Raw genomic sequence first — 72,089 nt, 5'->3', positions numbered from 1 at the left:
TTCAGACAGAGAAAAGCAAAGGCCCTGAGGAGAGTAAGGGTTGCCTAGCTGTTTGAGGGAGGAGAGGGCTCATGATGTGCTTGGAGAGGTCAAAGCAGTAGCAAGAAGAGTCAGAGAATTCCAGGGCAGGGTGAGGAGATTCTAAGGTGATGGGGAGCAGAGAAGGATATCAAGCAAGAGGGCATCAAAAACTCTGTTTAGCTCACATGATAAATTCAACAAAGATTTTTCTTTAAAAACTCAAATTTAAAAGTTCCCTGTGGGTTGCAGTGGAGAATGGACAGCTTTAGTTCTCACACCATTTCTGAAAGAACAACTAACTCTTATGGGGAACAGCTGCAGTTCTTAGCGTGACAGCTAACTGCCAACCAAACTCCCTTGCTTCATCCAGAGTTTCTTCATGGCATTTTTCATCTCTGCGTTCCTCAGTGTGTAGATCAAGGGATTCAGCATGGGGGTGATGATGGAATCAGACACAGCCATCGCCTTGTCTATGGGGTAAACAGCCACAGGCCTCACATATAAGAAAATACACGGCACAAAGAACAGCACAACCACTGCCAGGTGGGAGCCACAGGTGGAGAGGGCTTTGTGTCTCCCTTGGGAGCTGTAGGACTTTAGAGAACATAGCATGGCTATGTATGAGACAATTAGGATGAGGAAGATGGCCATGCACATCACCCCACTGTTGAGGATGACTAAGAGACCCAGAGTGTGGGTGTCCATACAGGCAATTGTCAGTAACTGAAACAAATCACATATAAAGTGATCGATGACATTGGGGCCACAGAAGGGTATTTGATACATGAAGAAAAGCTGTATGGTTGCATGCATGGACCCGCCCAGCCAGGCCCCTCCCACCAGCAGGCAGCACACTCGAGGACTCATGATGCTGGTGTAGTGCAGGGGCTTACAGATGGCCACGTAGCGGTCACAGGCCATCACGGTGAGCAGGATGATTCCCACACCACCAAAGAAATGCTCTGCAAAGAGCTGGGTCATGCATCCTTCAAGGGAGATGGTGGTGCTCTCAGAGAGGGAGTCCACAATTAACTTGGGGGCAATAACGGAAGAGTAGGTGACATCCAGAAGGGAGAGGAAGGTGAGAAAAAAGTACATAGGTGATCTCAGACTCTGACTTGTAATCATGGTCACCACAATGCATAGATTTCCCAGCACAATGATCACATACATGATTAGGAATACAGCAGAGAATATTTTCCTCAGCTCCGGGTTCTCTGTAAGACCCAAAAGGATGAACTCTGTCACATTGTTCTGATTTCCCATCTATCTGGTGTGTGCGTGAGCTTCTGTTGAAAGTTGGGACACCTACAAAAAAGCAACATATGATTTGTAGTTCATGATTTGTTGACTTCCTGTATTTCTAGGAACGTAGGAACCTGTTGTCTTTCTTAAAAAATTCATTTATTCACCAACCAAGCATTTGACTTTTAGGAAAATGTGCTAAATATAAAATTTATAAATGCATACTTTATTAGTGAAAGTTTCCCTCATGTCTTTTCTGTTTTCAAATTGTCCTTCTGTGTTTAATTGGTTTCTCTTCCTCCTTCTTCTAACTTAAGGATTTTTATTATTATTAGCCAACAGTTTTGGACACCTACCTCATTCCAAGCACTATAGTTATGCTATGATTATCTTTATCTTTCAAATAAAGACAATGACTTTAATTATTATTCCTATGCTCTTTTTCAAAAACATATTGTCATGGTTCAGATATGAGGTGTACCCCCAAAGGTGAAGTGATTGGGTTATGAGAGTTCTGACCTAATGGATGAATTAATCCCCTGATAGGGATTAACTGAGTTGTAACTAGGCAAGTCTAGTGTGGCTGGAGGAGGTGGGTTTCTGGGGTCATGCCTTTGTGGTTTTATTTTGGTTTTGGTCTGCATTGACCCACCCCTATTTCTCTCTCTCTGCTTCCTGGTGGTCATGTCCTGATCCACTTTCTTTAACCATATTTTTCTGCCATGATGTTCTACCTCATTTTGGGCCCCTAAAAAATGAAGTCAACCATCTATGAACTGAGATTACTGAAATTATTAGACTCCAAATAAACTTTTACTCCTCTAATTGTTCTTATCTGGTCTTTTCGTCATAGCTACTAAAAATCAGACTAAAACAAATATGGTAATGCTTTTTTAATTTTGTGTTTTAATTCTAAAATTTAAGTGATCATATATGCTTAAAACTGGTGATTATATAATCTCCAATTAATATGTTGTTCAATGATGAAAATTTAGCCCAACAGTTTCTCTGTCCTTTAAATGCAGCAAAAGATTTTTGAGCATAATAATGAGAACTAGAAACATTAGTTTTCAGGTTGATTATCTTGTTGGGCACTGTTCCATGTATGACCTCATGTAAACCAGATGATGCCACATGAGGTAGGAACCCTTACTCTTCCCATGGGAATGAGACACTGAAACCTTGGAAAGCTATGTTATAATTTTATGATTAGAATTTTGTGGAGGCAGTGTTTGTATCACACAGATCAAATTTTTACCTATTATATTCAACGATCAGAGAAGAGAAAAATACATAGTGTGGTACTTAAGAAAGATTGCTACTACAACCAAGAGGAAAAGCTACAGTGGAAACATGGCTTGCCTTGCCAGGTATTTTGGAGGAGACACTGGCTGACCCATTGAAGGGATTTTACAAATATTGTAGCTTTAAAAAAATTAGATTATATCATTTCATGAATGAGGCCACTGTTGGTATGCTATAATCTGCCTCTTCTCCAACCATTGCACAAAGCACAGAGCATTCACAGGGGACTGGAAGTGTCCTGCTTTACAAAATCCTCTCCCTCCTTGCTAAGGCCTTTATTGCAAAAACCTTTGTAAATTTAAAGATCATTGGTTCAGAATTCAGAAATGAAAAGTGGATTATATTGAAAGATACCTTCTTAGTATAGTCTGTCCCATGGTCATCCTGCTGGCATCTCTGAGCCTTGGTTGCCTCATCTGCAGTGTAAGGATATCCCACAGGAGAAGCAGCAGCAGAAGTGACTGTTCTCTTCAAACATAAACACTCAGTTCTTTTTTCACAGTGATTGCTTAGGCCTCTAGTTTAAATTTCCTTAGGGGGTGGTTCATTCATGTTTATAACTTTTCGAAGGTCAAGGCTCTAGGTAATATCCACACATTGTTTCCATAAGGCTTGGTGCTTAGAGCAACTCACTCTAGACACACAACAATATTCAACTTTCCACCTGACATGAGACTTCTGCTGTCTGTCCTGGTCTTCCTTATCTACTGGACTTACTGTGCTCTCTGCTTTACCCCAATGCCAGTCCCACATGTTTCTGCCAGACCCATATCCTGTTTCTTTCCACCCATGGCTTCCTTTTCTCAGGGAATGTTACTGGATCCAGACACAGCAAACCAGCTCTGTGTTCCAGCCAGGTTATGAACCAGCTTTGTCATGGCCACCTGTCTGTGTCTCAGTGTCTGCAGCAGTGTGAGTAATACACCATAGCTACAATGCTTATATTGATAACTAATTATGGGCACTATGCAAAGAGATGTTTCTTAATTATCACAAACAGCCTTATGAAGTACATATTTTTATTGTATGGATTTCTAAAGCAGCAACTGGAGAGAGACTGACTTTCTCACACTTATCAGAGTTTAGTTGCTATTTCTTTTTCAAGCAGGTCCAGTGATTCCTTTAACTTGCTGTTGTCTTTTAACATTTATATTTCTAGACATACCTGAGCCCAAGCCAAAGTAATAAACAGTACCTGGGTCTTTCTGTTCAGTGCTGAGACCATCAGCTGACTCTGTGATCTTTTCCTGCATAGTGCATCAGTAAGGAGCTATTCTGTAAAATGTTGTTCTGGTGAGTACGGGGAAGACTGTAACTAATTTCCTTTTTGCCAGTTGTCTTCCCTCACTTTGCCTAGGCATTAACATCGTCAGGTAGCATAGTAAAAAACTTGTTGGATGTGGCTCATTTCTTTTGTTAAGAGGATGAATTAGTAAATTCAAATCAATGCCACTGTCATAATATCTGTCACCTCCTTGGCACCAACACCACCATTGTCACCATTCCTGCAGCCATTCTTATTGGTAGAGACATGACTAAATGTGGAAGCTATGTTTTGACACATAGGGAAATATTAAAAAATGATTACTAAATTGAAACCATCAATCTAACTTAGTACTTAATATATAATTAAGTTTTAAGAAAAATAATGCATTTTATTTTCTTGGTCAGCAATTAGAGGCAACTGGTATGGAAGAGGGAGAGAAATCACTCTGTGGGCCTGTATAAAGGAAAGAGAAAGATGGGGGAAAATGGAAAGAGAACAGGAGAAACAAATATGTAGGGAAAGGGAGAAAAAAGAAGGGATGTGTGAAGGGAGGGAGAAATAAAAAAGGAAAAATTAAAGTAAAATAGAAAAAAATGCATAAAAGAATCTCTTAGTAAACATTTTCAGGTAAGTATTCTTTTCTTGCTGCCTGTGAGCCATTTTTTTGAAATCCTACATTTTATTTACCTATTTTAATTTTATTTTTTTCTCTTAGAGGCATGTGCATTCAACAAATAGTTAAAGAAAATGTGGTGTAGATACATAATGGAGTCTTAGCCATGAAGAAGAATGAAATGCCGTCTTTTGCTGGTAAATGGATGGAACTGGAGAATATCATGCCAAGTGAAATAAGCCAGACTCAGGAAGTCAAGAGATGAATAGTTTCTCTCATGCATGGAAGATACAGAGAAATAAGAAAATTAAAAGAAAGAGGAGCTTTTGAAAGTAGAAAGGAGAACAGTGCAGTAGAAAAAGAGGGATCAAGAGGTAGGGAGGAGGGTGAGAAAGGACAGGAACTGCAGAATGAAATTAATCAAACTGCTACATCATGTAGGAACATGTCATAATTCCACTTACAAGCACAACTATAATGCATCAATTAAAATATATATATTAACAGAAGAAAAAATTAGTAAATTAGTGGAAGGAGGTTGGGGAAGAAGGAGAGAAAGGAGAAGAAAGAACTTGGTATTTAAATGGACAAATCATGTTATATGCATTTATAAACATGTCAAAAAACTCCACAATCATATATAATTGTAATATACTAATAACCCAATCTAACACAACATTAAACAAAAATATAAACTGAAGTTCTTCAAGTTCCTTATTCAGAGAATAAATAACATTCACAGATGAAACAAACAAGTATTGAGTTTGAACAACTGAAATACTTTTAAAGTAATAGATATATTTTTACCAAAATAAAGTTAATATAAAATCAATTCAATTAATCATACCTTGCAAGTGATTTTTATGCTATAATTCTATACAAATGGCTAAATCTAAATATTAAATATTTAACCAAATAAGATTGGTGTTAGCACAAAGTTTTACCAGATGTTCAGAAGTGGAGACTGAAATTCTGTGATATCACTTTGAAGTTTCATTCACATGAAGTAAACATCTTCAAAGAATCCAAGAAACAGGTGAAATTTTTCAGTTTGATTCTTGTAACTGTGGAGGAAAGATACTTGGGGAGTAGGGGAAAAATCATCTCCCTATTCAATCTTGGTCAAATTCATAAAACTAGGATTTTTACTGCTTTCCAAGAAAGGTTTAAAGCAAAGGTTTAACACAGAAGTTTTACAATTCTCTGAGCCTAATAAGGAAATAACCTTTTTGGTCACCAAGGGATTTACCTCTCTCCAATTAAGAACAATTGTTAAGGTGTTAGCCAAGTATAGCCTTCAATAATTCATTTTATCTTTCTTTCAAATTCCAGTTGACCATTTTTAGATGAAAGCAGAATGTCTTGGTCCATCTTTCTTAAGAGGTACATCAGAGTATGTGCTCTGTTCTGGATGCCAGACCTGGGCTATAAGAGCATGGCCATTGAGGAGCTGTGACACTGCATCCACTTGAGACTTGTTCTACCTGATGAAGGTACAGATCTCTAAGTCAAGCATTCTCACCTACATGGATTTCTAACAGGGTATTCTCCTGGGCTGGAGTATCCCTGAGGCAAAATCAACAGGCCTCTCCACAGGCAGAAAATGAATGCCCAGTATTAACCATGTCATTATTGGCTCCTTCACTGTGATCTGAACCTCAATTACATGATGGCCACAATCTTAAAGTACTAGAATATATGAATGGGAAGGGACCTGAATCGAATATCATGTCTATACTCCATTTTGCACTCAGGAGGCATAGGTGAGTCCCAAAAGTTGTCATTGTGCTCAGAACATTTTTGTCCGTGCACAGAAATGATTTAAATCATTTCCAGTAATTTAGGAATGGCATTTTAAAATAATATTTTGCCATTTTCAGATATGTTTTATAGTGTTTATTCCTTCCTTTCCTAAGTTTGACTAATGAAGTTATGGACTTGACATTCACTTTTAGCTCTGATATAAATTGAAATCCAATCATGTGCTATCACCAGTGCCTGGTGGTGATGTATCCTTCTTGCTCCTCATCTTCCTGCCCCAAGCCACCCCAAAGCTGCTGACTATGATAAAACCAGTAACTATTCCATTCTCATCTCAGTTTTTTCTCACCCACTGCCTGAAAACCTAAGGAAAAAAGCCCATTGACTTTAACAAAAGCATAGTCCTACATGTCCTCTCTTTATTGCTCCACAGTCCAGTGGTTGGGATTTGTGCTTCCCCTAGACTTGCTTTTCACCTCCTATAGATGCTGCTAACCTCTGTGGGACTTGTGAATAATAATTTTCTCCTGTTTCATTAATTTTGTCATCAATTTCCCACTGTTTCTCCCCTGACACACACATGACCACCTTAACCTGACTTCTTCTTGCTCCTTCTTCCTGTTTCTCTTAAACAGTGGCTACTATGGAATTAAAATATCGGACATAAGCAGGACAAGAGCCTGAAGGACATCTGACAGTATGAAATTCTCTGTGAGGGACACTAGCACTTGGATTAGCAGCTTCCCACAGAGAAATTCCCAAGAGAGTTGTTGACTCTGTCTTTGGGCAATTCAAAGCAATGATCCATTCACTGCTCCCAACAATTATCAATTGGATCTATTATCCAAAATATAAATAGGATAATGGAGGAAGATGTTTCAGTATGAACAAAATCACCACTTTGATTTTTCCCTTTGGCAAGAGAAACTGAGGGTGGGGAACCTGCAAAGCCATTGGTCAACTAAGAGTTAAATAGGAAGAAAATCATTCAGAAATGATAAGATAGCACCAAAGATGACTTTTACACCATGGCCTTGGGTCATCCCTGAATTTCATTATTTCAGAACCATATAAAGGATCAGTATAGCATTGTGGTAAGAAGACAGGCACTGTCTTAAAGATAGAGTAATCAATTAATCTCATACAAACTGATTTTCTTCACATGTAAAATTAGATCAAAAACTACCTCATAATGCTGTTCCAAAACTTTAGAGTCAAAAGCTTTCAATTGATGGAACAGGAGAAAACACTTGCAAACCATTGAACTGGTAAGGAGTTAATACCAAATATGAAAGGAATGCCTACAACCTAAGACCAAATAAATAAGTACCAAGGAAACAGCAATTTTTAAAAATCCATGTGACTTGATTAAAAAGTTTGCAAAGAAATTGAATAGACATTACTCTAAAGAAGACATAGATAACCATGCTCAAATATAACTACTCATCAGGGAAATGCCAATAAAATCAACGAGTTCCTAATTCATACACATTAAAATGACTATTATCTGGGCTGGGTTTGTGGCTCAGAGGTAGAGCTCTTGCTTAGCCCATGTGAGGCCCTGAGTTTAATTCTCAACACTGCATATAAATAGATAAAATAGAGGTCTGTCAACAACTAAAGCAATATTTTTAAAAAGAAAATAATTTAAAAAACACAATTGGCTAAAGTATTTAAAAAATGAATATTATCCATAGAAAGAAGAAGAAAAATATAAACATGAAGAAGACAGAAAACAATAAAAAGGAAAGAAGGAGGGGGAAAAAGAAATAAAGAAAGGAAAGGAAAGAAATGTGTTGAACCCTTCTGAATTGTTTTTGGGAATGTAAATTGGAACAGTCATTATAGAAAAAAAAATGAAGTTTCCTCAAAAAAAAAGTAATAATTTAATTCCAGTCCTGTACTTCTCAGTATTTATGTACAATACTGAAATAAGCTTCATTGAGCCTTATTCATAATAACCAAGAACTTCAAAGGACCTGAATGCCCATCATTGGGTGAATGGATAAGAAGAATATGGTATGGATACATATAGTGTAATTTTGTTCTACCAGAAAAAGGACATCCTGTCATGTTACAAAACTGAATTAGTTATAAAAGCACAAATACTGCACAATCTCACTTACATGAATTGTCTAAAGTAGCAAAACTCATTGAGGCAGAAAGTAGCATGGGGATTGCCAGGCGTTAGGAAAAGAGAGAACTGGGAAATGCTATTCAAAAGATAAAATTTCAGTTTTTCAATATTAAAATATTCAAAAAATATGTTGTATGTGATTATGTTTATAGTTATCAGCAATGTACTCTTCAATAAAATTTTGTTACAAGTATGGTTCTCAAGTTATGGTTTGCATATTAATTGTTCCCCAAAGATTCATGTATTGAAGGCTTTTCCCCAAATACAGTAATTTTCAGAAATAGAGGTTTGGGAAAGTGATTGTTTCATAAGGGCTCTGACCTCATCTGGACGTTAACATATTGAGGGAGTCACCATGAATGGCATTATTGGAAAGTGGTGGAATCTGTAGGGGATGTGCCACAAGTGAAGGAAGTAGGTCACTGTGCTGTGCCCTAGCAAGGCATGTCTTATACCTGACCCCACCCACTGTCTTTGTTTCCCAGCTGCCACAGGTGAACGGCTTTCCTCCATCCACAGGCCATGAACATTACCCATTGGAAGACAGAAAGAGAGGGAGTGCAAAGGTTTGTAAAATACCTTCCAAAGGGTCTAGGTCATGGGAGTATTCAATGAAATTTTGTTCATCCCCTCCTTTAAACGTCAACATGATATATCAGCTATCTTTCTTCTTTCTTTCTTTCTTTCTTTCTTTCTTTCTTTCTTTCTGCTGAGGACTGAACCCAGGGCCTTGTGCATGAGAGGTAAACACTCTATCAACTGAGCTATTTCCCTAGCCCAGGATACCACATTTATTAATGGAAGATGCAGGTTTATCCTGTGTTATCCACAACAGAGCCATGTGCTTTTTAATATGCATTGTTTATTTTCTCCATCTTGAATGATTTCTTTGTAAAGTACCAAAAGTTAAGGATGGCCCTTGGATCCGTGAGCAGTTATGTATTATAGGCAAAAAGCAAGAGTTGATTTCTTAAGTAAATTTACAAACTAGAAGCCCTCTATACTGAGATTGGCAAAATGACTTCATGACCTCCTACTCTCCTATCATTTCCATATTTGCTCTTGCCATTTGTGTGTGTGTGTGTCTGTGTGTATCAATTGTAATTGTTTTAACACCATCCTCATTGAGTTCTTGGCATTTCAGTCAGACCTAAATTCATTATTATTATATTTTTTAAATTTACTTCTGCTCCTGGATTGAATAAAACTTTTCCAAATTTTCTCTAAAGTTGACACTTGCTCTTATTTGCAACCCAAAATATCAAGCCTTACAAGACACACAGAATGATAAAGGATTTTTTATTCCATTCATTTTTATTATAATTAAATAATGATAATAAAAATGTATAAATAAAGTATTTATTATAAATATATAATTATTATTTATATATTTATATTAATTAACATTATATTTATTAGTGTTAATTAATTAACATTATTAATATTTATACTAATTAATTTATTTTAATAGATAAATAATAATGTATATATTTATTATGAAAAATATGCTGTTTTGAAATATGTGTATACTGTGAATTGACTGGATTGAGTTAATTAATCGGTGTATGTGTTACCTTACATTTATATTTCTGTTGATTCCAATTTTTAGCAATATTTGCATTTTTAATAGTTCAATTATTTCTTATAATATTCTAATTATAATAATTATAAGATACACAATTTCTATAAATAATTCTAATTACTCAAAAACTAATCAGTACAGCTGTCTTTAGGTCTGCAGTCACCCAGCAGTGGAAATGTCATTAGTGGATTTTCATTTAAAGGAGGTTGAGAGACACACAGAGCTTTGGGAAAAATAAGTATTTTGAGAATTTAGCAAAAATTGTCATGTTCAGGGAATCTTTTCATGTTCATCTCTCAAGAAATGATTTTTAAATTTTCATGAAGGGCCATTATTGTTAGAAGATACAGGTGTTGAGTGCTGTGACAACTACTTTGTCAGGATTTTCCAACAAGTTGATCAAGTTATTCTTTCATTGTAGTTTTTTTTTTTTCTTTCATTGTAGTTTGATGAGCCAAACTTAGGGAGATTTACACACCAAAAAAAGTTGGGTATCAATATGCAGAATATTGGAGTTTGAAGATAGGAATTGGAATGCTTCATCTGCTTCTTACTAGCTGTAGAAACTTGGACATGAGCAACACAGTTTAGAGGAAGCAGGATTCTGTGATAATCAGAGGGGACAGTGTGGATATAATGGGTAATGTATTGGGTTCATGGGTAATGTGCATTTTAGAAATTCTTGCAGAGAACACCTGCAATTGTAGCAGCTTGAAGGCTGAAGCAGGAGGATTGCAAGTTCAAAGCCAGCCTCAGCAACTTAGCCAGATCCTGTCACAAAATAAAAATAAATAATAAAAAGAGTTGGGGATGTGGCTTAGTAGTTAAATATTTTTGAGGTCAATCCCTTGTATCAAAAACAAACAAACAAAAATCTGTTCCCATTGGTTCATAGTATCTCTGTGATTTAGAAAGTGAAGTCATCATTAGAGCCAGAGGGGAAAGGTAGGTGCTATTGGAGTGTAAAAGGTAGAACCAATGATGTGAATTAGTCCTTTTGGACTGTGAACTGACAGAATAATCATGTTCTAGCAGCCTTAAGAACTCCCAGGATAGATCTTTCCATCTTCTAAGGTCTTCATTAATTTCTTTCTTCATTGTTCTGTAGTTTTTGTTGTAGAGGTCTTTCACCTCACTTGTTAAGATGATTCCCGAGTATTTTATTTTTGAGGCTATTGTAAATGGGGTAGTTTTCCTTGTTTCCTTCTCAGAGGACTTGTCACTGACATACAGAAATGCCTTTGATTTATGAGTATTGGTTTTATACCCTGTTACTTTGCTGAATTCATTTACTAGTTCTAGAAGTTTCCTGTTGGAATTTTTTGGGTGTTCTAGTTACAGAATCATATCATTAACAAATACTGTTAATTTGAGTTTTCTTATAGGTATTCATTTAATTTCTTTTGTCTGTCTAATTACTCTGGTCAGTGTTTCACTATATTAAATTGCTTTTTTTTGAAAAAAATTAATTCTGCCTATCCAAGAATAAAGTAGATCTGTCTAGTTCCAGATTTTAGAGGGAATGCTTTTCAGTTTTTCTCCATTTTTAGAGTGATGTTGGTCTGGAGCTTAGCATAGATAGCTTTTATGATGTTGAGGTATGTTCCTGTTATCCCTAGTTTTATGGTGTTTTTGAACATCAAGTGGTGCTGTATTTTGTCAAATTCTTTTTCTTCATCTATTGAGATGATCATATGGTTCTTATCTTTAAGTCTATTGATGTGACGAATTACATTTATTGATTTCTGAAGGTTGGACCAACTGTGCATCCCTGGGATGAATCCCACTGATTGGGGTGCATGATTTTTTGATATGTTTTTGTATTCAGTTTGCCAGAATTTTATTGAGAATTTTTGCATCTATGTTCATTGGAGATATTGGTCTGATTTTTTCTTTCTTTGATGTGACTTTGCCAGGTTTTGGAATCAGTGTGATACTGGACTGATATAATGAGTTTGGAAGTGCTCCCTCTTTCTCTATTTCACAAAATAATTTAAAGAGTACTGGTAGTAATTCTTCTTTAAAGGTCTTGTAGAACTCAGCAGTGTATCTGTCAGGTCCCAGGCTTTTCTTGGTAGGTAGGCTTCTGATGGCATGTTCTAGTTCATTGCTTGAAATTGATCCGTTTAACTTGTTTATATCATCCTGATTCAATTTGGGAAAATCATATGACTCTAGAAATTTGTCCATGCTTTGGATATTTTCTATTTTATTGGAGTACAAGTTTTCAAAATAATTTCTAATTATCTTCTGTATTACTGTAGATATTTCCTTTCTCATCACTTCTGTTAATAATTTGAGTTTTCTCTCTCCTTCTCTTCATTAGCATGGCTAAGGGTTTGTCAATTTCATTCATTTTTTTCAAAGAACCAACTTTTTGTTTTGTCCATTTTTTAATTGCTTCTTTTGTTTCAATTTCATTGATTTCAGCTCTGATTTGAATTATTTCCTGTCTTCTACTGCTTTGGGTGTTGATTTTTTCTTCTTTTTCTGGGCTTTGAGATGTAACGTTAGGTTGTTTATTTGTTGAATTTTTCTTCTTTTTTTTTTAAAGAGAGATAGAGAAGAGAGAGAAAGAAAGAGAATGTTTTAATATCCATTTTTCAGTTTTTGGTGGACACAGCATCTTTATTTTATTTTATGTGGTGCTGAGGATCTAACCCAGCACCCCGCACATGCCAGGCAAGTGCGTTACCGCTTGAGCCACACACATCTCCAGCCCGAATTTTTCTTCTTTTTAGAAATGAACTCCATGCAATGAACCTTACTCTTAGGACTGCCTTCATAGTGTCCCAGAGATTTTGATATGTTGTATCAGTTCTAGCAGTGTTCTCATTCACCTCTAAGAATTTTTTAATCTCCTCCTTGATGTCTTTTGCAACCCATTGTTCATTCAGTAGCATATTATTTATTCTCCAGGTGTTGGAGTAGCTTCTATATTTTATTTTATCATTAATTTCTACTTTCATTTTATTATGATCTGATACAGAGTTGTATCTCTATTTTTAAATATTTGTTCTAAGAGTTGCTTTGTGGCATATTATATGAACTGTTTTAGAGAAATATCCATGTGCTGCTGAAACGAAAGTATATCTGCTTGTTTTTCTATATTTGTCAGTTAAGTCTGAGTTATTGATTCTATTATTGAGCATTTATAATATCATTTTCTTAATTTATTTTTACATAAACATGATAAATTTCTACTTTAAAAAATTATTGGTAACTTTCTTAAAAACAAATTTCCATTTTCCCTTCAGGTTAAGTCTATTTATTTTTGTCTAAAAGGTTTGAACAGTTTTGGGCTTCAGATAAAAGTAAATGGTCTATTTTGCACCTTTTCCAAACATCTTAAATCTGGAAGCAACCAAGTAACACAGTAGCTGCTGCTGCCCTGGGAACAGTATCATTTGCACCTGATTTTATCCTATATATTTGTTTCTCAATTTTCCTATAATCAACAAAATTGTAAATGTGATTCAAATCTGTTCTCACAGAAGAGATTTCTAGAGTCACTTTTCTCACAAGGTTTCATTTTCACCAAAAACCCACTACAATTCCAGGCTCCCTGGCTGGCTGGCCCATAAACATCTGTAACTTCTGCTTACTCCAGGATTATTTTTTTTTTCCAGGGAGGGCTACAGAGGATTGAATTTAGGGGCACTCGACCTCATCCCCAGTCCTATTTCGTATTTTATTTAGACATAGGGTCTCACTGAGTTGCTTAGTGCCTTGCTCTTGCTGAGGCTGGTTTTGAACTCACAATCCTCCTGCCTCAGTCTCCTGAGCCATTGAGATAAGAGTTATATGCCACTGTGCCCAGTCAGGATGCTTTTTAATTTCAGAGGACAGACAGTTATCTAAGCCACTACAGATCTGTGAAAGCAAAATTATATAGTATGAAGATTTACTGACTTTTTTACCCTTAAGATAAGGACAGTTTTGAAAAATTGATGCTAATGCTCATAGTATGTGAGGTTTTAAAAATGATGAATACCCCATGATCTCACTTTTATATAAATTCAAAAAAGGTGGAACTCATAGAAGCAGAATGAGGTGTGGCTTCCAGAGTCTAACAGGAATGGAGGTGGACTGGAAAGCCAGAGATACTAGACAAAAGATACAAAGTTTCAGTTCTACAGCAGGAACACATTTTGGTGATCAATTGCATAGTATGGTGATCTTAGCTAATAATATGTTTCAAAATGATAAAAGTTAATTTTAAATGATTTCATAGGGCAGAAATTACATGGTAAGGTAGGTTAATTGTGGGATTTGATCATAACAAATATATGCATGCATGGAAACCCCACATTGTACCCCATAAATATCTACAATTTGTGTTTCACAATTGAAAATAAAATAAAAACTTAAAACTATAATAAGTCCCACTTTTTAACCCTGGTTTGAGACTGTATTAAAGGAGGGTATTTTACCTAGTTTTGTGTATCCAGTCGATATTTAACTTTGGATATTTAGCTGGGCATTGTGGGGCACACCTATAAGCCCAACTACCTGGGAGGCTGAGGAAGAAGGGTAGTAAGTCAGAGGTCAGTCTGGCATCTCAGTGAGATCTTGTTCCAATATAAAAAATAAAAAGAAGTGCTGAGGATGTAACTCAGTGTTAAAGAACCTCTGGGTTTAATCCCCAGTACTGCAATTAATTAATTAAAATTTTGTATTTAATATTTGGTATATCATTGAAAGAATATTTAGATGGAAATTCTATTTTGTGATGACCTTTTTATATTTTTAAGGCAAAGTGAGAGAATCAATGTTGGCTTCTGCTAACAGAAGTCCTAGTTTATGTATTCTTACAATCATTTACTTATCATGTCTTTCATTCCTTTTATCAGATCCAGACTTCCATTTGGAATTATTTCCTTCTGATTAGAGGACTCTTTTAGCATTTCTTGTAGCACAGTCTAGTGCTGGTGTGTACTTTGACTTTATATGTCAGAAAGTCTGTATCTCACTGGTGTCTTTGAAGGATATATCTGTTGGGTCCTGCAGAGATGCTTGTCCTCTCTCTTCTGGTTTACACTGTTTCTTGAGAGAAGTTCCTGCACTTCTTACCTTTGTGCCTCTGTACATGAGGTGTCCATCCTCTTTGCCTGCTTTGACATTTTTCTTCTTATCATTACTTTACAATTCATTATGACATGTCTTTTAGTGTATTTCTCCTCCTCGTTTTTGTGCTTGGGGCTTGTTGGATTCTTGAATCTGTCGGGTTTATTTTCATCAAATTTGGGAAAAGACCATTATTTCTTCATTCTTTTTTTCCTTTCTCCATGCTACTTTTTGAGGATTTTGATGAGAGCACTCATATTAGATTGTTTGATGTTTTCTCACAACCCACTGAAGTTCTGTTCATTTTTCAGTTGATTTTTTTCCCATTTTCTTAAAAATTTTACATGGTTTTTATTACTGTATCTTAAATTTCATTGATTTTTTTTTTTTTTTTTTTTTTTTTGCTCCAGTGGCCAATCTTCTGTGCCAAGTTTATGATCATCTGCCGTCAAGGTGGTTTTGTTGTTGTTTTGGTTTGGTTTGGTTTGGTATGTTTTACTTCTATAATTTTACCTCAGAACTCCTTCTATTTTTTATATCTTTGCATATTATGCTGAGTTTATTTTTTTTATTTTCTTGAACAAAACTGTTTTAACGCATTCATTTTTAATTCTACCATCACTGCCATTCTTGTACTTACTTGAATTTATTGACTTTTCTCCTGATTACAGATTATGTATTTCTACTTCTTTGCATACTTGGAAAAAAAACTGTTTGGATTGTAGACATTATGATTTTAACATTGGTCACTTTATAATTTGGATCCCTGTAAATATTCTACAGGTTTATTAAATGAGACTATAGGAGTGTTTAGTTTATGTCAAGTTTTCCCTTACGGCTGAGACCAGACATCTCTGAATACTCTATTTTGTACACTGTGAATTATGAGATTAACCATTCTGGTAAATGGAAAGTGCAAGTTAATCTGGGTCCTGTGTGAATTCCAGGATTTGTTCCATTATTTTTTTCTAATCTTGCCTGATCTAAAGAGACCAAATCCTAATAGTCTTAAGTTTCCATCAATTAAACCAAATATTAAAGAATTTCATACAATCATTAGCAATATACTTTTAAATAAACTGGAAGTAAATACTCATATTGAAAAATAAATATTCAAAACATGGGCAGACAACTTTAGATAAAAAATGGGGGAAAAATCTGAGCTGTGAACATATATCACAAAGCTATAATAATTATAAAAATATGGTATTAACAATAGAACATATATCTCAGTGAAAATGAATACAAACCCTTGAAATAGACCATAATAGTTAGTAGATTTTTAGAAATCATTGGAAAAATATTGTATTTTATTGAATATATCAAAACAAATGAAAAAATAATTTTGAATGTTATCCTTACCAAAATTAATGGTAAAGGTATGAGATTATGAATATGTCAAACACTGTATGTTTTTATTGAAACATCTTGCTATATCCCATAAATATGAATGATTATGAATCATTAGAAAACCTAAAAGGTGTAGAGTGCAGTGGCACATACCTATAACTTCAGTTACCTGGGATGCAAAGACAAGAGGTTCACAAGCCCAAGGCCAGCTTGAACAACTTAGAAAGACCATATCTCAAAATTAAAAGGGTTGGGGAGAGGGGGTGCTGGGGATATAGCTCAGTGATGAGTGCTTGCCTTGCATGCACGAGACACTGGGTTCGAATCTCCAACACCAAGAGAAAAAAATTAATTCCATACTAAATGAATAAATAGCGAAAATTCTAACATATATACAAAATGATATTTTATAACAGATAAAACTAGTCATTAAATTTATTACACCCTAAGATATTTAATTCATTGTAGTCAGGGTTTCTTTAAGAAAAAAAGCAGTTTTTGGAAAATTTTCCCATTAGATAATGTTTTATTCAGCTTTTTCATTTCTGGGACAAAAATACCTAAAAAAAAGAAAACTGAGAGGAGGAAAATTTTATTTGGCTCATGGTTTAAGAGATCTCAGTCCATGGATGATTCACTCCATAGCTCTGGGCCTGGCATAGGGCAGACCATCACAGTGGAAGAGCATGACAACGGAAAGGGGTCAGGATATGCAATAAGGAAGCAGAGAGAGCTCCACTCATCAGGGACAAAAATATAAACCCAAAGGCACATCCCCAGTGGCCTATCTCCTCCTGCCACACCCTGCCTTCAGTTACCACTCAGTAATCAATATCAGTGGATTAATCCACTGATAAGCTTACAACTCACACAATCTTCCTTTCACTGTGAATATTCTTCCATTTTACCGCTCATGAGCTTCTGGTGGAAACACACTATCTAAACCATAATGTTCTATCTTTGGTCCCCCAGAAGCTTATGCCATCTCAAAGTGAAAAGGGTATTCAGTCTATTTTCACAAGTCCTTGTAGTCTTAACAGTTCCAGCATTACACAAAAGTCAAGTCCAAACTCTCCTGAGATCTAAGGTAAACATTTAAATGATTTTCCCTGTAAAAATCAAAAGCAAGTTTCATATATCCAAGATATCAAGGGACAGAGTAAACATTTCCATTCTGAAGGGAGAAAAAAAGGCACAGAAAGTAAGGATACGGCCAAATCAAAGCTGAAATCCAGCTGGGCAAACAAGTCCTGGAGCTCCATATCCAGCACATGGCATTGTAATGTTCTCTCCAAAGGGCTTTTGTAGCTCTACGCATGTGGCCTTGCTGCTTGTATCCTACATGGCTTCTCTCTTCACTTGTTTTTGCTTGATTCCTGCAGCTTTTCCTAGCAGATGTTTTAAGGTACTGGCATTTTTAATATCAGGGGTCTCCACTGTGGCTTAGGCTTTCTTCTCACATCTTTTTATGCATCACTCTCAGGTGGTTCCCAGAGGGACTCTGACCTTGTTACTTTGCCTGGCCTAACAGGGCTTCCTTTGAAATCTTGATGGAAACCTCCATAATTTCCTTACTCTAGTATTCTGCCACCCTGCAGAACCAGCATCACATGGTTGATGCCAAGATCTTATACCATCTTAAGCACTCCTGTGCAAGCCAAGTATCCTGATAGTTTTTTTTTTTTCAAAGGAACTTATCACTTTTGCATTCTTGAGTCTGAGATTGGTGTGGTCTTGCCAATTCCTAAGACATTCAAGTTATCATCCCCTATTGTTCTTGGATAACATACTTATCTCTTTTAGTGAATGTAATCCCTTTATCAACCACACCTTCCTTAGTCCCAGTTTTATTCAGACTCTTCTCGCTGACTGCAAGATTTCCAAATCTCTCTGTTCTGCCTTCTGTTCCTGATCATCACAGTAAACTTGGCTAAAAGCCACCAACAATACCCATGACACTACATGAATGCTATGCTATCTAGAAATTTCTTCCACCAGATCAGTCCCTCACCTTTAAATTCAGACTCACAGAAAGTCTCAGGACATGGACAAAATGTAGACAATTCCTTTGCCACATTGTAACACAAATGGTCTCTACTCCAGTTTCCAGTAGAGTTCTTCTTGTCCTTTAAAATCTCATGAGTTCAATCTTTATTGTTCACATTCCCATGGGCATTTTGGTCTTTTGAGCTCCTAACAGAATTACACATTAACCTCTTCTTACAGCATTCTGAAACTTTTCCAGCTTGCATCTCTAAACTTTTCAAAATTTCTTCTACCACAAACCAGCTCCAAATATTCGAAAAACATGGTCAGGTTAGTCACTACAATCATCCCACTTCTCAGTACTGATCTCTGTTTTAGCCAGGTTTTTTTGTTCCTGTGACAAAAAGAACTGACAAGAACACTGTAGTGGAAGAAAATATCATTTGGGGTTCATGGTTTCAGAGATCTCAGTCCATAGAAGGCCAACTGCATAGTTCTGGGCCTCAGAATAACTGTTCTAAACATGTCAATCAGAATCAGAGAGAGTTCCACTCAGCAGGGACAAAATATAAACCTGAAAGTGGCCAGCCTCACTCTACCTGCTTCCAGTTATCACTTAATCCATACCAGTGAATTAATCTGATGATTATGTTACAATGCTCACAACCTAATAATTTCAATCAGAACATTTTTGCATTGTCTTTCACATGAACTTTTAAGGGATACATCATCTAAACCATAAAAAATACTGATTAGTTAAAAATCAGAATATTCACTCTGCCATCTCAAATTATCATAAAGAAAAATATTAAAAAAATTCACAACAGAATGCATGATAAATTCTACTTTATATAAATAATTCAGACATAAATAATAAAAAAATGAGAATGATACAATTGGAAAATTAAATAAGCTAAGATCATTGATTAGACTTAAGTCCAGATAGCCAAAACTGCCACTTTGATAGGTGCAGTAGAAGCAAAAGTTACAAAGTATATAATGAATGGCATTCACCTCTATACAAAGAACCCATAGGTCCTGAGTTTAAATTACATAAATTACTGAGGTTATAGTTTGCCAATGCTTATATCAAAACAACCAAAACCCAACTCATAACAAATGATGCCAAATCCAACCAAAGTTCATTCTGAGAACAATTTTATTATGGGTTCTTGTAACCTAATTAGGGAACCTCTGATCCCATGTTCCCAGAGGCCTGGGACCTGGACCATCTGCCTTAGAGCGCTGATTCCAGGTACCACAGTAAGGGGTTAACTTGACCATATCCACTGATCTTACAGTGAGCTTCCCGTGCACTATGCAGCATTGTTTAGTGTATGCAGCAAGAATAGAAATCCAGACAATCATTAGTTTTTGACAGTAGTTGGAAATCCTAAGTCAATAACTGATAGAGCATGCTGTGCTGGAAATTAATCCAGAGATAATATTCTATAATTATTTATGGACACTAAAACTAGTACTTAGAGCATTTTCTGTCCCTATGAATAAAATACTTCCTTTTCTTTTTTTTTCCCAAATATTTCATTTTAAGTTGATCTAGTATACTGTTTCCATATTTTTCTTAATCATCTTACTGTTTCTTGCTCTATCCTGGAAATATATTCTCAACATCTCAGTGGAAAAATTTACCTAGATCCTTTATCAATGGTCACCATTTTCTACAAATGTCCAAATAAAATAAAAACTAAAAGTATTATTAAAATATAAGTTTTATATACTTTAATAGATCATGTGAATGTGTAAATTAGAAATATTACAGAACTATGCCATCACAAGCAGTTAATTTTATTAATTATTTTGGGGCAAAAGGAAAAAGTAGGATTCCATTTTTTTAGCAATAAGGTATGAGATTTAAAAAAAATAAAATAAAAGGTAATTATGCAGTTTCATTTTGCTTTGTGAGCCTAAACATACTTATTCCTCACTAATTAAGTAGTCAGATCTATATTTAATTTTAGAAAAGAAGTTAGTATTATAACTATCGGTACTATAAGAATGTCCATCTCTTTAATATTTGATATTCAATGTAAAACTAAAGTGGAAAAAAAAAGAAACAAATAAGGAAATAGTATATTAAAGTTACGTCTGAAATGTTCAGCAATATGTAAGAGTGAGTGATCATGTATTGATGATGAATCTTATTGTTATGACTAATTTATAACAGCATAACCATACAGATTTGACATGACCAGAACCTATGCAGTCATAGACTCAAGGGAAGGGATATCAGAAATGACACTATTGTGGGCATTTTGTTTGTTTCTGTTTTTCAAAGTGTGAAGTTGAAATGAATAAATGATTGTGGCTGAATGTCAAGTCCAAAGCAAAATTCAGCACAGTCTTATTTAAAAGATAGTATTTATAAGACATTCAAATTTGAGAAAAAGGGATCTACACCATACAAAGGCACTGCTGGGTGCTATATATGTGAACAGTGGTAATTCCCAGGGACAAATGCGTCTTGAGAGAGGATAGAGCTATGCTTGGGCTCTGAATGAGAAGAATAGGATAAGGGTTACATCAGCAAAATGTGCTTGCTGAGGGAGAGAATTGGCAGGAACTTATGGATATGTAGGAAGAAAAAGAGGTCCTAGCAACATTTGTTGACTGGGAAGGACACTGGAGGAAGAAACCATGTAAATTTGCTGATGTAATGACTTCAGAGGATCTTCTACTACGGTGAGGGAATTGGGGCCAGTTAGTAAGAGCCATTTTCAGTAGCTCAGTAGTAGCATTCAGCTTCAAAGCTTCTTGCCAAGAAATCATTGGCAGCTGGAATTTATCACTGGGGAATTTATAAACAACAGTGCCTGTTAGTGTGGAAATGGTTTGGCAGCAAACTTTCTGAATAATTAAAACATTGCATCAGCCTGGGAGACCAAGAATCCATGTTGGAAGAAGCTATTGACCTGAGCTTGCCATATTCCTTGGGGAATGCTCTTTTACCTTCCTCACTTCACAAGCCAGAGCAGGGGCTAGTGATCTGTTACTAAGTAGGAGTCATCCAAAGAATATATCATTATCATTGCTATAGCTCAGGATTCCCAAAAATGACACCCTAAAGAAACACTTGGCATGTAAAACTGTTATCAAACTTATAATAAATCACAGTGGGCTTTTAAATATAGAATGAAAGTTTTGAAGCAGATTCATTGCACTGGCTACCAATCCCGGGGTGGGGGTACCTACTAAATGGTGGGTAGCAAGTATCATCACTATGCCAACCACTGGGAACAGGAGTCCAAATGCATCAGTCTACTGTTCCTCTGACTTCAATTTTTACAAATTACCTGGGTCTGGTAAGACAGAATACCCACGAAAGAAGTTAACTAAAGAGACCTTGCTAATCCCAGATGCCAGCAAGGGGCAGTAAAATCCCAGGATTTAAAAAAAACAAAAACAAAAACAAAAACCTGAGGTCATCTAGATATGAGTCCTCAGCTCAAGTTATATTTCAACACATTCCAGTTATTCTGAGAACTGCAAGCAAAAAGTGTGTGTTGGAGAGTGGGGGATGCTGGGTTGTCCAAGGCCACCCCAGAGATGATCCTGTAAATGCAAATATTTTTTATTAGCAGTTATATTTAGCTCTTCACTTTCAAGAATTTCTTAGGATACAGTAATTGCCAACAGAGTTTGCCATTACATGCTCTTGGGTTCATTTAGGACTCAGGGTTTGGGAAGTTCATTTATTTATTGAGCTGAGAAAAGATGATACATCTCATTATTATTTTAAAAACAGAAGATCTTATTTTATTTTCATAGGTTTTGAGTCCACGCTTTATTTTAAAATAAAAGGAACTATAAGTTTTCATAAAATAATCTGAATTTCTTTATTATTATGCTTCTCCTAAATTCTATAAGTCATCTATAATGTAGTTATGGAAGGATAAATGGAAATTTTTTATAAATATATTTCTAATTAATACATGCATATCCTATCTAAATTTCTTGATAACATGTTTTAACAATATTTAATAAAGAAAATATTTCCTTTTTCAGGATATCAGTTAATTTTAGTGTTCAAGACAATTTATTTTAAATAAAGATATAATAAAGTGACTAAAAATTGACATTTTGAAATTGACATTGAAAAATATTAGCTCAGGTTATTTTATGAATGACACATTTTTCTATTTCCTAATTTAAAACAATGACAAGAAATAATAGAACATTTTCCTATATAACTGTACTTTTGTATCACAGAAGTTAAATCAGTTCACAAATATTATAGCTCTTTCCTTTTTTGTCGCATAAGCTAGATTATATTTCCTGGATTCATGGTGGCTATACATTATAACATTTACAAGATCAAATATTCAAGTAATCTGCAAATATTCAAGTAATGGCACTTCCACAACCTATATTCTAAGTCATCCACAATATACTGTTCATTGGAATAACATGTTCATTGATAGAATAAGAAATACACACATTTTAAAATAATAATATAATTCAACATAAAATAGCAATTAGAGCAGTGACATTGAATAAACAACTATATTCAAAAACCAATAAGAACTTCAGTATGTTGTTTTTTAATAAAAATAGAATTACTAAAAGTCTGTTTATACTATGGTGTTATTTAAAATTCAAAAGCAAGTAAAATCTTAAAATATACACATATGGCAAATACATTTTATTTTTAAGCATCAAGATAATTAGTTGAATGGAAAGATAAGTCTCACTGACAGCCATGGATACCAGAAACATTTAAAAAATCATGATATTAATCACTTTTAAGATGAGATGTGGACAGAAGAAGGAAAATATAAAGATGGATGTAAATATTGTTAATATTTTAGTTGGTATGGATAGGTTAAATTTTTATTTCATTTTAATAAATTTATAAAGCAAAAGATAAATGCAAATTTTTAAAAAAAAATGATCAAATACTTTGGTAATAGATAAATTCTACTATTGAGATTGTATTAGTGGAGCTAGTTTCTTCTGTTCTATTTCCAAGTTGACTTTCTTCTTTCTTGACTCCCCACTTGTAGTAAGATTGACAGAAGTTCTGTCCCTGAACTCTCAGAAATTCTATTCGAAAAAATGTATGGTATTTTCAGTTATATGAAGACACAGAGACAAGACACAGAGGCGGGAAAGATGGTGAATGGCAAAGTGGCCAACCAGCCAACTTTATTTATATCAATATGTTACTTTAGGTCTTTGGCATTGTTATTACATATTGTTCATTGTCTTACTAGGCAGGTTTCAGACTTAGCAACATTATGCAGCTTATTCCTCAGTTACATACTAAATTGCAATGTGCAAAATTAGGAGCTTTATGTAGCTCTCAAGAAAGTCCATTGTATAAAGTAACTATTATGTGGGCAGGATTAGGCTCAGAGAAACATTGTGGTTGTCTAACAAGGGAGTTCCTTTCTTCCCAGGAGCTGTGTGCCTGAGATCAAGATTGAGGCTGATAAGACTTTAGTGACATTGCCACAGCAGCTAGATATGGCACATGTATTAGTTATCTTCCTAGTTCCTAGGAGAGACTGAAGGACATCCTAAGGGTGGGAAACAGACTGCCAGTTTGCTTGCCAGAGGAACCCTTCCCTGTATATTTCCATGGTCAGAATCCCTACACTTTCAGTGATTTGAAGAAAAAAAAATTACTTTGCATTTGTTTGCCAACAGATACATGACCCAATCATTAAATCTAAGGAACACGTTTTCTGATCAAACAGGCAATTTCCATATTTTTACATTTGGAAAATTACCATGCCCAAATCTTATATATCAAAACATGGAAGAGCTGTGGTTACTTGAAGGAAAATCAGGATTCAGTTAGTCAAAGATGACAATCAGACTCATGTCAGATATAATCAGAGCTTAAGATAGTTTTCACAAACTCTATTTTGCTCTATGACACAGACACATCCATAGAAATGTTTAAATATTGGGCATCAAAGGTCAAATGTCCACCAAAGGTTGAATGCCTCCTTTATTGATACTGGTTTCCACATTATATCAGGAAAAGAATTGCACCCTGTTCTGGGTACATCCTGATCTGTTCAATGTTCCATTTGATATTTCCTAAGGGCTATTGATTGTGTTAAACCACAGATGGAAAGGAAGTTTGAAAAAGTATTTGATGTATCCCAACACCTGATCTGGCCTATGTCTGTTGTACTTCTAAATAAGTGGTCTAGAGTAAAATCTTCTACTTATTTCAAGTAGAATCACATAGTTAATTTATCTGAAAAAAAAGTAATTATAAAATATTACTCAAAGTCTCTTCCAATTTATTTATTTTATTTGTTCATTCACTTAACAACTAACTGCATACCATGTATTTATAAGCATGTCTGTTCACACACACACACACACACACACACACACACACACACTTTATTTTCAGTGTTGGTAATAGAATGCAGGGCCTCACACATGCCAGGAAAGTATTCTACCTCTGAGTTACACTCTAGCCCTATTTTGTGTTATATTTAACCATGGTAGATATAGTGAAAAACAAAAATCACTAGCCCTAACCTCAATAAGTGTATAGAGTATATAGAACTTTCTAAGATTCTAAGAAAAAAAATAGAAGTTATTTGCTCATTTCTAGTCTTTATGCAAAAAGTATTTGCTAGTCATTGATCATATCTGTCAACATTTGTGTGTGACTGAGCTTTAGATACCTAGGCTTATAAGTATAGGGGAAAAGGAAGTACTGGGGATGTAAATGGAGCAAATTGCATTCTAAAAAGTGAATTGACATGATTTTTTTTAAATAAAAAAAGCTAAAACCAAAACAACAACAAAAAAAAAAAGAAAGAAAAGATAAACAAAACTTTACAAGGGCACTACAGAGCTAGTGTAGTTTGTTTCAGAACACAGGGAAAGGGAACTTAGGGCAGTCATTTGTTAGTGACCAAATATCTCTGTAGCAATGGCACTCTTCTATATTTTTTCTGTGCTCTTCACTCTCTCCATCACCCATTTATACTTTTCTTCTTTTTCCCTGTGCCTCCCAGATGCCTGAGGAAGCTGACACCTTCTCATCCTTGTTTCCACCTGGTTGCTGTGTATGAGGAGGGTTGGCTTGATATTCTTATAGGCTAAATAGAAAAAAAGTTAAATCTATTACCTTTGGGATATTTCTGATTAGCAGAGAAAGAGAATCTTTAGAGAATAGTGCTAAGGTGATGATAGCTTTCAACCTTAAGTGTTAAAATATTCCCATGAGAGGTCGGAGAGAACATTTCTTTCATAATCCTTGGGAAAAGCCACTATTGAAAAGGGATGAACAGATAAGGCAAATGCAGAATGCCTTAACAGGTAAGGGAGAGATTATTTCTATATTTGTTAGCTTACAGATGAATCATTGCAGATTAATGCAATGTATTTTAATAGATTTCTTGTGCACTGGCCACTCTCATATCCTCTGTGAATGGAAAGGATAATAAATAACACAATGTTTTAAAGGTTTATTGTTGTTACAGAAAATAAATGGAGTGAAATATAATATTTGGAATAAAGCAAACTTTTGAACTCAACAAATACTTTGTGAGCCCAGGTATGTGAAAAGCTGTCCTTGTTATATGGGAAGAGAAGGAGAGTTTCCGTCTTTACAGTTTGTACCCCTTCTTGAGATGCAGAGTTTGGAAAAGTTACAACACTTTTCACAGAAGTTGAATGGAAAGATAAGTCTCACCGACAGCCATGGATACCAGAAACATAGATTGTGTCTAATTGAAAATAGAGAAAAGGCTAGTAGAGAATAATGACCTTGTCAAAACTTCTAGAGAATGCCAACTTTTATATCTCCAAGTGACATATGTGAGTAGAGTAATACATTTTACAGCATAGAATTACTAATTTTACTTGTTTCTAAAATGATATAAAATGTAACTTGCTATTAATATACACCTGATATTTAGTTTAAGAAGCTGAATAATTATTTCTCAAATAAAATTTAGATCAAACATGAAAATGAGGAGGCTAAAAACTTCATTATGACATTATATAATGAAGATGAAATATAACATGGGTGGGGTGCTACTGAAATTATTTTGGATATAAATATCACCTTTTACTAAATATCTGTTCATTTCCAATCTTCTCTTTCACTATCTGTCCATTTGTGTCTTTAGTGTTCCACAATGTTCCTTCTTTCTGTCAAGGAAGAATAACAATTAAATATTAATTTCAGGACAGTTGGGGAAACAGGATATAGAAATCATAAGCAGTAATTATGGACTCCATGACAACGTTTTGGTTTTTAGACCAGGCTATTTACCAGGGTATCTCTGGTGGACAGCAGGAATCATAAGGCTCAGTGAGAAGCACAAAGAGGGTCCATTATATCACATTTCTCGCTTTTCAGGGTAAAGGAATTGGGACTGCCAGTTAATGTTCCCAGGATAAGGTAAATTCCACAAAGAAACAAAGTGAGAGGGATTCCTCCAAAGACAGAAGTCTAGTGTAATTGACTTGAGAATGGGTTACTCCTTTAAGAGAGCCTCCTTACAGAAAGCACTGTTTCTTACTGATGGTTTTGTAAGGCAACCTAAGAGCATTGCAGGACCCACCTGTCACTCTATCCCACCCTCATCTAGTCTCCACATTGTCTTGGTTGCTTTTCTTTCAGCTCTTCTCCATTGCCTACAACACCAACAAGTTGTGATTTTACTATTGCTTTGACCAGTGTAGCCATCCTAATTTGCCTCATCTTATTTGAAATGTTGAGGTCCATGTGGTAATTATCAGAAGATGTGCTACACAATACTAGACTCTCTTGCCTTTAGACATTGTAACCTATATTTATATTCCATTCATTTGGGAATCTGATGAAAGGTGTTAGCACTCCTCTGGAAAAAAGACACACACACACACACACACACAAAACAAACGAACAAAAACACACACACGTCATACACATAGAAATGCACAAAACCGTGAATTATCAGCTGGAGTGTAAAAAAATGTAAAGATTATTTTTCTGTACCTTAAAGGCCAAGGATTCTTTTTTTTCCCCAAGAAATGCTTAAGGGGACCATTTCCATGGGGGCAGACTTTCAGTGTCTTTTATGTAGCATGGTGGGAATGCTGATCACACATAATTTATTTCAGAACATGGAGCTGATTCCCCAACTTATATAAAATCAATCTGACTATAAGTAAATAACAGAAAGATCAGTAAGAGTAGAGAAGGGAAGAGGGGGTGGGAGGAAGAGGGGAGGGATGTATTAGAACAAATTATATTACATGCTTTTGTAATTATGTCATAGTATATTCTATTTTCATGTGTAATTCAAATGACCATCACATATTTGAGTACAATTATTTCATGATAGATGGTTCTTTTAAATGAATACAGGAGAATGATCTGGTGTCATGCTTAAGATGTCAAGACTCATTTTCCTTGCAATTTGAGATTTTTGACAAAGATCACACATTTCAAAGAGAATTAATTTTGTTTCTGTTCTTGACACCATAAAGTGAATGGATTAACTAGACATTTCCTTAAATACTTTTATTTTTAAGGAACAATGATACATTTCAAACCAATTGAGGAGAAAAAGTATTTACTATAGAAAAGGGGAAATACACATACAAGTAGGACTCAGTATCTCCTATAATTATGAGGTTCTGTGCTTAGACTGGCTAATGGCTCTAAACACAATGTATTGACAGTATGAACAGGAGTGGGAAGATCACAGTTGGACAGGCAAATATTCCATAATGTATTAAATACAGCATGTTTCATTTTATAGGTTTAATTCTATACAGGATCCTTTGTGATAATGTCATCCTGACAAGAATGATCTAGAAAAAAATGTAGCCTATGATGCTATGATGACATGTTTCACCATTCAAAAAAAATATTAATTGAAGAAACAGCCTTTCAAAGTTGAATATGATCACAAATTTTCCCAGGACAGAAAATAAATTGAACAAAATAATATCATTTAATATTTATTTCACTATCCCCCTCCGTGAAACTCCATCTACTTTCCTCTTCTGAACCTTTGCTCTGTCCTGAGAATGTGGGATTTTCATGCATTTGGATAATAAAAATCATAGGAAATTACAAGCTTGATCTAGTCTTATACCGGCTTCCTCATGATATCCCTCCAAATTACCCTGGATCATAAGCTAAGTACTTGAAATTATAAAAAGATGAACTACTGAACGGTATAATGTAGCCCCTTCATTTTAATGTAATCTCAGAGACTCAGAATACTCTATGGAGTATTTTTTCAGAATGAGAAGATGTCTAGAAATTGTAACATTGGTGTGAGATATTGCTATGTAAAATTATGTAAAAACATTAATTTTTTCCATTAGTGTATGTCACATGCAAAATGTTATCAAGGAGTTACAAGATACCAGCAGATTATTTAGAGATTATCATTGTTTCTTATTCCTCTCTTCACAAAGCCATTCATGGAACAAAATATAGCCTTTTATACATTTTCAAAAACATTTGTATCAATGTATATAATTCATGTGTCATGTATAAATATAAGTATAGATAAGACATTTTATGTAATAGAGATTGAGTGACTTTATATCTACATATCTTAAATGTAAAGTAATACACCATGAGCCCTCAAGATTTATTAAACATGAAAAAATAAAGACATATTTAAAAGACTTGTATGTCTTAGTTCTCCATTCACCATATAGGAAGAAATGGTCACAAAAAGGCTAAGAAGGGCTTATGTTCGGAGAATACTGTAGTAATTTATTACACTAATAAGCTTGTTTCAGACCAATATAGACCTTATGAAGTATTCATTGAAATTTGAAGAATAAAGTGTTGAGGTAACATTTTAATAAACCACAATTAGAATGTCTCTGATGAAGAACATTTATTTTTACTTAAGATATTCCATAACATTATTTGGCACATGATAAATTAATACCTTTATTTTCACAGGAAAACCATCTCGTACTCTCCCCTTTTCTTCACTCATGAAATCATGCACCTGAACAATAATGTGACAGAGTTCATTCTGCTTGGTTTGACACAGGACCCTGTTAGGAAGAAAATCGTGTTTGTAATTTTTTCCTTTTTCTACTTGGGGACATTGATGGGTAACTTGCTAATTATGATCACCATCAAGACTAATCGGGCACTTGGCAGTCCAATGTACTTCTTCCTTTTCTATTTATCCTTATCTGACACCTGCTTATCTACTTCCATAGCCCCTAGAGTGATGGTGGATGCCCTTTCGATAAGGACCACTATTTCTTTCAGTGAGTGTATAATCCAAGTCTTTTCATTGCATTTCTTTGGCTGCCTGGAGATCTTCATCCTCATCCTCATGGCCGTTGACCGCTATGTGGCCATCTGTAAGCCCCTGCACTACATGACCATCATGAGGCGCCGGGTCTGCAGTGTGTTGGTGGCTATGGCCTGGGTGGGGTCCTGTGTGCATTCTTCAGCTCAGATTTTTCTTGCTTTGCGTTTGCCTTTCTGTGGTCCCAATGAAATTGATCACTACTTCTGTGACTTGGAACCCTTGTTGAAGCTCTCCTGTACAGACACATATATGACCAACCTCCTCCTGGTGTCCAACAGTGGGGCCATTTGTACAGTGAGTTTTGTTGTGCTCATGTTCTCCTATGTCATCATCTTGCATTCGCTGAGACACCACAGTGCAGAAGGGAGGAGAAAGGCCCTCTCCACCTGCATCTCCCACATCATCGTGGTCATCTTGTTCTTTGGACCTTGCATATTTATATATACACGGCCTGCGACCACCTTCCCCATGGATAAGATGATAGCTGTGTTTTACACCATCGGAACACCTTTGCTCAACCCTCTGATTTACACACTGAGGAATGCAGAAGTGAAAAATGCAATGAGGAAGTTGTGGAGCAAGAAATTGGTCTCTGATGACATGAGATAAATAAAGATTTGAAACCTTTATATTGACTTAGAAGTCAATATAAAATATTACTTTCTTGTTATGCATGTAGTTCCTTCGGAAAAATAGGCATCATGAGCATATACACTGCTTGAGAAGGAGCTGTTTTTATTTGGAGGAAGAGACACAGCAGTAGGTACTAATATTTGTGTAAGGCTCTTGTTGCTCTTCCTGCTGAGTGTCTCCATGTCTCTGCCAATGTAGTGACACTTGTGGTTCAAGCCAGTGTTTTCCTGCCCTTCCTCATGTTGAGTTCTCATGTTTTCTACTGACAGTTACCAATCTGCATCCAGAGCCTGTCATTTCCCTCTTCCAAATGATTTGCCTTTCTTTTTTTTTTTTTTTTTAATTTTTTATTGTTGGTTGTTCAAAACATTACATAGTATGATTTGCCTTTCTTAGACATTGTTTTCTCATCATGTTTCATTAGGAACCTTCAATTTGTTTGTTTTTCTTGATTCAGATGAATGTACTAGATTTCATTATTTTTATTTGTGGGTCTGTGTGTGTGTGTGCTCATGCATGTAGTTGGTCTCGATTCTTGTGATAATACTATAAATCATTACTATGTATTTACTGCTGGAATAATGACAGAACATCTAGAGAAAATACATTATCCTGAGACAACCTTTTTTAATCTTAGGATGACTCCCATTGGGGGAAAAATATATATATATATGTGTGTGTGTGTGTGTGTGTGTGTGCGTGTGTGTTACAATAAAAATACTGTGTTAAGGAATTTACAACACAATCAACAGAGAGGACTCAAGCACAGAAGGATACTGGATTCAAAGGCATGTTTCTGCAGTGGAGATGGACATTACTCTCTGTCACTATCCACCAACATCACCTTTCACAATTGCATGATAACTAATGTTGTTTCAGCTTTCAAATTGTTTTCTCATTTGTAGTTTTATCCATACAGAAAATTAAATATGTGCATTTTTGTTTATTTTGGACTTGCATTTCCATTTATAAATTACTAAATTATATTAAGAGTATTAGTTTAATCAATTTTACTGTACCAGGAACTTAAGAATGTTTTGAAGTAAGAAAGTTATCATCTGTTTCTCTGTATGGGAATGGAAAGCTGTGGATTCCACCATGTGGGAAGCTGTGGATTCCACCATGAGCTATAGTGACATGTATATATCAGTTTTTTTCTCAGATTCTGTGAATTTCAAGGTAAAATCTGTTTCAAAAGGTTCATTATTAAGCACAGAAGTTACACTTTAATTCTGCTCTTGTAAAGTTTGCACAGTAATATATAAAGATTCTGATCATGGAAATATACAAGAAAACATTTCTCTTATGAACCAACTCCTGGGGGTAGCAGGCACCCTGTTTCCCACACTTAGAATGTTCTGTAGTTTCTCCTAGGAACTAGTAAGATAACTAATACATGTGCAATGTCTAGCTGCTGTGGCAATGCCCTGTATGAGGAGGCTCTGTGTTAGAGTCTATCAGCCTCCACATTGATCTTAGGCACATAATTCCTGGGAATAAAGGAGCTTGTTTGCCAGATAATTACAATGTTTCACCAAGCCCCAGTGCTCCTGGACCTGCCCACCTAATGGTCAGGTCACACAATGTATTTTCTTGAGAGCTACACAAAACTTCTAATATTGCATATTGTAACTATAGAATGTAAATGCAGAATAAGTAAACTTCCTGATACAATAAACAATAATGGAGTTATGGCACTAACAACCTAATGTAACCTATTGGAATAAATAAATGTGGCCACTTAGATGGGCAGCCATTTTCTTCTATCTCAGCATCTTGCCTCTGTGTCTCCTTTTTATTTCCCTTACAGTAGTAGATTCCAGTTGACAGAGTTTTAGCTGGTGTCTACTTACTGATGTCTAAAAACTACTTTTATTTCAAGACAAGGAAAATATAAAAAGAGATGTGTAGAGGTTGAAGTATAGGTACCTCTCCAGATACACTTCAGTGTGACTTCTGGACATTCATGCAATACAGAGCTCCACATCTACTGTCATCACTTTTCCTGCAAAGGTTTAACTCTGAACCAGTCTAGGTTTTTAATAAAGATGTAAAGAAGCCTGAATGTAAAACATCACCAGTTTGCTTGATCAGAATCTGTATCCTAATGTGTTCAAAGCCAGTCTCATCAAAAGCTATGTGATAAGCAATTCAATGAGACCCTACATCTAAATTAAAAAAAAAAAATGCAAAATAAGGCTGGGCATGTGGCTCAGTGGTTGAGTGCCCCTGATTTCAATCCCTGGTACCATTCAATCCCTGGTACCAATATATATATATATATATATATATATATATATATATATATATATATATATATATATATATATTTTTTTTTTTTTTAAATGCAAAGACTTATTTATTTATTCTTTGGCCGGTTTATTGGGGATTGAACTCAGGCACACTGTGTCACTGAGCCACATCCTCAGCTCTATTTTGTATTTTATTTTTAGAGAAAGGGTCTCACTGAGTTGCTATGTGCCTCGCCAATGCTGAGGCTGGCTTTGAACTTGCAATTCTCCTGTCTCAGCCTCCCTAGCCGCCGCGCCTAGCTGAAGACTCATTTAATTTAAAATTATTATTTTCCTTTCTAAAATGTCATCTTTTGCTTTGTTTACTGTTAGGATGGCCTTAGGCCTAAGCCTAAGCAACTTCATTTATAAAAACCTGCAGTTTCACCAGGCACATCCACAGATCCCTCCAGTATGACTTCAAACAAGTTACTTCCCCTCACCCTGATAAAAAGAGTGAAGCCTCTGGCAGGCTGTCCTCCTCTGATAAGAGAGAAAGGCAGAAGATCAGGGTGGAGACCACCAGACTAGATGTTTCTGACCCCAGGGTAAATGATGTCACTGAGAAATCCAGTGATAGCTGATAAGGATTGAAAGGGGGGGGTAAAAAAAAAAAAAACAATTATTATAAATGATAGAACAAATGAACAGGGATTCAGCCAGCCGAAAACAAGGATGCACTTGAGCTGGAGAGCCTGATGAGGACCTGACATCCCATCATTTGTCATCTTTTCCTGAGCCTCTTCGTGATCCTTACCAGTTTCAAACTCTATGGCTCCTCTGGACCTTGGTGAGAGTTGCAACTCCTCCCTATGATCCCCTCCTCAACCCATAGTCCACTCCACACCAGGAAAAGTCTGCCTTGCTTGGTTTCAGACCTGATTACTGTGATCTGAGTGAGTGTGCATCTGCTGGACTTAAAGCCTAAGACTTAAGACCTTTGACTTAGCATGCAGAGGAAATGTGTGTCATTAGCCTATCATGATTAAGTGTGTTTTGCAGTGCTTAGATTAATCTAGAATTGTTTGCTGTGAATTAATTAATCTAGAATTGTTTCTGTGAATTGATTATGTCTATTGCAGTGCCTAGCATTAAGGATTGTAGTTTTCTTGATTAAGAACTTACAGAGTACAGAATACAACAGACACTAGTATGGCAGTATGTATAAATGTGGCTGTATAACCAATGTGATCCTGCAATTTGTACACATGGGAAAAATAAGAATTCATACCCCATTTGAATCAAATGTATGATATATGATATGTCAAGATCATTGTAATGTTTTGAGCAACTAATAAAAAAAAAGAACTTACAGAGTGAAATTTTACTGAGTAATTTGAGTGAATAATGCATTGAAAGGGGCAGAAGCATGTGAACATTCTTTATTTCTCCCCTCAACTGCATATGTCACAATTTTCTCCCTCGTGACAATTACTTATTCAAAGATTTTCTTTCTTTCTCTCTCTCTCTCCCTCTCTTTTTTTTTTTTTTTTTTTAGTGGTAACCAGTCCTGATACACTGATCTTTGAAAAAAGGACATGATTTCCTATTTGTGATAAATAGACATACTTAAATTATCTCATGATATGTGTGAGCTTTTTGGTTGTTTGGTATAAGTGAATTTGTTGGCTTCAGTATTTGGAGGTAAATCCATTGAAGGGACTACATTATTTTAGAATTAAAATCTAGTTTTGAATAAATATAAAAGATGATTTTATTAGAAAGCTTTTAATTTAGTGATTTTCAGTGACCTTTAAAATGTTTAATAACTTGTAACCTGTAGAATTGAAAATAAATTAATTAAATGTAGTTTTTAAAAAAAATAAAATAAAATTGATCACACTTGAAAAACCAAAGTAATTGCAGGTAACAATCATCAGAATTTACTTTTACTTGACTTATTAGAAAATTACCACAAGAATTGCCATTGGCATTGTATCACATTCTTACAATGCCTTTAAATCATCTTTCTGACTATATACACAACTTATAGAAGCCCACAGACCCCATTAATTAGGAAATTGGACCTGGATGATCATCATTGCATGGAAGAAAGACAGGAGCAAGAGAATCAGAAGCATCTGATATTTTCCTGCAGTTTTGTGAAATTATTCTGATTTCCATTTCAAGAACATATAACTTTAGCTTTTAAGGTACATTTTATGTTTTTATTACTGCATTATGATTGTACATAATATCGGGGTTCAATACTGACATAATGCAATATCAATTGCTTCACTTTAGTCTCCCCAGTCCTTCCTCTTTCTCTCTGCTTCTCCTCTCACCATTTCCTTTCCTCTCTACTCTACTGGCATTTTACATTTATGTTTGAAAATGATGTCAAATAATTAAACTGAACAATAAGCACAATGATGATAAGAAACTGATTGAAAATGAATAAATAATTTTGGTAAATTAATTGATTAATGCTTTTATAAAACACTCCCTTAAAATATTAGTTCTTATAACTTGACTGATCTGTGAAAACTGTAGTTCCCCATATTGTTAGGAGGAAATTTTGCCCATAGAATTTGAGTGATACTTTCATAAATGATATTCTGATAATGGTAGATCAGAACAAGAATGCCCATTACTTGCCTTAGTCTATCATGTATTCCATGAGATTTTGCAATAATCCTGGACATTTGAAATGAATGTGGTATTATAGAGAATTTTTGTCAGCCACAGCTGGAAGACTTCAAATTATATAATGATTGACTATATTTGATAAACATATAGATATTTAACACCCAAACTAAAAAGACCTATGGAGAACATGGGTAAAATAATTATTTTGGAAAATATCTGGTTTGATTATTCACAAACATAATTTTTTTTTCTTTTATTAGTTTTATCATTTAATGTTCCCAACTTGTGAAATGAAAAACCTTATCATCTACCAGATAATTTGGGATTTACACTAAAGAATAGTTCAAAGCTTCATAGGTTCTACTGAAATACATATTCAGTTGAATGTTAAGTTCATTGAAACAAAATGAGTTGCACTTGCTCTAAAAATTCTTAGAGATTCACAGGATATTTCCCATTGTTAAAATTTATTTAATATTTTAAATGGTGCTTTATAGATATAAAGAGAGGTGAAATACACTGTTGTATTTGCATACATACTTACATATGTTCATAGGAAAATAGCATGATTTGGTCAGTTTAATTCTGCAGTTTTCCTGTTCCTTCTCCTTCCCTCTCAATACTCTTTCTCTGTTCCCCTGGTCTCCCTTCTGTTTTTATGAAATCCTTCCTTTTTCCCCTTTCCTTCCCACTTATTTTGCTCTAACTTTCATATATATGAGAGAAAATATTTGACTCTTCACTTTCTGAGTCTGGTATGATGCTCTACAGTTCCATCCATTTACCAGCAAATATCATAATTTCACTCTTCTTTATGGCTGAGTAAAATCCCACTGTATATCTATTTATAAGCATCTGGGCTGATCCACAACGTGGCTGTTGTGATTGGTTCAGGTACATTGATTTGCCTGTGTCACTATTGTATGCTGATTTTAGTTCTTTCTGATAAATATCAAGGAGTGGGATAGCTGGGTCATGTGGTGTTTCCATGATTAGTCTTTTGCAGAATCTCCATAGTGCTTTCCAGAGCATTTGTACTAATTTGCAGTCTCACCAAGAATGTGTGAGTGTAGGGCTGGGGTTGTATTTCGATGGCAGAGTGCTTGCCTAGTACAAGTGAGGCACTGGGATTGATCTTTAGCATCACATATAAATAAATACATAAACAAACAAAATGGATAAAATACAGGTAACTGTGTTCATCTACAAGTAAAATAAAAATAAAAATAAAAATGTGTGAATGTATCATTTCCCCCACATCCTTTCCAGCATTTATCATTATTTGTAATCTTGATGACTGTCATCCTGACTAGAGTGAGAAGAAATCACAATGTCGGTTTGATTTGCATTTGTTTGATTTCTAGGTGTATTTTTTTGCATATATTCTGGTCATTTGTATTTGTCCTTTTAAATTAATAATAAAATAACCAATGGTTAGCTATTTTTTTTTCTATTTTATTACATACATGCATCTGACCTGTTTTACACAAGAATACTTTGTGGTAGGTAATATAATCTCCGTTTGACAAATGAGAAAAATAAAAAACAGAGAGTTTTGGAATTTAACTAAGATTATGCAAAAATTAAGTAATAGGCCATTTATGGGAAACCACATAATCTAACTCAAGCATACTCTCAATGATAACTTGCTTTCTTGCAAAAACAATAAACCTTTTCACTTTATAAGCTGAATAGTAATCTTGTTTTCTAAGAAAAACTATTTTTGTAACTAAAGAATTCAAAGTGATGCTGAAAATCAGGGGTTGAATTTTTTTGTTTCTTGATTTTTAGAGAATATGGTGATGCAGGGTGTACACTGGTGTCTGACTCTCTTTTAGGATTTCATCCAATGGATATTTTATTAATGAACCTGTTGCAGCAAAGATGACAAAAATCTAGTGATCAGAGGCATTAAGTAAGGTGGCATTTGTACTCAATGCACATACATCAAAGGCATCAGTTTCCCCATGTACAGTTTGATCAATACTCTTATTGGATCAGCTAGCTCAATGATGCAGTGGAATGTCCAGTCTGAAGGTCATGATTGATACAAAGAAACATTTACTTGTCTTTAAGGGATCTTTGAACAAACTGGCATTCAGCTGACCTAGTGGTGCTTGGCTGGGCTTACTTCCAGATGTTGTGGTATGTTTGGTGTATACATGGTAGTTTTCTCCCATGCATAAATAAAAAGATTATTTTTTTTTCTGCATGTCATGTCACCCTCACAACTGATCACCACACAAGCATTAGAGGCATCAGAACAATGAATCAATAAGGCATCCACACTTGTAAATTGCAAAGAATTTAATTCCAGAGACCCTGACATGTGATAAATATTTTCATTTCTGGGTATGTTTAAATGAGAAAAGCACTGGTCTACGGAGAAACATTAAAACTATGTTTATATATTACAATGAGAATTGCTTGGAAATGTTTTTATACTAGTTTATACTGCTTATGTGGATAGTGTTATAACCTTCTGTTAGAAGATAGAGGAAGAAATGTTTTCAATTTGTTCCACTACCAACTAAATTAATTGTTTCACTTGCAAAATCAGAAGGGTATGGAGAGCAGTGGCAGAGAAGAGGAGAGCAGCATCTGGGATTGGGGTCTCCGATGGCCCCATGGTTGTGGGGTGCCTGGTGCCTGGGAATGTTCCTGGGTGGCATTCCTGGGTGTAGGATGTTTAGCTGCTATGGTAATGCCCTGCATGAGGAGACTCTTTGCAGTAAAGTCTTATCAGCTTCGACCTTGATCTCTGGCACATTATTCCTGGGAGTAGAGGAACTCTCTTTCTAGAAAACCACAATGTTTCACCAGCTCTGTTACTCTTGAACCTACCCACTTAACAGTAACTTTAAACAATGGATTTTCTTGAGAGCTACACAAAGGTCCTGATACTGCAACTGTATATTGCAACCAGGGAAAAACTGCATAAATGTTTCTAGCCCTGTAAATTTTTGAGTACAAAGAATAATGCTGGCATAGCCTCTAACCTGCTAATGAGACATATATAAATAAAGATTACGGGCATAACTCTTTAGACCTGCTTCTCTATCAGACAGTAGCGCTCCACCCAACCCCAGCATTATCTTCAAAATCATTCTGTGTGTGTGAGTCTTAATTTTTCTTATCTCCCTTCACCCCTCTCCGGAACCTGCTAGTTTGCTAGTTTGCTTGTGCTGTTTGCAGGAGAAGGGTTGGTGATGATGATGATGATGATGATGATGATGATTAATGAAAGGGCCAACCAAAATTATAATTTACTATCTTGTCATAAGAAGGCTGCAACACTACAAGATTGGCAGTCTTATAACTGTATATCTTTGGAATATAATGCTTTTTGTGGATTAGACTTTCATTAGAATTGGTGAGCCTCAGTTCTCATGAATCTTGGTCATGTCCTTCATATTAACCAAGAGGAGATTCCATGAGCTCCTCCAATGGGTATTGGCTCAAGAGCTTTTGTAATCAGGCCTAGATTTATAAAGCCACTGATGAAAACCTGAGTAATCTCATATATTACACTTCCTGGCAGAGACTCATGGATCTAACTGCTGTTGCCTTGGTAGGGACATTAAAAAATTAATATTTTGAATATTCCCCAGACGTCAAGAATGTAATGCAAATGCATGCAGGAAAGAACACTGTGAATAAAATATATCAAATTGATGACTCATATTTATTACACGCTCTTCTAAATGTCTTTAAGTGCAGGCCCTGTGTGATGTGCAAAATAACTATTGGGGAGTATTTTCCAAATTTACTTTTTGTTTTCTATTGGCTCACAGAGCTCTTAGGCTTTATATACTATATCATTTGAAAAGTTGCACAAACATGAACCCATCACACATTTGCTTCTTGATGTTTTTCCTGTTTTCCTTTTTTGAGTTAATTACTCTGTTAAACTCAGATGAGGAAAATATGAACAAGATCTCCTTTACATTTTTTTGTTATTGTTCAAAAACAAAAAAAAACCCACTAATATATATATATATATATATATATATATATATATATATATATATATATATATAGAAAGAGAGAGAGAGAGAGAAATAGATATTGATATCAATATAGATATATATAGATTAATAGTAGGATCTGCAGGGGAAAGAAAAACAGGCAAGTATGAAGGAAAAGAAAATAAAAAGAATAGGGCAAGAATTAACCTTAATGATTAAAACTCAAAATCTAAAGGAATTATAGTTCCCACTATAGTTCATCCCAGGAGTGTATCATAAATGTATCTAATCCCAGCTCTTTCTCTAGAATCCAGCATACATCCCTTTAAGAAGAAAAGAAGTGAACCCCAAAAGTACCATCATATCTACCCTTTCCATTCTTGAGACCTTTCTAAAGAGTAGACTAATTCAATTTCAATACACAAAAATACATATCTAATACATTTTATATGAAATATATACAATTGAATGTATATATCAAGGGTCATTAATTCAAGGAACAATATGCAATCCTAAAATTACTATGTTTGATGAATTGCTTTACAATTAAGGTAACTGTTCTAAATGTAAAACTCTATTGGATTTAAAATTAAGCTAATCCATTTTTAATTTTAAAAATAATTGAAAAAGAATACACTATTTTAATCTCTTTATAGGCATGTGATATTGCTACAATTATGGTAGATGGCTTTGGGAAAAAAAACTTTCCCTATGGTCATTACCATATTGCATCATTTCTTCTACAATAACTTTATAAGCAGAGAAAGAAACATTTCTTACCAAAGATATTTCAGAACAGATAGTTTCATTAGGTGAAAGAACAGTGATTTTGTAGCAGCCTTTGAGTTTAGGTGATCAGTATTCTCTTGAACTGATTATTCACAAAACAATTCCTCAGGCATCACCCTTATTTCAGTTTGAATCTGCACTCAAATGATATCAGGAAGACAAAGAAAAGTAAAACCAAATTCAACTACTGGGAAATACATGTGAGATCTTTTGTTCTATAACTGTTATAGGTCATTCATGTGCAATGGGAAATTCAGTGAAATGTCTATATTATACATCTGTAATATAATTGGAAGACACACTTCTAAGAAGTTATAGAGAAACTAAATTTAGATGATAAATAATAAAGTATATGTGTGCATGACCAAGAGTTAGGATAGCATGAATGTGAATAGAAAATGTCAATCATTTCAAAGGACAGTGAGACTGTATCACATTACAAAGGATCAGAAAGGGGAAAATGGATTACATTTAGCTGGGTCTTGATTTCAGAAGACAGAAGAATTTTTCTAAGACTTTGTAAAATGAACTGTGAAAAAACAGATCTCAAGCTCATGTGGGGAAACTCATTTTCTTCTACAATGGAGGTAAACAACATTGTTCACAGTTGTTGAAAACAACTATTATTTGTGTTCTTGTAAAGTGAAGTGCTCTCAGTGGAGAATAGTACTATTTTCTAAGTCAGTAGAAAAAATAAACAGGGGAAGGAATGTGTGAATCAGGGGTTGTGGCTGATTTAGATCTGATTCGCAGTATTGCTATTACTGTTATTACCATTAGTATTGCAATTTTGGTGGCGAGGGGGTACCAGGGATTGAACTAAGGGACATTTGACCACTAAGACACATTCCCAGCCATATTATGTATTTTATTTAGAAACAGGGTCTCACTGAGTTGCTTAGCACCTTGCTTTTGCTGAGGCTGTCTTTGAACTTGTGATGCTCCTGCTTCAACTTTCCAAACCCCTAGGATTATTAGTGCATGCCACAGCAAGTATTGCTATATTGTAATGCACAAAAGTAAGCAGAACTGTGATGAATACCCTAGGATCTGTAGTACACAAACCTGATGAAATCTATAGTTGTCAAAAAGCTGGCAATGCCTGACATATTATTCCTGCAAAAGGCTAGCTAAGAGCACCAAGCCAATAGCAGTAGAAATCAACATATTAGGTAGACACTAATGGGGATGGGATTGCAAGAGGACAATTACAACTAGAGGAAACATTAACCTCTGTGACCTGAGTTGCTGGAGAACCCTGAAAACCCCTAAATAAATACTCCTCTGTATGCCTTTTCCATCAAAACTTAAGAGTGACCTCACTAGTGTGTCTATTTATCTACTTATATTTAACAACATGCATTTCCTAAACCCAACATAATAATCACTAAAGGACAAGCTCTCCCAAAAATGTTGAATTCACTCAAACTTGGAGAACTATAATATTCTAGCATTAGACTTGAAAATTGGAAGGACACCTGAGAAATATTCACACAAAAAAGTGGATCTTTTGTTTTTAATGTTTTTCATTTTCTTCAGTTTCAAGGCATTTGTTTGTTTTAGTTACTACACAAATGTTTAGTAATAAATAAGGCCATTAGTAAATTCTGATAAAACTTCAGACACTCCACATTGCAAGAGCTTGTGCAAAAACAGAGACCATATATTCATACATGAATATCTGAAGGGGAGCCTGCAGAAGTCACCCAATCTAGACATATCAAGGACCCATGAGTGTATGTAGTGACCATATGTGGCTGTATTCAGAAAGGATCACGTGGGGGATATTTTTAATTCTACAACCAAAACAAGAGAAATCTTGTCTACAAACAAAGAATTGTTTTATATCTGTTTATGTGTCTTTTACAGAACTAACTAAATATTTATCCATAATGAGATAAGTAAACCTTAGGAAAATGTTAGGCATGTGAGAACCTTGGTTTGATATATTATTTCAGGGATTTGCTTTATCTCTGTTTTCTGCTTCCTCATTTCAAGTGAATAAATGTGGTATATTATTGAGGTAAAATATAAGAATGGAGACACTAAAATTTTAATAATTTTTCTTGTCAATTGCAGTAAGTACCCATTTTTTCAGTTTCAACTACTGTCATCATTCATTTTATCCTGAGTTCAAAATAAATGCTAATAGTCTTTCTGATGTTTTATTTCAGATAATATAACTATTTGGTCACTTAGCTTACCTGATTCATTACATGGAAAAAATAAATAATGTAACTGAATTTATTTTCTGGGGCCTCTCTCAGAATCCAGAGGTTGAAGAAGTCTGCTTTGTGGTGTTCTTATTCTTTTATGCAGTCATTCTTCTGGGAAACCTCATCATTATGCTGACTGTTTTCATGGGGAATCTTCTGAAGTCTCCCATGTATTTCTTCCTCAACTCCTTGTCATTTGTGGACATTTGTTTCTCTTCAGCTACAGCACCCAAGACAATTGTTGACCTTTTAGCAAAGAACAAAACTATCTCATATGAGGGGTGCATATTGCAACTCTTTGGGGTGCATTTCTTTGGAAGCACTGAGATCTTCATTCTTATAGTAATGGCCTATGATTGTTATGTGGCCATCTGTAAACCCCTGCACTATATGACCATCATGGACAGGGAGAAGTGCAATAAAATGCTCCTGGGGACCTGGGTAAGTGGGTTCATCCACACTGTTATCCCCATATCTCTAGTAGTTCAGCTACCCTTCTGTGGACCCAATGAGATTGATCACTACTTCTGTGATGTCCGCCCTTTGCTCAAACTTGCCTGCACAGACACACATATTATCGGTGGTGTTGTGACAGCCAACACTGGTACTCTCACTTTGGGGAGCTTTGTGATCTTGCTCATCTCCTATACTGTCATTCTGGTGTCTCTGAGAAAACAGTCAGCAGAAGGAAGACGCAAAGCTCTGTCCACCTGTGGAGCTCACATCACAGTGGTCATCATCTTTTTTGGTCCCTGTATTTTCACATACATGCGCCCTGATGTTACATTTAGAGAGGATAAGATGGTGGCTGTATTTTATACCATTATCACTCCCATGCTAAATCCCATGATTTACACACTGAGAAATGCAGAAGTAAAGAATGCTATGAAAAAAATATGGGTTAAGAAGGTTTTCTGGATTGCCAACAGCAAAAATTGGAAATAATAATTTAAACTAGGTGATCCTAAAAGTGATCAACCTTAGTTAATTCATCTCTACAATAAAGAAAATAATAACATCAAAGGATTTTCAGAAGTAACAAATGACAGAAAAACATATTGCACAGAATTAAGGTATTCTTTATCATGATCATTATACTTACAAACAATTAGATATGTTATAAATATTCAAAGGCTTGGGAATCTGAGTATGCTGAGAATCTGAACATGAGCAGAGTAAGCAACATTATTTTCTCCTGTTGCTCTTTATCTTTTATGGTTTTCTTTAAGTGTTTAAAAAACTACTATGAAATATTTAAGGTTAATTCTGTTATATAAAACAATGTTTGGTACAGATTAGAGAATCAATAATGCATAGATTGAATGAATGACAGAATACATAAAAACATCAAATCTTAGCTAACGAATTTTGATATGTCTCACAAAACAGTGAAAACATTCTAGTAATCTTGGAATGGGAACACGTGGTATGTTCAGAAAGTTAGAGATAAAACACAATCTTGGAAAATAAAAAAAAAATGCTTTTATCTATTGGTTGTGGGAATAAAAAGTTTTTTCCATTCTTAGGATTGACTTTTTTAGATATGTGTATATATATATATATATATATATATATATATATATATATATATATATATATATATATATACTATTGTCTTCGACCCCTGTCAACTATGTGTCTCACTAACTATATATGTATCTCACTAGCTTACTTCTTCTGACTGTAAACTTTGTCATCTGTACCAGCTGTAAAGTGACTACCAGCCAGGCTGAAGAATGTGAATTAAAACAAAGCCACATATGAGAACCAGGCTACTGTGATTCAATATCAAGTGTAAATACAACCTACTTAAATGCATGTGCTGGAATCCACGATTCTTCTAATATTTGAGCCAAAGAGCTTTACTGAATACACAAAGCCGTTTGTCATTGACTGAACTAACATTATTTCCACATCTGGGCTCCAGAGGGACCCATAAAGGACAGATATTATTTTTTTAACATTAACTTTTTTGTGCCCTGGTGGTAAATTTCTCCTTAACCGTGACAGTGACCTGAGCATTATTCTTTACAGTAAATAAACATATCACTGATTGTCTCTGCCATTATTTCCTTGTCACATCCAAAAATCTAATAGTATAGATGCTGCCTTCACTTAGGTTTGTGTTTATGGTTGGGGTGGAGTATAAGCTTTACATATGGCAAAGACTGTGGTGCTCAATAGTGAAATCTGATGTGGTTGAATCCACAAAAATAGAGGTGCAAATAGTATACATCTTCAAGACATATGTATAAGTAGCTATAAGAAAAGTATAAGGCTTGCTTCAAAACTATGTATATCCATGGGTATTGCCCCAGTTTAAGAAGCATGCACTGAGCTTCCATGTGCCACTATTAGATCAATTGTGAAATGGAAATTAAATTTATGCTCCTAAATGTATGTTGATCATTGATGTCACCTATGGGGTTTTCTGTAAATATAACAAACTATTCTGAGAGAGTCTGACTCTTTTAGTCACCAATATGAGCTATGCAAATACCAGTCTTTTTAACTATACCTTTGAGTTATTTTCAAACAGTCAATAGAACATCTGCATACTTAGATGTACAAATCTGGGAATAGATGATTCTTGATGCATTTAGAAAACAAGAGATGTATGTATCAATGGAATTCAAACAACACCATCTGTTCTGTTAAAACTGAATTTAGAAAACTGGATTATAAACATGTGTTCTCCATTCAATAACTTTTTCCACCCTCATCTTTCCATTACATCATTGAACTAACAGATTAATCCTGTGGGGGTATTTGTGACATCAGAATTCTTATCCGTTTTTCAAAAACAGAGTAGAACACATGGAAGAGGACTCAAGTTTCCATCAGCGACTTCATAAACATCCTTGTTCACAAAACTCCGGAGTCAGTTCCCACCAGAGGAGATCAGAGAGTCTTGAGCGATTCCTAGGGAGATGCATAAGAATCACAAGAACTCACATTCTCCTCAGCTCTAGTGAGAGGAACTCGCCACCAACTGCACATTTGATTTTGCGAATTCAGGAGCACAACATTGAATGCCACCCTGGTCACACAATGGCAGAACTGACTTTGGTTGGAAACTTCTTTGATTACAAAGATGGAAACCCTTCTAATTTTCAAGATAAAAAATACTAAAGGTTTTCTTCCTATGTTTTCTCTTTGTGGCTATACTCCTCTCCCCTGGGGCAGTAAAAACCATTCCAGACACATTTCCGAGCAAGTCTCAATAAAACATATAAGCATTGTTTTTATGTTCTTCCATGTGACATCCTTTTTATCAATTAAATATATCCAGAAAGAAAAACAGGTATCATATGTAGGAGTATCTAGAATTAAAGTGCTTCATGTTTTCTGAGTGAGAATGTTTCATTTTTCAATGTTCTGAGTCCAGTTCTTGTAGAGTGAGCAGTTGTTCAATTTGACTGGCAGAGTAAAAGAACACTGCTGCTTTGTCCATGAGAAAGAAAAGCTCCTGGAGGAATCTGGAATTTGGAATTAAGCACAGCCACATCAGACTAGATCATCTGAATTCCATCTTCCCAATGATACATCAAAAACATTACTTTTTTTATTAACCATTAGTTGTAGAATGAAGTTTTGCATAACACTACCAACTTTGCTCTTTCAAGAACAGTTTTGTCAAAAAAAATATAGAACCTCAAAAACAGTTACAGAAAGATACCTTGAAAGAAATAACATAAAAGGTCAAACTACAGATAATAGACATGAGAGACAGAATGTTCTGGTTTCTATTCATTATATCCAGGCATTAAATAACTATGGATGATGTACACCCATAATATCAGGTACTTATAAAGCTAAGGCAGGAGCATCACTAGTCTGAGGCCAGTCTCAGCAACTTAGTGAGATACTGTCTCAAAAAAGGGAGGGGGTGCTTGGAATGTAGCTCCATGGTACAGCACCCCTGAGTTCAATCTGCAGTAATCAAAATACATATATACTATATTATTTATACTTACACCTAAATACACAGCCTTCCGCTCTTCCATTATTTTTTCCAGGGATAATACAAATGAAGAATGTAATATTAACAATGCATGGGTCAATTCCCTTTCACTCTGATTTTTTTTTATAAATTATGAAGATTAACAAAAAAATCAATCAGAGCCATGTTCAAATAGACCTATTAATATGGGGGAGAAACAAAATAGTCAAATGTTCACAATAAGTAAATTGACTTTACTATTCGGAACATGTGGTCTATATACACATCAAGAACAGGCTTATTGAAAATGAACACCGGGATCAGACCCCTGTCCGTGCAGCAATAGTTGTCTCTGTTAAACTTCACATTTGTGAATTGGATGATCCTACAGGCATAACTTACAGAGCAACAACCAACATCAAAACCAGAACCTGACTTAATCCACAATGTTCTTCTTATTTCCTTTTTAATATGACATATTTCTAAACCTCATCTCATGCTTCCAAGTTTCCTAATTTTTCAAGCAGGACTCAAGCCCGGGTCTCCTTGATGATGAAAGGCATTGCTGAAAACCTTTGGCTAATTTCTACAAATGCACTCGTGACCTGGACACTTGGACACTGCTGTAATTAGAGTGTGCACAATTCAATACCTTAATAGGGACTGTCAGTATGTGAGAGTGCAGTAGAACATGGCAGCCCTGTTTTTCTCGTATGTGAAAACCTGGTGAACATTCACCCCCATTCTTGGATCTATTTCTGCAGGGATATGGTGTGTTGTAGATGACACTAGATGATCTGATGTCCCTTCCAATTCACAGACAATGCATATTCCTACATATATGGAACAATTTCCTCAACATACTGAAGAGAATATAGAATTATGTTCCAATTTTTAGTAAGTTTTACTTGCTTTAACTCCCCTGGTTTTACAGCAGTAAGTATAATGAACAATTTTAAATTGCATATGTTCACAGTGTATTATGTGATGATTTGATATCTACACAGCCTATGAAATAATTACCACAGTTAAACTGATTTATATGTCCAACACCACATTCGTTTTCTTTGTATGTCAGTGTACAGTGTTGTGAGCCTGTTTCATGATGCAAAAGCCTTTCTTCATTCCTAGGATAAGAATACCCATGCACGGGGGGAAAAAAAGTAACCATGCAAATATTCTGTGAGTTTGAAGAAAGGTATTCATGCTAAATGCATGCTGTTCTACTAGTTAATTAAAAAGAAAAATAGAAAAAAAATTTTCAACCTTCTTGAGACTTCTAACTACTTGAATACATCACCAATTGAGCATGGAATTAATTAAAATAACTCTGATAAATATATTGTAAATAGTATAATCATATTGCAATTTTCATTTTTTGAAGCATAATTTGTTTCAAAGTAATTAAATTGGTCAACACATACTTTTTGCATTGGTTTATTGCATGTATATTGGTGGGAATCTCAAAAGGAAGGGCTTAGGAATACTCTATGAGAGGGATCTCTGTTAAAATACATTTGTTTCCCAAAGAAAGGAACAACTCCCAAACTATGCAGTCCTTACAATTGATCACATTTACAAAGTATAATAATTCCTATTAAGTCTGAGACAAACAAAGACAAAATATTCCAGAACTTAAGATATGGAATGGAATTGGAATATTATATAATCTAAGTTTATATTCAAAGAAGATAAGTATAATTATTGTTGTTGTTGTTGTTTGCATGAGCCACATCATTTAATTGAATGGCAATACTTGGAAAACTTGAATATTTAAAATCTATTGTGGTTCTTTTATCTCTGAAAGTCCTTGCAATATTGGTGTGTTTCTAACTTTTTCTTTTGTCTGTGATGTTGGGGCTCCTATAGTATAAGAAACAACAAGATGTTATTATTATTCAGATGTTATTATTATTTACATGTACATAAATATATAACACAAATAATAATAAAAACAGTTCAGATTTGCAGACACATAGAACTTTCACTGAGGAAGGCTTATAAGGATAATTTATAATTTGGCCATCACAAGTTTCCAACTTATATGTAGAGTTATAATTGCACTTCAAATCTTTTCCTATCTGAAATAAGTTAGATATTATATACAAAGGTCCTCAAATGTTTGGTGTTTCCTTTGCTCCAGTGCAGCATAACTCTGGTAAGTGAGGTATTCTCAACATTTTCTTTCCCCTAAGAAGACTCTGTTCACATCATTTGCTGTAACTTGTAATTTGTCCAAGTCCCAAGAAGATTGATGCCCATGGAGACTTTTTGAAACACATGGCCTATACAATAGCCTCCTTTATTCAATTAGATTTAACCAGACAATCAAGTTCAAAACTGCCAAGATTCATTCTTTAAAAGTTTTCTCCTAGCATGCACAGCTCACATTAGTGAAGTGAATTCACCTCTTCTTTTGTGGTAAAGCCATCTCCTTTCACCCTAGGAGCTTTGTTTGTATTATGGTGGTATCTGCCTCTATAATTTGGTCTGTAGGTATTGAAGGACTGTGGTACCATCTTGGGGCCAGAACAAACATCAGTCTTTGGAGATCCATCCTATGCATTCATCAGTCAAAGGAAAACTATTGATATGGGTACTGGCGGAGGATTGATTCCAATGCCTAAGAGTTCACATAGTTTCCAGGTTCAAGATTTCAGTTCTCCTCACCTAAATTTGTCCTTTCCATTTCTGGAATATGCTCCACAAGATAATGCTGAGGCTGCAATTTTAAGAGTCCACATATTTTGTTCATAATAATCACCATATACCTTTCACGGAAATTAAACGTGAACATTCCTACTCAGAGTATTAAAAAAAAATCCTGGTATATTTGAGGGCAGAAATTTGGGGCTGTTCAGATGACATTAAGGATAGAGGTTCGAACCCCAACTTTAAACTCCACACTCCTTTGATGTTACATTCCTTGAGGAAACCGAAACATGGATTTCTACAGCAGCAAATACAAAAATTTCCCCTCCTGAGCAGCACTGCACCCTCTCCTTGACATCTGAAGCAGGAGCCTTTACTGTGGATCATGTGGCACCACGTTACAGATTAGAAGCGGTTGGCCTTGACTCATGCTATGTATGGTTCATCTCCCAAAGTTTAAACTTAGTAAGAATTATTCTGTATGAGTTATGCATATTAAATTATAAAACAAATGGTTGCTCTTTTGAATTATAATAATGATAACTAGGAATTCTTAATCCCTATTATTTATTAAATTTAACAGAATGTTTTCACATCTTTCTTTTCTGGTAAGACACTTTCAGTGATAGTTGCTCTACTGCCTTTTGTTCTATAGAAGTGTTCATAAGGTTTAACATTTATATATTTTCAAAACTTTGTTAAGATTGAATTCATATAACATAGAATTCACTCACTGAAAGTATACAATTTAAGGACACTTATAACACAGGGTTGTGAAGCTATCAACATCATCTAAGTTTGGGATATTATTCATTCTGCAAAGAGAAACTCATAGCCTTTGTTCATTTCTCTCGACTGACATCTTTCCCAGTCATAGCAAACACTAATATCTCCTTCATCATAGGTTTGTCTTCCAGATGTTTACCAAAAAAAAGAAAAGAAGAAGAAACATACAATATATGGCCTCTTGTAACATGCTTCTTTAATCATCATTTACTTAAATTTTCATGAATGTTATCTGTATTTATTTCTTTTTATTGTTAAGTAATATTCCATTTATCAGTTGTTTGTTATATATTGTTTCTAGAATAATGCTGCTAGGAACGTGGTGTATAAGTTTTTTTGCAAAAGTATGTTTGTTTCTCTTAGGTGTTTCCCCAAGAATGGATTACATATGTGACCTTCTGAGGAAACATAAAACTATCTTTTATCATGGAAATCCTATTATATGTTTTCACTGGCAATGTTTGAGAGGCCTATTTGCTCCACACCATGGCTGCTACTTGCTAATTTTTATCTGCTATAATTCTGGAGTGTGTGAGACATCTCATTGTGACTTTGGTTGGTCTTTCTTAAAAGTTAAAAGGTGTTAAACATCTAGTGACCATTTGTATAACTTATTTATGAGTTATACACATTTCAACATGTACAACTGCAGACATAAACCAAAGGGTAAAAGCAAAATCTTTGGTGCCACCAAGATTTCCATCTGTAATTATCTCATGATTTAAGAAACAGGCACTGTGACTGAGATACCTACTGCAGGTAGAAATATGCACTAAGCACTCCCATTGTGTGGTTTTTGTGTAATTTAAAAAAAAAGGGCAATGTCAAAAAATGTACATGTTATATATTCTAACTCTTTCATTGAACAAATTTTGCTTCCAAAAAATACAGTGCAATGTAAATACATCACTCACATTTTGCTAATGAAAGTTAAATGTACATTAATTCTTCATACAATAATAGCAGATCAAGTAGGTTCCAGCTTAGATGCTTAGATACTGATCTAAAAAAGATTATTTCCCAGGGGATTATCCAATTTGGGGAAGTGAAAATGAACAGAAAAGTCTATAGCTGCAGAGGCTGAAGATGTATGAACCCAGGGGTTCATTACCCCAGTGAGGTACATCACCAACCCTTTATAAAATGTTGAGTCAATGTGTTGCCAACTTTCTTAATACCTTTTAAATCACTGAGTCTAGTCTCAAAATTGAAATCCTCTTGCCTCAGCCTCCAAAAATGCTGGGATTACAGGTGTGAACCACCAAGCCCTGATTGGCTGCTTATTTATAAATAAGCATGTTCTCTTTGTGCATGTAGGCAACATTATTAACTCTCAGATTAAACTGATTTTGAGCTGGGTGCGGTTGCACATGCATGTAATCGCAGTGGCTCAAAGTCAACCTCAGCAAAAGTGAGGCACTAAGCACCTTGGTGAAACCCTGTCTCTAAATAAAATTTCAAAAAAGGGGCTGAAAATATGACTCAGTGGTCAAGTGTACTTGAGTTCAATCCCTGGTACAAAAAAATTTGATATTGAGAAATTTATCATCTCATTTCTCTCAAAATAATACAGACCTTCATCTGTTTGACCATAAGTCATATTTATATTTTCTTAAACTTTACCTAACTTTTATATTTATCTTTTCTTAACCTTGACCTAACAATTAGTCAACAAAAGAGGGATGAATGGGAATCTCCCCATGCATGGTCAATGTTAAGTCCATCTCTTTTAATGTGTTCAAGGAAGAAATAGTTGAAGGGAAGTTAATTTCTTCAACTTTTAAATGAAAAAGGATGTCACTATTTTCATCAGCAAAGGCTACACATTAAGTGACATTGTCTTGGCTATACCACTGCAAGACTGGCAGTTGATATTGTCATCATATCTCTGTAAAATGCCATTGTTGACCAGATGTGCTCTCTGCAGAACTGGGGAGTCTGAGTTCTTAAGCACATTGTTCGTGTCCCTCATAGTAATCAAGAGGAGACTCACCGAGGTCCTTCAGTGTGGAGCTTGTAAATGACCTAAGTTACAAATGACCTTAGTTTACAAAGTCACTCACTTCCTAGTTTGTGAGACTCATGAATCTGACAGCTGATGCATACCCCCCGACCCCAATTCAAGAATTAAGTGCAAAGGAACTCAGGAAAGAGTAGTGTTAATAAAATGTATCAAACTGATAACATGTATATTTATTAACAATTTTTCAAATTTGATCGGTTGGGCCCCTGTGTGATGGACAGAAAGAACTGGTGGAAGTGCATATTCAAATGGACTGTTGGTATTCCATTGACTCAGTGAGCTCTTGGACTCTATGAACTACATCATTTTGAAAGTTTGCACAAATCTAAACATCATCATTTCTTTACTTCTTCCTCTTCTTTTTTTAAAAAATCATTTCTTCAGCTAAAGTCAGATAATGAGAATATGAACAATATATACTTGATTTTTTTTTAGTAAAAGGAAGAATGTGAGATGAGTATTAAGGGGAAAGGAAAGAAAAAACAAAGAAACAAACATAAAGTGAAATAAAATAATAGAAATAGGAAGTTAAAAAGCAATACTTTTCATGTTCAAAAGCTAATATTAATTAAGGATTTTACTTAAATACTAAAAGAATAATAGGCCACATTACAATTCTAGGAAATGTCAAAATGAATCTGCAGAAACTGTTATATACAGAAACTGTTACATACAATGAAGTAGAAAAGCAGTGAACCCCAATAAAACAATACAATCCACATTATTGCAACCAAATAAAATTTCAAAAGAGTAGAATAATTCAATTATTATCAATTAAATAAAACATATTTCAATATTATTTTATGAAATTACAATTAAATGTGTATATCCAAGATCATTAAAGGAGCAAAGTATGTACTCATAAAATTACTTGTGTTTGATAAATTGTTTTGAATTACATATGGTCCTAAATGTGATAATCAATTGGTTTTAAAATAAAGCAATTAAATTTATTTCTGGCTTGGTAGGGTGGGGGAGGTAGTAGGGATTGAACAGGAGCATTGACCACTGAGCCACATCCCCAGCCCTATTTTGTATTTTATTTACAGAAAGGGTCTCACTGAGTTACTTAGCGCCTCACTTTTGCTGAGGCTGGAGAAAAGATATTTTTTAATCTAAAGAATTTCAAAAGAAACCTCTATATTAAATCTCATTGTCAGGTTGGTGATTTGGCTTAGATTATGGTGAAAGTATTTGAGAAAAGCTCTCCCTAAGGTCATTACAATATTGCATCATTACTTTAAAATAGACCTTATAAGTAGAGAAAAGAGCATTCCTTGCCAAAGCTTTGATGGAACCGCAGATTTCATTAGGTGAGAGAATGGGGAAGTCTGATGTCTAGAATATTTTGTGTTTCCGGTATCAGTTATTTTTAACTACTGGTTATTCACAAATCAATTTCTCAAGAATCACTTATTTCACTTTGGACATTAGCACTAAAATCATACTCAGAAGAAACACCAGGATAAAGCAAAACTCAAGTCCTGCAAAATATTTTTGAGATATCTTTAATCTCTAGCAAATATTGAGTCTTTGGTGGCATAAAAATTAGTGCAACAACAGTGTTTTAAATACTTGTAGTGATATAACTGAAAGACATTATTCAAAGAAGTCATGGAGGAGAATATTAGGATGATAATATAATAAAGTGCATCCAGACAGAACTCTGAGTAAGGGCAATACAAGTATAATAAGATGATGCCAGTCATTGCAAAATGAAGCGAGATCCTGTCCCATTTTAAGGGATCAGAATGTGGAGGGTTGATTTCTTTAAGTGGGTCTTAATTTCAATTGGTGAAAGACTTCTAAAATTTTGTGTTATGGGCACCAGAGGAGTACAACTAGTGTGTAGATGCTCATTTTCTTCTAAAACAGTCAAGTCATATAAATTCACAGTTGTTGAAATAGTCTATGATTTGACTTCTCTTATAATGAAGTGCTTCTCAGTTGAGAATAGTAATTTTTTGCTAAAATCAGGACAAAAGCAACAGAGGAAGGACTGTGTAAAAACAGGGACATGTGCCTGACTTTGAATCTGAATTATAGTATTGCTATTACATTATTACCATTATAAGTATCATTAGTGTGTGATGCACAAGAGAAGGTAGACTTTGATGATTAGCAACTCTAACATACAGTCCTGACAAAACCTGTAACTGTTCAAAAGCAGAAAATCCCTGGGACAATAGTGCTGCAGAAAGGGTACCTGAGAGCACCAGGTTCAACAGTAGTGGGAAGCAATGAACTAGATAGATGTTGAAGGGATGGGGTTACAGAGGCATGGGATAATGACAGGAATCATTTATGCCTATGGCTTGACTTTATTAAGAATCTAATAAACTCCTTTAGTCAAAATAACTCCATATTCCCTTTTCTACCTAAACTGAAATTGGTCCCACTAGTGTGTCTGAAATTCCAACATAGAAAATCCACTTAAATTAAATTAAATCTATTTAAATTGAACACCAACCATTTTCTAAACCCATAATAATTGTCTCTAAAGGATAATTTCTTCCTAAACTATTGAGTTCACTCCAGGCCAGGAGAACTCAAATATTCTGGAAGAAGACTAAAAAATTGGAAGGTTACATGAGGGATGTAGACAATAAAGGGCAGAGTCTTTCCTCTGAACATTTTGTTGTTGTTCTTGTTATTGTTACATTTTTCACTTACTAGACAAATGTTAAAATACCAAGCCAAGGTAAATTCTGGGGAATCCTCTATTGTTCTGAGTTTGAAGGTAGAGAAATATCCTGAGACTTCACTTCCCCTCTTTCAAATCAAGCAGGGCTCATTGTCTCCACAGACTTCTTTAATTATTTCTTTTTCTCTTTGCTTTCTATCTTTATTCTAACCTATAAGAGGAATTGAATATCAAGGTAGAAATTACTATCCCTATGGTGATAATGAAATTAAAAATCCATCCTTGCAAAAATGAGATAACAAAATCTCTATAATGGTAAGTGATTCCCCCCTTTACAGAACCGTCATTTCAGAGTCAGGTTTGTGTAACTGTCCTCTTTTCCTATTGCACACTCCAGCACCTCTTCACTGTAGGAGCTTAGCTCAAACAGGGGCCATAAGTTCATCAACAGAAATATCTGAGGGGAGCCTGCAGAAGTCACCCAGTATTGACATATCAGGAACCCCTGAGTGGAGGTATTGACCAGGTATGGGACCATTTGGACATGTTTTCACTTCTGTGATCCAAGTAAGGGAAACTTCATCAGATATACAATTGACACCATAATCGCAAACAGAGTTCTACCCATGGTCATGATATCTTTTAAAGAAAGAGAACTAACTGAATTTTTATCTATAAATATTAACATAAATATCTTAAGATAAACACTTTTTTAAAAAAATATGTGTTTCTTTTAGATATACATGACAGAAGAGTACATTATGACATATTATACATACATGGAGTATAGACCTTAATTAGATATGTGACATTATAAACATTTGATGCAGTTTATCTCTCTGTAATTTGTTTCCTGATTTGACATGAATAAATTGGACATATCATAGAGGAAAAATTATCAGAATAGATATAATTTAACTAATTTACAGAAACATGCCAATCAGTAATCAGTACTGATTTTTTCATTTTCCAAATACTATGATCATTCAATTTATCCTGAGTTAGAAATATATCTGATAATCTTTCTGATGTTTATTTTCAGGTAATATAGTTCTTTCTAAATTTCACCTGTTGGACTGATTCCATGGAAAAAATAGACAATGTAACCGGATTCATTTTCCGGGGGCTTTTTCAGAACCAAGAAGTTGAAGAAGTCTCTTTTGTGGTGTTCTCATTCTTCTACACAGTCATTCTTCTGGGAAACCTCATCATCATGCTGACCATTTTTATGGGGAATCTTTTGAAAACACCCATGTATTTCTTCCTTAACTCCTTGTCATTTGTGGACATTTGTTTTTCTTCGGTCACCGCACCCAAAATGATTGTTGACCTGTTAGCAGAAAACAAAACTCTCTCTTTTGAGGGGTGCATGCTGCAAGTTTTTGGTGGTACTGAGATCTTTATCCTCATAGTAATGGCTTATGATCGTTATGTGGCCATCTGCAAACCCCTGCACTATATGACCATCATGGACAGGGAGAGATGCAGTAAAATATTGTTAGGGACCTGGGTAAGTGGATTCTTCCATTCTATTATCCAAGTGGCTCTGGTCGTCCACCTAAACTTTTGTGGACCCAATGAGATTGATCACTACTTTTGTGATGTCCGTCCTATACTCAAACTTGCCTGCACAGACACCTACATTGTCAGTGCCATTGTGACAGCCAACAGTGGTACCATCACTCTGGGGAGTTTTGTATTTTTACTCATTTCCTACAGTGTCATTCTGGTGTCTCTGAGAAAGCAGTCAGCAGAAGGAAGGCGCAAAGCTCTGTCCACCTGTGGTGCCCACATAGAGGTGGTCATCATCTTTTTTGGTCCTTGTGTGTTCACATACATGCGCCCCAATGTTACCTTCTCAGAGGATAAGATGGTGGCTGTATTTTACACCATTATCACCCCCATGCTAAATCCTATGATCTATACACTAAGAAATTCAGAAGTAAAAACTGCTATGAAGAAACTGTGGGGAAGAAGGTGTTTTGGACCAGTGGGAAATACTTGGGAGTAATAATTTAAACAAATGATCTTAAATTTTCTCAGTCTTGCTTATATACAGTTCACAATGAACAAAATAATGACATAACTAGGTATTCTAGAGAAGCAAATGACAGAAAAAAACATATTAATAAAAACTGGATTATCACTAATCATTACTCAGTATTAATTTTGTTATTCCTTCATCAGATACTTTTCTAAAATATCAAGCCTGAGGAATATTTTTAATGTTTTTTATAGTTGTACATGTATACAAAACCTTTACTTATTTATCTTTATGTGGTTCTGAGGATAGAACCCAGGGCCTCTCATGTGTTTGGCAATGCCCTACCACTGAGCTTACAACCCCAGCTCCAAAACTGAAGAATTCTTAAGCACAGAATCTCAGCATTATTATCTTTTCCTCCTTTTTACCCTTTGCCATTTTCTTTAAATGATTTTAAAACCTACTCTGAAATACTTGAGTTTGTTTACAGGGTTAAGACCTGTTCTGGTATATGTTAAGCAATTAATAGGTACTTAAATTTTGAATAGATATCTGGAAAAATGACATCATAGCTAATGCATTTTTATAACAGTCCTACAAAACATAATCACATTTCATTGCAGTAATCTTGGAGTGATTGCAGAGGTGTGAACATCCTATCAAAATAATAAAAAGTAAGCTTAAATACAAAAGATAGGTTTTTTTTCTCTGGCTTTAGTATTTATTTTCTTTTCTCAACCCTAAAGACCCTGAATAAATATATCTCTTAGTTCATTAATCAGAATGTTTCATTGATGTTCTTCTTCTAACTATACTTTATGCGTAGTCTATAGCCAGCAGTGCTTCTTAACATATAGTGACTCCAGGGAAAGCTAGAGAATGACAACATAGCTAAGCCTGACAACATAGACAACTCTGACACAATTAACAGGTTGAATAAAATTTGCTGAAATGCATGTTTTGGAAAGCATAGTTTCTACGAAGTGTGAAAATCATAGTTTCTTCAAAGTTTGAATTAAATCGAAATTTTTTTCAGCTTTACTGAATCGATTTATTTATTTATTTATTTATTTATTTATTTATTTATGTGGGTTTGACTGGACTCTCTTACCCTATTTCCACCTGTGTGTTCTAGAAAGATTATACTGCACTAACACTTTCTTTTTGTGCTCAATTCTTGTGGTCTGATGATAGATTTCTCTTTCACCATAAGCCACCATTACCTGAGATAGGTTTGTTTGTTTGTTTGTTCGTTTGTTTATTTATTGTGGTGAATACGTGTATCTCTGATTGTCTCTCTGCTTCACTGTGATATCCACCAGTTTGACCCTGCTTCTCCATACATTTCTGTTAATGGTTGAAGGAGGGAGTGGAACTATGGCTCATGGGAAGCATCATAGTGCTTAAGAGTGATACCTGATGTTGGCTTACTCATGGAATTAAAAACAGATATATAGAAGTCTGGAGATAGAAGTTATAATACATTTATAAACCATGCTCTAGAACCATAACAAATCCATCAGTATAGTCCCAGTTTAGACATTGCATGCAATAGGTCTCTATGTCCCTTAGATCAAGTAATCAAACTAGGCTGGTAATTAAAATCACTTTGCCATTTTTCTGAACCCATAAGCTAGGATTGTGGGTTTCACAAATATCTGTGTTTTGAATAATTTTCTCTAGTAGTTTTCATATTGTTGATAGAACATCTGAATACTTGTACTTGAAAATCTGGGAACTGATGATTTTGATGTTCTTAGAATCAGGGAATTTGGACCATCCCCAGTGTTAAGAAGTATGAGCAACAGCATTTTATTCCATTAACACACAAGCATAGCATTCACTGCCAGCCTGGCGTTATTATACCATTGCTAAAAAAATATGGCAAATTATGACTTTTGTGGTAAACTTCCGATGAAAAAATATGCCAAACATTCTCATTTTCCAGAAAAATAGTATTTAGTAATGAAAAAAAAACAGAAATATTTCTCCCTCTATCTAACAGCTAATAGTTATATTTCTCTATCTGAAACAGCATAAGCAAGTGTAAATACATTTTTAAACAATGCTGCATGGGTTATATAAACACATTTCATGTTCCTTCATATTTCATGCCTTTGTTCATATAAGCATGCCTATAAAACTAATACATTTATCACATTCAAGTGTCTCCAGAATTACATTGTGGTTTCTGAATGAGTATTCCTTAATATTTCAGTGTTTTTACATCTAGTTCTTGTATGCTGCAAATATGATTAAACCAGCAGAGGAAGATGACTCTGATATTGATGCATGGAGGAAAAAGTTACCCGAAGTATTACTGGGCCCAACATAAAGTCTTAAATTAAACCCACTCAGTGTCAGCTTAGGTCATCTGAACTCCAGTAAGCTGAAGTTCCTAGAGGCACATGAAACAAAATTAAATACTTTTTGTGCAAACCATGAGTGTTAGGGTGGACATTTACACATTGTCATTTAGTCTGTAGATCTAAGGAGAGTAGTGGCAAATATATAAGGGGAGGTAGAGGCATGTGCTTGGATTAATAACAATTGTAATAAATTTACTATATGGTACTTTGAAAGGAGTAGTGTAAAAGGTCAAGTTGCAGAGACTGGACATAAAGGAGAGCATATTATATGGGTCATTTCTATGAAGGAAAAGCACAAAATACCTAAGTATAAAATAACCAATCTATTTCCACTATTTCTCTGATGGAGCATAGATAAGAAAGGCAATTGTAATGCCTTCCATGGTTGGATTAACTCCCTTTCACCCTCTTTGTTTTGTTAAAATTGAGAACAAGTATTAACAAAAGATAAATATAAGCCATATTCAAGTAGATTGCTGAAAGATCTGTATTCTCTCAGGAGAAAAAAATGGCAAATTTTTCACAATAAGTAAAATTAATTTTGTAGTGAAGGATGTAGCCTACATACACACCAACACTAAGCTATAAAAAAGTAATCAACAGAATCAGGTATTTGTCTTCAAGCTGTAGGTATCTGTTCACCCTCAGTTTCTTCATTTAGATAATCTCACAAAAACAAATTGTCATCAGATTGACATTAAAACAGAAGCTGACTTCATTTTAATATGGTTCTTTTATTATTTACCTCCTCCCATGATTCAAATTTCCTAATTTTTTGTGCAGGACACATGTCTGTGTGTGTGTGTGTGTGTGTGTGTGTGTGTGTTTGTGCTTGTGTGTCACTGAGGATTGAACTAGGGGCACTTAACCACTGATTTGCATCCTCAGCCCTTTTTAATTTTTATTTTGAAACAGCAACTTTCTAAGTTGCTGAGACTTACTTTGACTTGCAATTCTCATGTTTCAGCCTCTTGAGTTGTTGGGATTACAGGCATGTGCCACAACACCTGGCCATGTCTGGGTCTTTTTGTGTGAAGAAATATTATTACTGAAATCTTCATCACCCTGTGCCTGTGCACTCCTTGCTACCCTAACACTTTGGTTTCTGGTGCACACAGACAATAATACTTTGAGTAGATTCAATTCAGTTTCTTAGTGGAAACCATGATACAAGTGATAGAACAACAGAAAATGTCAGTTGTCTCTTGTACTTGAAAATTGGTGATTTTTCCTACACCTTCCAGAGAAATGAGGTCAAGGGACACAAAATTTCAATGAACATGAGGAGAAAGTTCAGGAGACCCTTTGTATAGCATGGTCACTATATGTGATAACAACATTGTATTCTGGGAAAGACTAAGACTAAGGACATCTATTTGATGTTCTCACCATGAAATATGAGCTTTGTAAGTACAATGTAAATGGTATAGTCATATTACATTAACTTTAAAGGCATTATTAATAAAGAATTAAAACACAGTCTAAGTGCATATTTTCCTATTGTTTAGTTTTATTTAATGTAGTTCTAATCTCAAAATGTGAGTGTTTAGGACCTCTTGATTTCCACAAGAGGGGTCTCATCAAGATAACAATTTCCTAAACAAGGACAGGACCACAAAACTATGATCCTGTATAATGGCCATTTTAAAATACTATGATGTCAATTATGTCTAGGTTCTTTCAAGATAGAATATGTTCTAGAATTTATCTCAGAGAGATCTAGAGGTCATTTGAACAAGGCTTTTGTATATAAGTTCAGAGAAATAAAGAAATGGAGATTTACTTTTCTAAATAAATGGGCCAATTAACTGAATGGTATTAGCAAGGGAAGTTTGAATTCTTCAAATCTTTGTGATTAATTTTATTTCTATAATTCCTTACAAAATATGGTTTATTTTCTGACTATTTCTTGTCGGTGATGCAGAGGCTGTAATTAAAAAAATTCTAAGTCTTCTTCTATTTATATGATTGGAAATTGGAGAGATAATCACAGTAATAACTGGAATACACACAGAACATGTTCTGAGGAAGTTTTATACCAAATATCAAAGTTTTATACCAAATATGAAGAATGCCTTGGGGAGTGTGGGGCCAAGACAAGCCGAAGTCTTCACCAGTGCTCACCTCATCTGAAGGATTATGATACCCTGTTAGCTCTCTTCTTATATGTAATAAGTTGCTTATGATATCCAACAGTCTTCACGTGTCTGGGAATCCCCTCCTCCAACCCCAAGTACCATCATTTTTCTCAATGAAATATTCTCGACCCTTTTTTTCTTCCCTCAAGGGAACCCCTGTGCCGACATATGAACTGTGCTAACCCCCAGTTCTGTCCAAGTTCCTAACAGATGGGTGCTCAGGGAGACTGGCCCCCATCAGAAAGACTTCTACTTCTGTGACATGGTTCCCTTGCTGAAGCTATCCTGAGCTGACATGAGGCTCCCGCACATGACAATCATTACCACCCCAGGGATGATGTCCCTTTTGAACTTTGTTGCCTTTGTAATTTCTTACATCATCGCCCTATTCACCTTGTGGACCTGCTCCTCCAAGTGCCACCTCATATCCTCTCCACCTGTGGCTCAGACATCCCTGTGGTTTCCACTGTGGTTGTCCCTCTTCTTCACCTTTTTCAGGGTTGATTCTGCCAATGATGGCACAGTGTTTGCTCGTTGACACTATGATTTCCCACTTGCTCAGCCTCCTCATTTACACACTGAGAAAAATAGGCATGAAAAAGGCCCTGAGGAGAGTGTGGGGCCCAGAAAAAGAAAGTTATTGAAGCCTCTTGTGTTGGTGCCGTTTAAATGATCTTGTTTCCTACTCAGAATCAATGTCAGTAAACCTAGCAGGTGCAAAGGCGGGATGTGCTGTCACCCATAGTTGCAAGCCTTGAAGAGAGAAGACCCCTGGCCACTCTCTTTCAGTTACTTTGCCTCCCTGAGATTTCACACAAGAGAAGTAGATCAGATGACCTTCTGGTCCCTCCTACCTCTGACATCCTTCAACTTATTCTGTTCTTCCTGAGTCCACACATATCGCCATCATAACACTGTTATCAGGGCAAAGTATACGAACTGTAGTTATGTCCTGCCTTAGAAACAAATACCTTGACTGAAAAACCTGCTATATATAGGGGTGGCCAGCACCTCTACAGCACAGGTTCTTCCTGTCACTCCTATTTTCAGAGCTGAACCTGACCTTGAGGCATGAACTATTTCAAGGTCACCACTTGAAATAGGCCTTATCCAACCATTGGATTCTTACTGGGAGTTCCTAAAACCAGGCTTCCTTTCTTAATGGCTCTAAGGTCACTCAGTTTACACAGGGCTCATGGAGGTGCTAACTATGTTCATTCATTTCTTTTCATTGAAGTAAAGAAAAATGAAAGCAATTTCAAAAAAAAAAACGTGTATGTGTTGAATATTGTAGATTTTCAACAAAAATTGTGTTTCTAAATATGTACAATGTGATATAAGTATACCACTTGGGTTTTACTATTAGGAGTTGCTGTAATTAATTATCAGTACCCTATTGGTGGTGTATTTCAGTAATTAGAACATTGAAATTTGAAGATGATCATATATTTGCTTCAAACTTTCAAATTTATCACTATGACTATACTTATATTCTCTTTTTTCCCACATTTTCATTGGTGCACTGTAGTTGTATAGAAAGACGGAATTCATTGTTAAATATTCATACATGCACACAATATGCAATTTGGCCAACATTACTCCATAGTATTTACCCCACACACTCACACACACAACTATCATCCCTTGGTTCCTTTTCTTCATTGATTTCTCTTTGATTTTTAGGAGATCCACCCCTCCCTTTCTTTCTCCTTTTCTTCTCTTGCGTCTATATATGAGAGAATACCTACAACCCTTCACTGTTTGAATTTGACTTGTTTCACTTAGCATGATTTTCTCTAGTTCTATCCATTTTCTTGTAGATTTCATAATTTCATTTATCCTGTGGCTGAACAGGTGTTTATATACCACATTTTCTTTATCAATTCATCCATTGATGGATACCTAGGCTGGTCCCATAGTCTGGCTGTTGTGAATTAGGCTGCTATAAACATGTGTATGCATGTATCACTGTAGTAAGATGACCTTACTTCTTCAGGATAAATACCAAGGAACTATACACTCATTTAAAAAAAAAAAAAAAACTTTGTAAGTCTTCAAATGTATCCATCTGGTAAATGTACAGCATGGAAAATGTCCCAACCTGTATAATACTCTGAAATTAGAAAAAAAAATAGATTAATAAAAACAAATATTACTGAGGTACAATTTGTTAATCTTTACATAAAACATGCAAATAGCATTGAAATTTTTATTATACCTTTCGAACTATTCAAATTCATGTTCCTTTCACAAGTGGATGCTCTGATTTTTGGATTAAGAATTGGAAAGAGTCTGAGTTTTCATGATTCTTGTTCAACTCCTTCCCAGGAATCACTACAAATCCTCTGACTCCTCCAACGGACTGACTCAGGAATATTCATAAACAGATTTAACTTTATGAAGTAGCTGGTGAAAACTTGAATACTCTATCATTGTTTTACTTACTGGTCTCAGTGAATCAAAAACATGGCACCTACTACTTCCAAGCAATATCAGACAATCAATTATTTAGTAAAGACATAAAACAAAAAGTACTGGGCTGGGGATGTGGCTCAAGTGGTAGTGCACTCACCTGGCATGCGTGCGGCCCTGGTTCATCCCTCAGCACCACATACTAACAAAGATGCTGTGTCCGCCGAATAAAACTAAAAAATAAATATTAAAACTCTCTCTCTCTGTCAAAAAATAATAAAAAAACAAAGAGTATTGTGGAGAGAAGTTACCAAATGCATGATATTTATTTAATATATGGTTTTGCAAGCTCAGCTCCATTTTACTTCTCTGGTCAGCATAACACATGGGGACACATATTCACAAGACCTGTTTGCATTGTATCAACTGGATAGAACACTTAAGTTTTAGGAATATGAACAATTATAAAGTCTCAGCTTCTAGAATTGTTTCCTTGTTTATATTGTAGATTCTTGTAGACCCTTAACCTGTGCCAAATTTATAAGAGTTTCTTTTACAATTTCCATTTGTGCATGAAAAAAAAAAATGCTCTCAAGGTAATTATCATGAGTTTGTAAAACATTGACTGAGTCCTTTTGAAATTTAAGAATACAGAGGCACACAGAGATCCAGCAAATGAATGTCTAAAGTGGTAAAATCAACACGAATTTGTATTGTTCAAGCACAATGCCTAAACATGTTTTTAATTTCAAATTTGGAATCTTGTGGATTTTTAAACTTTTTTTTCTTTACCTTTATTTCTGTGTATACATCAACTCTGTATGTCATTTTTAAGTACTATTGTCCTTTCCATTAGTAATGTTCATATTCCACACCAAGCCACAGACACAAACCCAAGAATGGAATCTAATCTAATCTAATCTAATCTTTTTTCTTTTTCCAGCTTGGGTGTTATCTCCTTGACATTCTGCAAACACTTCCACTCTCAGGCCAGCCTTACTATGTTTAGTTTTCTCCATCTTTTGGAGAATTTAAATTAGCAAACTGAGCTTATGTATTCTACAATCCTTGTAATATGTACATATGAGAGCTTAATATGTACCAATCAGAGATCAAAATCATAGAAACAGCATTAAATAATACTTCTTAGCATATTCTCATTATAAAATACAAAAATATGAAATGGAAAAGAAAATAATGATTCTAAACATAATCCTCCTTATGATTCTTAGTAACAGGAATACTTCATCATACAGATTTAAATAAATTACCTGATTACAAAGTAAGTACGATAATATCGATCATACTTTTCCTCTGTAAAATATGTAATTCTTTCATTTGTTCATCCCTCAAATCCTGTGACTTTGTTCTGATGATCTTCACTGTACAGAGGAGTTAATCAGAGTGGAGAAATTTTAAGATAACTCATAAGACCACTGGGCTTTAATTAATACTTCCAACTATTTGCTATTGGTCCAAACCAACTTCTTGCCCCACAGTTTCTTCATAGCATTTTTTACTTCTGCATTTCTCAGTGTATAAATTAGAGGATTCAACATTGGAGTGATAATGGTGTAAAATACAGCCACCATCTTATCCTCTGAGAAGGTAGTGTCAGGCCTCATGTACATAAAAGTACAGGGACCGAAAAAAATGATGACCACTGCAATGTGGGAGCCACAGGTGGACAGAGCTTTGCGTCTTCCTTCTGCCGACTGCTTCCTCAGAGACACCAGAATAACACTGTAGGAGATGAGCAAGATTACAAAGCTCCCCAGAGCAATGGTACCGCTGTTGGCTGTCACAACAACACCAACAATATAGGTGTCTGTGCAGGCAAGTTTGAGAACAGGGTGGACATCACAGAAGTAGTGATCAATCTCATTGGGTCCACAAAAGGGTAATTGGACTACCAGAGCCACTTGGATAATGGAGTGTATGAACCCACCTATCCATGTCCCCAGCAACATTTTATTGCACCTTTCCCTGTCCATGATGGTCATATAGTGCAGGGGTTTGCAGATGGCCACATAACGATCATAGGCCATTACAGTAAGGATAAAGATCTCAGTACAACCAAAGAAATGCACTCCAAAGAGTTGCAACATGCACCCCACATAAGAGATAGTTTTGTTCTTTGCTAATAGGTCAACAATCATCTTGGGTGCAGTGACGGAGGAATAACAAATGTCTACAAAAGATAAAAAGTTGAGAAAGAAATACATAGGAGATTTGAGTAGGTTGCCCGTGCAAACTGTCAGCATGATGGTGAGGTTTCCCAGAAGAATGACTGCATAGAAGAATGAGAACAGCACAAAGCAGACTTCCTCAACTTCTGGGTTCTGAGAAAGGCCCCAGAAGATGAATTCAGTTACATTGCTTATTTTTTCCATGGAATGAGTCCATGAGGCCATGTTCCCCAGAGATAAATTACCTGAAGGACACATGGAAAGTACCATCATCATTTATTTCTAACTCAGAACAAATAGATATTTCTAGTACATGTTAATAGAAAAAAGTGTGATTACTCCTGATTGGTATACACATGTGAAAATGAATTGCATCTTTTCCATTATGTTACTTCTATATTATATCTATTTTCTTCACTTCAGATGAAGAAACAATGTCCAGAGAGATAATTTAAATCCCCTGAGTCTCACTTTTTACCAGGTATATTTCCTCCTTTGCTATTTATTAAGGTTTATTTACAAATTTGTTTTTTTTTTGTTTATTTTACTTGTTATTGATGCATATTATTTTTACAGAATTGTGAAATTCATTGTGGCATATGTGCATTTACATGAAAATGTAATTTGATCAAAATAGTTTTTATTTTTTATAAAGCACTAAATTTTTGAAACAATATCTGTTTGAGGAAATAGTAATGTTTGTATACAAAAAAATAGTTTTTCTTTATTTTTGATGTATAAGTAAAAACATGACCTCACTTTCCTTGCTGAGTATTTACATGCCTATTCACAATATCCATCATGAGTCCTCAAATACTTGAGCCTAGAAACTTCCGCAGGTTCTCCTCCTTATGAACCTGGATCTTGTCTAAATGACTTCATAGCCCCTTATTTGGCAGCAAGCTCCAGATGTGGTGTGAAGTAATAGAAAGAGAATCAAAACCATGCAAATTAGACTCTGAAGTGAGGCTGTTGTAACATAGATACATCATTTAAATTCCCAGAGAATCCATTATCTCATTTGTGAAATGACAGTGTTCCAGTCTCACTATCACTTATCACGATAGCACTTATTTCCACTATGAAATTAAATCACTTCTATAATCATAGATTAGCCAAAACACCATTTCTCTCTTAACTGATTCAAAGTAAAAGTAAAAAGAAAAAAGAAAAGAAAAAGGCTGCATTCAGTTCATATTTTTTGTGTGTATCCTTCTGATATGTCCTGTTTGGGAGAATTCAATATTTCAGGAAGAGATTACCATTGAATGTTAATTAAAATTAAGAACAGGGGAAAGTATTATTTAAATAGATGTACATTCAGTAGTGGAATTCCAGACACACTAGTAGAGATTACTGGTATGTGTTAGTGGAGACATGTATGTGGAATAATTGTAAAGGGGTTTTCTAGATACTTCCTCAAATCAAGCTGAGCACATAAATGCTTCCTCTCTTTCCAGACTGTGCTACCGAGAACATATCCCTTTGATCCACTGAGTTCAGTGTTCATGACTTCTGAGCTCTATGCTGAGAGCCCACTCATTGCCTCTATTGTGCTTGGTACTTCCAGCTTTGGGGAAATTGAAGGTCAGTGTTCCATCAAGGTTGTGTGCTGGATTTGGTAGTCATTATGAGTTCTGCCTTCTCTGGGGCATTACAAAATGCTGATAGCAATAACAGCAATGGTAATAGCAACAATGTAATTCAAATTTGGGATCAAGCACATTCCCTGCTATGTTCATACTCCTTTAGTTTGTCTACTGATTTTAAAAACAGCCTATTCTCCAGTGAGAATTTACTGCAGATCACATCATATCAGTCTTGGCAAATATCACCTACATTGGTTGGTTCTCCAAAACAAACCAGGCACAAGCTGAAGAACTATCCCCCTACTATCCAAAACACAAGGCCCTAGAGGAAACCTTACCTCTCTTTAAACCAAACCACATCTCAAGGATGCAGTCTTCAACTTGCTGAGTATTTGAAACCTGACACCACAGTATCCTTTGCAATGATTGATATTTTTCTATTTGTGACACTCATGACACCCTATCTCACAGTCATGTACAGAAAACATTTTATCTTATCATCTTAATAATTTCATTCTTCATTTACTTCAGGAAGCCGTGTATTGCAATTTTATTATAAATTTACAAAATCTAGCAATTTAAATGAATTACCCTTTCCAACAAACATTCTGTATTCATTTTAAAAGAAAAAGAAAAGTCTCACCTGTATTTTCCAGTGCTTGAATTTGCTTTATTTTTCTATCTCTTCCTTAGATAACATGGGTACAGCAGATCAAATTAAAAGAAGAGTGATACCTGAAAAATTGCTTTGTAAATGGTTAGCACTAGAGAATCACAGATACCTTAAATTCAAAAACTGGTAGAAGTCAGTCTTTGTTTTTCCTGATTCTCTTACCTACTTAAACCTGCAGTTTCATAGTAACTTTGACAATAAATTCTCTTTTTTATCTACTTCTTATAGGGACTCCTTAAAAAGAACACAGCAAAATGATAATGACCTTTGGGAAAGCTTTTCCCCAAAGTCTTCCCCCATAGTCAAAAACAAATTACAGACCTAACAATGAACTTTAATTTCCAAGTTTCTGTAATTAAAAAATAAATAAATGAATAAATAAATAAACAAATAAATAAATAAAAACACAAATTTAGAAGTCAGTCAATTATCAGATCATAATGCCAACTCAATGCATAATGCTAATACAAAATAAGTTGTCAAACAAATTTTTTTTTATGATTTTATACTTTTTTCTTTGGTTCCATGTGGTTCAATGTGTGTACTAAATAGCACACACTTAATATACCATATCAAAATATATATGTTATTGATAGAACTTTAAATGTTCTACTCTTTTTTTCTTTTTTATAAATTTGTTCTAAGAAAATTTTGTTCTAGTTAGTTATACCTGACAGTAGAATGTATTTTGACACATTGTATACAAAGGGAGCATAACTTCTCATGGCTCTGGCTGTACATGGTGGCATTCTGCACTCCTTCCTATCTCCACAGCCCCAATCCTCCCCTCCCTCACTCAACTCTGCACAATCCAAAGTTCCTTCATTTTTCTCTACCCATCCCCACTATGGATCAACATCTGCTTATCCGAGAAAACATTTGGACTTTGGTTTTTTACAATTAGCTTACTTCACTTAGAATGATATTCTCTAGTTCCATCCATTTACCTGTAAATGCCATAATTTCATTCTTCTTTAATGTTGAGTAATATTCCATTGTGTACATGTACCACATTTTCTTTATGCATTCATCTTGTTGAAGGGCATCAAGGTTGGTTCCATAGTTTGGCTATTCTGAATTGAGCTGCTAAGAACATTGATGTGGATTATTATTGCTTGTATTCTTAATAATTGCCAATCTGACTGGGGCAAGATGAAATCCTAGAGTAGTTTTGATTTGCATTTCTCTAATTGTTAGAGATTATGAACAATTTTTATATGTTTATTGACTAATTGTTTTTCTTCTTCTGTGAAGTGTCTGTTCTGTTTTTGAGTTATTTAAATAGCCTGTAGGTTAGTGTTTTATCTGAGGTGTGTTTGATGAAGAAATTCTACTATACTGGAGGCTCTCCTTACGTCATTGATTTTTCCTTTCCTGAGAACAAACTTTTTAGTTTGAATTTGTCCCAATTCTTGATTCTTAATTTTACTTCTCATGTTTTAGGAGTCTTTTTAAGGAAGTCAGATCCTAAGCCAACATGATGACGATTTGAGCTTACTTTTTCTTCTATTACGTGTAGGTTCTCTGTTGTAGTGCCTAAGTCTTTGATTCACTTTGAGTTGATTTTTATGCAGGGGGAGAGAAAGAGGTTAATTTCATTTTGTTACATGTGGATTTCCAGTTTTCCATTTGTTGAATAAGCTCTCTTTTCTCCAATGTATGTTTTTGCTGTCCTTGTCTAGTATGAGATAACCTCATTTATCCAGGTTTTTCTCTGTATCTTATATTTTGTTGCCAACACCATGGAGTTTTTGTTACTACTGCTCTATAGTAGAGTTTTAGGTCTGTAATTGTGATGCCTCCTGCTCCACTCTTCTTGCTAATGATTTCTTTTGCTATTCTGGGTCTCTTATTTTTCAAATGAAGTTCATGATTGTTTTTTCTAGTTGTGTGAAGAATGTCATTTGGATTTTAATACGAATTCCATTAATTCTGTATAACAATTTTGGTAGTATGGCCAAATATTTATTTTTAATTTTAGTTGTAGATGAAAACATAATACCTTTATTTTATTTTTTATGTGGTGCTGAGGATGGAACCCAGTGCTTCACGTGTGCTAGGTGAACATTCTACCACTAAGCCACAACCCCAGCCCCAGTATGGCCATTTTGAGAATATTAATTCTGTCTATCCAAGAGCATGGGAGATCTTTCCATCTTCTAAAGTCTTCTTCAATTTCTTTCTTTTGTGTTTTGCAACTTTTATTGTAGAGGTCTGAAGTTTTTATTGCGTTAGTCTGAAGTTTTGTTTCCTCGATGTGTCTTTGTCTGATTTTGGTGTCAGGGTGATACTAGCCCTGTAGAATAAGTTTGCAAGGGTTCCCTCCTTTTTTTCTTTCATGGATTAACTTGAGTATTGGTGTTAATTCTTCCCTGAAGGTCTTGTAGAACTTGGCTGAGAATCTGTCTGGTCCTGGGCTTTTCTTGGTTGGTAGACTTTTGATGGCATCTTCTATTTCATAGCTTGAAATTGGTCTGTTTAAACTACTGCTTTTGGTGTTGATTTGTTTTTCTTTTTGTAGGGCTTTGAGATGTAATGTTAGGTCATTTATTTGTTGACTTTTTATTCAACAGCATGCTATTTCATCTCCAGGTGTGATTATGATTAATTTCTAGTTTTATTCCTCCTGATCCAGTTTGTGTAGATCATATGAATCCAGAAATTTGTCAATAAGTTTAAGGTTTCCTATCTTTGTTTTGCAGTATAAATTTTCAAAATAGTTTATAATTATCTTCTGCATTTCAGTAGTGTCCACTGTGATATTTCCTTTTTTCATTGCAAATTTCAGTAATTTGAGTTATCTCTCTCCTTCACTTTGTTAGCATGACTAAGGGTTTGTCAATTTTCTTTATTTTTTCAAAGAACCAACTTATTGTTTTGACAATTTTTTGAATTGTTTCTTTTGTTTCAATTTCATTGATTTTAGCTCTGATTTTAATTATTTCCTGTTTTCTACTGCTTTTGGTGTTGATTTGTTTTTCTTTTTCTAGGGCTTTGAGATGTAATGTTAGGTCATTTATTTGTTGACTTTTTATTCAACAGCATACTATTTCATCTCCAGGTGTGATTATGATTGATTTCTATTTTTATTCCACTATTATCTGATAGAAGACAAGATATTTGTGTTTTGTTGTTGTTGTTGTTGTTTTGGTATTTTCTGAGAATTGCTTTATGACATAACATATGGTCTATTTTAGAGAAGGATCCATGTGCTGCTGAGAAGAATGTATATTCACTCACTGAAGGATGAAATACTCTATATATGTCTATTAAGTCTCAGTCATTGATTCTATTATTTATTTCTATAATTGGTTTAGTTTTGATTTGGTTTGAAAGATGTATACAGTGGTGAGAGAGGTGTGTTAAAGTTACCCAATAATACTGTATTTGTGGTCTATTCAATTCTTGAAATTGAGAGGGTTTTTTTTATGTATATAGATGCTCCATTGTTTGGGGCATATATATTCATGATCATTATGTCTGGTTGATATATGTTTCCCTTAAGCAGTAAGAAATATTCTTGTTTATCCCTTCTGACTAACTTTGGTTTGAAGTCCACTTTGTCTGATATGAGAATGGAAGCCCCTGCTTATTTACACTGCTCATGTGAGTGATGTTTTTCCCCAAACTTTCACTTTCAGTCTGTTATTTTCTTTTCCTATGTGGTGAGTGTCTTGAAGACAGCATATTGTTGGGTCTTTTTTTTTTTTTAATTCAATCTGCCAATCTATGTCTTTTGATTGATGTGTTTAGGTCATTAACATTCAGGGTTTTTATTGAGATATGTGTTGTATTTATGGCCATATTTATTTATTGTTGGATTTAACTTGACTTAGTTTCTCCTTTGATTGACCTTTTCTTTAGTGTAGTTCCTCCCTTTGCTGATTTTCATTTGTTTTAAAAAAAATTCTTCCTCATGGAATATTTTGTTGAGAATGTCCTATAAGTGTAGGCTTTCTAGTTGATAGTTAACTTTTGTTTATCATGGAAGGTTTTTATTTCATCTTAAAATCTGAAGCTTAATTTTGTTGGATATAATGTTCTTTGTTTGCATTAATTTTCTTTCAGAGCTTAGTATATGTTATACCAGTACCTCTTGGCATTGAGGATTTGGGTTGAGAAATCAACTGAAACCTAAATTGGTTTCCCCCTATATGTAATTTATTTATTTTTTTCTATTGTAACTTTTAAAATTCTATTGTTATTGTCATTACAATATGGCTTGGTGTGGGTCTGCTGTAATTTTGTACATTTGGGGTCATGTAAGCCTTTTATGGTTATTTTTTCATTTCTTTCTTTATATTTTATAAATTTTCTGATATTATGTCATTGTAAAGATCATACATTTCTTTGGTTTGTATCTCCATGCCTTTGTCTAGTCCAATAAACCTTAAATTTGGTCTTTTCATGTTATACCATATTTTTTGGAAGTTCTGTTCATGGTTTCTTACCATCTTCTCTGTGCTGTCAACTTTATTTTCAAGAGTATATATTTTGTCTTCATTGAATAAGTTTCTAAATGATCTATTGGTGATACTTTCCATTCAATTTTTAATTTGGTTTATTGTTTTCTTCATTTCAA

At 34.9% G+C, this 72,089-nt stretch overlaps 5 protein-coding genes across 5 annotated transcripts; 3 read left to right on the top strand and 2 right to left on the bottom strand.

Annotated features, from left to right (window-relative positions):
* Positions 1–357: 357 nt before the first annotated feature.
* Positions 358–1,287, bottom strand: LOC124078338 (olfactory receptor 4C6-like). The gene has a single exon (XM_046423089.1). The coding sequence runs from the start codon at positions 1,285–1,287 to the stop codon at positions 358–360; it is 930 nt and encodes a 309-aa protein (XP_046279045.1).
* Positions 1,288–29,295: 28,008 nt separating this feature from the next.
* On the top strand, positions 29,296–30,228 carry LOC124078368 (olfactory receptor 4C16-like). Its single transcript, XM_046423121.1, has one exon. It carries the CDS (start codon positions 29,296–29,298, stop codon positions 30,226–30,228), a length of 933 nt encoding a protein of 310 aa, XP_046279077.1.
* An 11,877-nt stretch (positions 30,229–42,105) lies between these two features.
* LOC124078337 (olfactory receptor 4S2-like) lies at positions 42,106–43,050 on the top strand. Its single transcript, XM_046423088.1, has one exon. The coding sequence runs from the start codon at positions 42,106–42,108 to the stop codon at positions 43,048–43,050; it is 945 nt and encodes a 314-aa protein (XP_046279044.1).
* Positions 43,051–55,237: 12,187 nt separating this feature from the next.
* LOC124078336 (olfactory receptor 4S2-like) lies at positions 55,238–56,164 on the top strand. Its single transcript, XM_046423087.1, has one exon. The coding sequence runs from the start codon at positions 55,238–55,240 to the stop codon at positions 56,162–56,164; it is 927 nt and encodes a 308-aa protein (XP_046279043.1).
* An 8,352-nt stretch (positions 56,165–64,516) lies between these two features.
* Positions 64,517–65,470, bottom strand: LOC124078363 (olfactory receptor 4S2). Its single transcript, XM_046423115.1, has one exon. The coding sequence runs from the start codon at positions 65,468–65,470 to the stop codon at positions 64,517–64,519; it is 954 nt and encodes a 317-aa protein (XP_046279071.1).
* Positions 65,471–72,089: the final 6,619 nt, after the last annotated feature.

This window comes from Marmota monax, unplaced genomic scaffold (assembly GCF_021218885.2).
Source record: "Marmota monax isolate L192 unplaced genomic scaffold, Marmota_monax_Labrador192_F-V1.1 WCK01_AAM20220418_F8-fsc00441, whole genome shotgun sequence".
Classification (NCBI taxonomy): domain Eukaryota; kingdom Metazoa; phylum Chordata; class Mammalia; order Rodentia; family Sciuridae; genus Marmota; species Marmota monax.
The sequence above is the reverse complement of the archived record's forward strand: the minus strand, read 5'-3'. Positions and strand labels throughout refer to the sequence as shown.

Bases quoted from the DNA above. Each gene is read 5' to 3' on its own strand.
- LOC124078338 (XM_046423089.1), bottom strand. From the start codon at position 1,287: ATGGGAAATCAGAACAATGTGACAGAGTTCATCCTTTTGGGTCTTACA.
- LOC124078368 (XM_046423121.1), top strand. From the start codon at position 29,296: ATGCACCTGAACAATAATGTGACAGAGTTCATTCTGCTTGGTTTGACA.
- LOC124078337 (XM_046423088.1), top strand. From the start codon at position 42,106: ATGGAAAAAATAAATAATGTAACTGAATTTATTTTCTGGGGCCTCTCT.
- LOC124078336 (XM_046423087.1), top strand. From the start codon at position 55,238: ATGGAAAAAATAGACAATGTAACCGGATTCATTTTCCGGGGGCTTTTT.
- LOC124078363 (XM_046423115.1), bottom strand. From the start codon at position 65,470: ATGGCCTCATGGACTCATTCCATGGAAAAAATAAGCAATGTAACTGAA.